The sequence below is a fragment of the Malania oleifera genome, chromosome 1, assembly GCF_029873635.1.
Source record: "Malania oleifera isolate guangnan ecotype guangnan chromosome 1, ASM2987363v1, whole genome shotgun sequence".
Classification (NCBI taxonomy): Eukaryota; Viridiplantae; Streptophyta; class Magnoliopsida; order Santalales; family Ximeniaceae; genus Malania; species Malania oleifera.
This window is the reverse complement of record NC_080417.1, coordinates 98,599,272-98,660,219: the sequence shown is the minus strand read 5'-3', so window position 1 is coordinate 98,660,219 and position 60,948 is coordinate 98,599,272. Positions and strand designations below refer to the sequence as shown.

The window sequence follows — 60,948 nt, the reverse complement described above, 5'->3', positions numbered from 1 at the left end:
GACCTAAGCAGGCATCTAGGTCTTGGAACATTTGTTTTGATCAAACCATTAAATCTTATGGTTTTGATCAATGCCCTGATGAGTCACGTGTATACAAAAAGCATGAAAGAAACGTGGTGGCATTCTTGGTGCTATATATGGATGATATCTTACTCATCAAAAATGATGCGGGAGTATTATCTTTGGTTAAGGTATGGTTATCCGGACAGTTTGACATGAAGGACCTGGGAGAAGCTGGTCCCATCCTTAGGATCAAGCTTTTGCGAGATCGCAAGCAAAGGATGTTGGGCTTATCACAAGCTACTTATGTCAATATGATTCTTGCTTGTTTTAGCATATAGGATTCTAAGAAAGGGTTACTCCCTTTTAGACATGGACTCTCTCTATCCAAGGACCAGTGTCCTAAAACATTGATTAAGGTAGAGAACATGAAGGCAGTTACTTATGGATCAGCAGTAGGAAGCCTCATGTATGCTATGCTTTACACTAGACCTAACATCTGTTTTGCTGTAGGCATAATCAGCAGATATCAGTCTAACCCAGGGCAAGAACACTAGACTGCAGTAAAACATATAATCAAGTACTTGAAAAGGATTAGAGATTATATGTTGGTTTATCAGGCAGATAGTCTAGTACCCATTGGGTACACAGACTCATATTTTCAATTAGATAAGGATTCTAGAAAATCAACCTCGGGAAATGTGTTTACCATAGGAGGTGGAGCCATTAGTTGGAGGAGTATCAAGCAATCATGTGTTGTTGATTCCACTATGGAGGCTAAATATGTGGCAGTCTCTGAGGCAACCAAGTAGGCCGTTTGGCTTAAGAACTTCGTATTGGATCTAAGAGTGGTGCCTTTGGTACAATCGCCTATTACACTTTATTGTGATAATAGTGGGGCGGTTGCTAACTCAAAGGAACCCAAGACCCATAAGAGGGCAAAACACATTGAGCGTAAGTATCGCCTTATACGAGATATCGTGCAAAGAGGTGATGTGATGGTGACCAAGATTGCATCGGCAAGCAACCCGATAGACTCGTTTACAAAGAGCTTACTAGCTAGAAATTTTGATAGTCATGTAAAGGGAATGAGAGTGAGATGTATGACAACATGACTTTGACTCTAAGTGGGAGATTGTTAGCGATTTATACTGAACGACATACTTTATGTAATCAGTTTTAGTATTTAACTTCAGTTATTCCATTTTAATGAGAATCTTTGTGAGTAATGTTTTCCTAACATTATTTATTTAATGATTATGCATGTGTGTCTTTTATTTTATATAGTAGGTGATCTAGTGTGTAGAGTACGACTTATACATAGAAGATTAGATCATCAATTCTTATAGAATATAGGTTTATTGTTCACAGTTTTAAATGAAATTGGACACACCATTGGTAGGACTATAGAACAAGATTTTAATAGATCTGTCTTGACTATTGGGAATGGTACAGTTCCAACTTTTTGTGCTAGTACACTGTATGTGCATTGAACATGACCGTTTTGGGGTAATTGTTTTTATACTGACTATATAAAACAATTAATATCTCATGGTCATTATGAGTGTTTATGCTCTTAATCTTGATATGATTATTGGGCATGTGCATACAGTGTTTATTACTTTGATTCATAGAAGATTGAGATTCTTTATAAGTTAAAATACTCAGTGAGTTGGGTGATGATATTATGTGTATGGTGAACATTAATTATTGATGGAATTCACGTCCCAATATCGGGATTGATGATACCCCCTTGAGGAAACTTATAAATTTTGATTGTGTCAAACCCTGCAGGTGGATTTTGAATCCGGCACATCAAATAAGTTAAGTGGAAGGTCTCAAGGAATTAATATGTCAATTAATTAAATTGTCAGTAATTTAATTTAAAAGACGGGTATCTATAATCTTTACGTGGGGAGATAAATAAGCATTTAATAATAGGAGTTTGAAATCTAATTTCGAATATGACAAGGAGTGCAATTATAATTCTTTAGTGGTATGAATTATATTTAACATAATTAAGGATAAATTCGAGTCGAATTAGGAATTCTTAATTACGTGGGAAGCCCTAATCATAGTTGTCCAGAGATCCCTACTGTAGCTTATATATACGCGCTCCATTCAACAGCTAGGAGAGACGAAAAAACTCTCATAGAGGTAGATGTTTTCGTGAGAGAAGAAAACCCTAACAACCGCTTACGAGCCTACTCTCTCAGGAGCAAGGCGTGTCCAAGGAATAGAGTAGAAGAATCCTGGTCGTCTTCAAAAGCTCGTTTTCGTACTTGCAGATTCGGGATCAAACCAGACAGATCTCGTAGGTATAATCCTAATCACGTAATTAGGAATTACATGATCTAATTAATTTTTTTTGTTATCCGTATACACTACAACTGGATCATAGGGCTATTCCGTAAGTCCCTTCAATAATGACTTCCTTAATTTCACTAAAAATCTAAAGCATATGTTTGACATCCTAAAAAACCTTTCCAAATGTATTATATCCCTATTATTTATTGGTAGTCAAATTCTCTAATTTCTAGGTGAATGTAAAACATTTGTTTGACTCCAAGTAATGTATCATGATTGATTAGCTCAATTTTTATTGTGTATTTTTTTCTTTCAATGTTTTAAAAGGTTATCTGAATAAATGTTTTGATAAAGTTCTTGTTATTTACTGAAAGGTGTAATCATCTCACCTTAATTTTTTGATGTGTATCAACTCTATAGTTTGCTTAGGGACAAGAACTTAATGTCTATTTATTAGGAAAATCATCGATTTAATGTCTGTGTGCATGGAGCTATATGGCCATCTGTAAAGGTAGTTTAGTAGCCTAGATTTTTGATATTATATATTGAATTTCTTCTATTTTAATTATAGATTTTGAATTATTTCATCATGCATGCATCATAAAACTTTTATTAGTTGTTCTTACCTTTAGGATTTTCTACTTTTATCTAATATAATCAAGAAAGAGTGACTTTTTCCTGAAACATACTAAACAATCATACTTTGTGTGTACAAAAATTATTTATTAGATTTTTTTAAGCGCATTGCTATGGTTATGTATACTAGTAAATAATCGCCACTGTGATTGCACATGAATAATATTGTGAAAAATATTTTATAATTTGAAATAAATTTATTTTCTTTTAAAATAAATTAATAGTATATTATCATAATTTAGCTTACAAATATTTAAGTATGAATACTTAAATTTATTTTAAAAAATTATATTTTGTTTAAGACTACAAACACAAACATAGAAATGAAATATTAATATTGCATACATTTAGATATAGGAAGATAATATTATAAAATATAAATTTAGTAAGTATGCATACATTTTATTATTTTTCATTTTGAATATAATTTCAATGTATGAAATATTTCAATAAAAATATTAATAAATTAATTATAATTTGCTACCTAAAATCTATAGTTATTATTTTTCGCATACATAATGATAAATTGGTGAATCTTCTAAATTTAAGATAAATTTTAAATTTTAATATTTGGAGGGTATTTCTAGGTCTATAATTTTGTTTTTAAACTTTATCTTTCCTAAGTAATATTATAACTTATCTAAATCATGTTAGACACTTTATAATAATTCTAGAACATGTTAGAGGAATTTACTTATTTTTATTTTGGGATATACAGGTTATTTAGCATTTACAATATCAACACATTTTTTTTTTCATCAAGTGAATATATTTATGTTCAGTATTAACATGTTTAAAACAAAACTTTTAAATGAAAATGTATATAATTTCTATTGATTTTTTCCATATTTTTCTCTATAAAATAATTTACACTCGTAATATTTTTACGTACAATTAATATATAGTGCTAGTGTTGGAGTGTCAAGCTTGGTGGAAAGAAATCTAGATCGTCCATTTGCAACGGAGATCCAACGGTTGCAGTTTTTTTTATTAAGGGCATTGATGTAATTTTAAATTTGGCTTATATTTTATTTGTAGCCGAGAGAGAGAGAGAGAGAGAGAGAGAGAGAGAGAGAGACAGCTTGTAGCCGATTAGAGAGAGCACACAGTAAAGGGAAAAAATTCAGATTTGGGGTTCTTGCGGCCAACGCTGGTTCAAGCCTAGGTAAGCTGAAATAGGGAGGACTGATCTCAGGTTTGGGAGGGGGTTTCTTTCAGGAAAGTCAGGGAGGAAGATAGGAAGAAGCCTAGGGTTCTTCGCAGGTGCGAAGAGGGGTTTTCTTGGCTCGTTCTTGAGCTGATTTTGAAGGAGATGGGTAAGCCCTAGAAAGGTAAATTTGTATATAGGTATTCATTTCCACCATTATTAATAAAGCGTCTCCGAAGGTGAGTTCCTACCATGGATGTAGGCCAATTTTTGGGTTGAACAGGCTGAACCACGTAAATGTGTTCTTGTGGTTTTTGTGATTTTGCATGTTTATATTTTGTTGCAATTCTTGTGGCTTTGTTGATTGTTGATTGGTAAAGAAATAGTTTCTTGATCAGACTTGGCACACATGCACACGTTGAAATAAGTAGGTTTCAGTTTAGGTGTTGTTGAGATTGCTATAAAAGAAACAAGCAGAGTTGTTTTGTTTGTGGTTTATGAACACTGCCAAGAAGTTTAATATTTGTTTTAAAATTTGAGAACAAAATCAGCAGTTAGGATTATAACACAACAAGTGGTATCAGAGCTTGGCTTTGCGATGGGGACCACTAAGTTTGAGATAGACAAAATTACAGGTAAAAATGACTTTGGTTTATGGAGGATTAAAATGCGTGCCATCTTGGTACAGCAGGGGCTTAAGGAAGCCCTTCTTGGAGAAAAAAAAGGGGGCTTCCACTTCACAAGAGGGGAAACCAAGTTTTCTCTCCACCGAAAAAGTGAAGTCCGAAATCCTCCTGAAGGCATATAGTGCCATTATCTTGTCCTTAGGAGACAAAGTGCTTAGGAAAGTTGCCAATGAGGATATGGCAGCTAGAGTCTGGCTAAAGTTAGAAAGTTTGTACATGACAAAATCCCTAGCAAATAGACTCCATAAGAAGACTAGACTCTATACCTTTAGGATGACCTCTGGAACATCTATTGATGAACATTTAGATGAGTTTAATAAAATTCTTTTGGATCTTGCTAATATTGATATTAGTATAGATGAAGAAGACTAGGAAATTCTTTTATTGAGTTCTCTTGATTCTGCATATGATAATCTTAAAGAAACTATGACGTATGGGAGAGAAAGGCTGACTTTAGAAAATATGCAAGCAGTTTTGCACTCTAGGAATTGCATACCAAGTTTGAGTCTAAAACATTGTCAGGGGAAGGGTTAGATATGAGAGGCAGGTCTGAAAATAGGGACAAGAAAAGAAAAGGAAAGAGGTCTAGATCAAAGTCTAAAAGCAAAGCACTAAAGTGTTTTGCCTGTCACAAGGAAGGGCACTTTAAGAGGGACTGCCCTGAAAGGAAAAAAGGTTGCAAATGCCACCACCTCTGAACCAAAGGGTAAGACAGTTGTAGTTCTAGATGGGTATGATAGTGCAGAAGTGTTGAACATATCTGAGAAAGATTCGGGAAAAGAATGCATATTAGATTTAGGATGTTGCTTCCATACGTGTCCATTGAAAAACTGGTTTGAGTCTTTTACATGCTTAGAAGGAAGTCATGTTGTCCTAGAAAACAATAAGTCATGTAAAATACAGGGTATTGGGACAGTGAGGCTTCTAATGCATGATTGGATTGAAAGAGTGCTAAGAGATGTGAGGTACATACCTGAGTTGAAAAGAAACTTGATTTCTTTTGGTAGCTTAGATAAGACAGGGTACATGTTTAAGTCTGAAGGAGGTAGCCTGAGAGTATGTAGAGGATCACTTGTAGTGATGAAAGAGGTGCTAAAGAATGGGCTGTACACCTTGGTAGGAAAGACAGTGATAGGTGAGGCTTCACCTATCAATCACAGGGTAGATGATCAGGTTTCTTTGTGGCACAGGAGGCTAGGACATGTTAGCCAACAAGGCCTAAAGGAGCTAGAGAAACAGGGGCTGCTTGGGGATAGCAAACTTGAGGATTTGTCATTCTATGAGGAGTGTGTCTTGGCTAAGTCTACTAGGGTTAGTTTTAAGAAGTCCACTCACACTACAAAATCGATTTTTGATTACATACATTCAGACTTGTGGGGGCCTGCTAAGGTTAATTCTCATGGCGGTTCTAAGTATTTTCTGTCATTAATAGATGACTTTTCTAGGAAAGTATATATTCTAAAACATAAAAGTGATACTTTTAAGAAGTTTAAAGAATGGAAAACCTTAGTTGAAACTCAAGTTGGCAGAAAAGTTAAAACACTGATAACAAACAATGGATTAGAATACTTGTCAAATGAATTTTATGAATTTTGTAAAGTTGAGGGCATTGCTAGATATAGGACTGTTAGGGAAACTCCCTAACAAAATGGATTAGCTAAAAGGATGAATAAGACTATTCTTGAAAGGGTAAGATGCATGCTAGCCACTTTAGGTCTGCCCAAGACCTTTTGGGCAGAGGCTGTGACTACTGATGTATACCTTATTAATAGCTGTCCTTCCTCAGCTCTAAACTTTAAAACTCCTCAAGAAATCTGGTCGGGAAAGCCTGCTAATTATTAGGGTTTAAAAGTTTTTGGGTGCTTAGCCTATGCCCACATTAGAGCTGATAAATTAGAGTCTAGGGCTATTAAATGCATTTTTGTGGGATACCCAGTGGGGGTTAAAGGCTATAAGCTCTGGGTTACAGAACCTAGAAAACGAAAATATATTATTAGCAAGGATATAGTTTTTTATGAAACTGCCATGGGGGGGGGGGGGAACCAGAGAATTTAGATGAAATTATTAGGCACTCTGATACTAGTGATATGCAGTTTGAGGTGGAGCAACCCTTCACTTCTCATAGTCATTCAGAAACAGATGCTGCAGATTCTAAGGAGCAAAACTCAGAAATAGAAACCTCCGGATTAAGTAAAACCTACCTTCTAGCACGGGATAGGGAAATGAGGGTTATAAAACCTCCTCAAAGGTATAGGGAAGCTGATATGACGACTTTTACTCTTTTTGTTGCTGAAACAGAAATTGAGGTGGAACATAGGACTTTTAGAGAGGCCATGGATAGTAAAGAGGTAGAGAAATGGATTCCTGCAATGCAAGAAGAAATTGAGTATCTAAACAAGAATAATACATGGGTGATGGTGCCTAGACCGAAAAAGTAGAAACTCATAGGATCCAAGTGGATCTTCAAGAGGAAAGAGGGAATCCCTGGAATTGAACCACCTAGGTATACAACTAGGTTAGTGGATAAGGGATTTACACAAAGGGAAGAGGTAGATTATAATGAAATATTTTCCTCTGTTGTGAGGCATAGTTCAATTAGAATTTTATTATCTTTTGTTGCTATACATGACTTGCATTTGGAACAACTTGATGTTAAAACTGCTTTCTTGCACGGTACTTTAGAAGAAACAGTTTATATGCAACCTCTCGAGGGCTTTGATACATAAATGAATAAAAATCATGTATGTTTATTAAAGAAATCTTTATATGGGCTGAAACAATCACCTAGACAATGGTATAAAATATTTGATTCTTACATGATTCAAAATGATTTCTATAGAAGCAATTATGATGGTTGTATCTATTATAAATCATGTGATAAATATATATTTGCTATTGTACGTTGATGACATGTTCGTTGCTTGTGGAGACTTGAATATGTTAAATCAAGTTAAATGCATGCTTAAATCTGAATTTGAAATGAAAGACTTAGGACCTGCTAAAAGAATATTTGGTATGGAAATAACTAGAGAAAGGGATAAAAAACTTCTCTACTTGTCTCAAAAGTCTTATATTTCAAAGGTGTTAAAAAGATTTAGAATGAGTCATGTTAAATTTACTTCTATTCCTGTTGCACAACATGTTAAATTGTCTAAAAAACAGTGTCCTGAAACTGAAAATGAGTCACTGTTTATGAATAGAATACCTTATGCTAGTATGGTTGGTAGTGTAATGTATGCTATGATATGTTCTAGACCTGATCTATCTTATGCTATAAGTCAAGTGAGTAGATTTATGAGCAAACCTGGAAAACCACATTGGTATGTTTTGAAACAAATTTTTCAATACTTGTCTGGAACAAAACAGCAAGGATTAATATTTGGAAAAAGGGATATGCATTGTGAAATAGGGTTAAAAGGATATGTAGATTCTGATTATACTGGAAATCTAGATACCAGGAAGTCTTTGTCTGGTATGGTCTTTTCCTTTTTTAGTAGTGCTATTAGTTAAAAATCACACATGCAGTCGGTGGTAGCCTTGTCTACCACGAAGGCTGAATATATTGTTATGACTAAAGCCTTTAAGGAGGTTATATGGATAAAAAGACTGTGTCTAGACTTAGGAATGTATAGTAGAACCGTCATAACTTATTGTGACAATCAAAACATTATTCATTTGGTTAGGAATAGGTCCAAGCATATAGATGTTAGACTGCATTTTGTAAAGGATGTTATTTCTAGTGGTGAAATAGAAGTAAGGAAAATTCCAACAGAGGATAATCCTTCTGATATGATGACTAAAGCACGTTGACCTTATAGGTCATTTCTCATTTTGATTATGACAAATACTATGATATTTAATGGTTGATGAATTTGTGCACACACATGGGCTTAAAGAAGACGAAGACTCAAAATGTTTATTCATTGTAATTTCTATTTATCATTTTGGGTCTGTAATAGTAACATAAGAAAATAGTATGTAATAATTAATGCCTTACCAGTATGGTAGGATTGATAAGTTCCAGACTATAGATGGACCTTAGGGATCACCTTTCGGTTGATTGAAATTGGATTTTTTTGGTGTCCTCAAATGACCTTAGTACTCCCCATACTACATGAAAATATGCCCTATCTTCTTAAATTTAATCATCATATAAATAGGGTTTACATACAAAGGGATTGGAACCGAAATGCATTAAAAATGCATGTTCGGTAGACCAAACCGGTCAAGCGGTCAACTTTTTGACCATAGCTCGGTCGATTGTACTGTACCAAGTTCATATGAATTGGTTGACCAAACTCCCACCGTGTCAACTTTTGACTCCTCAGTCGACCGACCAAATTTAAATGGGCAACGCACTGGTCGATCAAACCCACAGGTGGGAGAATCCAACGTCTTGGTCGACCAAATTTCATAGTTCAAAATCACCTGGTTGACCGAACAGCGCGAAAATGGAAAATCGCCCTTGGGACACTAAGTCCGATCGACTGAACTCAGTCACTTGGTCAACCGAACCTCAAGTCCGGTCAACCGGTGCTCTCGGGTTGGACAATATTTTTTACCACAATTAAATTTTTTAAACAAGGTTAATGGTGTTAAAATGTTTTTAAACAATCCTAATAGTATTATCCTACATGTCTTGAACGGTTATATTTTTGGGGAACACTATATATATCCCCTCATTTGCAAAAAATAGTGAGAGATTAGCAAAACAATTAGAAAATTTTCTCTGATTTTCAAAAGCTCTATTTCTCACATTCATGCTTCATTTCTTCATTCTTACTCATCCTCATTGCAAACCTTGCTAAGTAAGAGTACTATTGTGAGTTTCTAGTTAAGCTTACACTCTCGTTGGTTCTAGTTGATTGATATATATTTTTTATTCGAGAGTAAGCTTGAGTTTTTCTAGGAGACTTCATTAATAAGTCTTTCGTAGGAAATTTTCGTAGAGCTTGTGAGTTCTGTATCATCATTGCAATACTTAAGAGTTCGTATTGCTTTTTGTTTGTGAAATAAATTTTTACGAACCGTTTTCAAACATCCAGTGTGCTTATTTTTGAGAAAAATACTTTTGGAATATTTGCTTATGAAGATCTTTGTTATTGTACCTTTTGATTGATAATATTATTTTGACACAAAGATCAAATAATTTTTACAAACCGATTTCAAATATCTTGTGGGGTTTATTTTGAGAAAAATATTTGTTGAAGGTATTTGAAAGTGTGCTTGAAGATAAACACTATTTTACAAATCAACTTCAAATATCTTTTGTGATTTATTGTGAGAAAAATATTTGTTGAGGATATTTGAAGCGTGCTTGAGATCTCTATTGCTGCATTATGATTGATACTATCATTTTGACACAAAGATCATATCATTTACACTCTCATGCACTGATTGCAATATTTGCATAAATATTTGAGAGTAAACACTTAGACTATACTGAGTTTATCATATCTTATCTTTTGGTAGTGTATTAATTATACTGTGCGTATTGTAGTACATATCTACTTAGTTGAGAAGTACATTTGTTGTACACAAATTTTATTGTGAACATATTGTTGTATTCCAGAAATGGCCTGAGGGGGCGGTAATCCTGCCCGGTAAGGATTGTGTGTAAAGGTTGTGGTCAGCCTTGTGCTAATTGACCGGGTTGTTTAAGTGCCACTCTACCCGTTAAGTGAGCCTATAGTGGTAATCCTTGTGCTTTTTAGCCAAGGCGGGGACGTAGACAATTTGGCCGAACCTCGATAACATATCGCGTGTATCATTTACTTTTTCCGCACTTTACTTTACTGCGCGTGTATGTTTATTTATTGATTGCACAGACTGACCCTAGGTTGTGTAACACTATTGTTAAACCAATTGATCTAGGCAATAATTTTTAAATATCCAATTCACTCCCCTCTTAGGATTGCACCAAGACTAACAAAGCAGTACCAAAATGTAAGTTTGAACATTATTCAAACTTGGTTAACCTGGAAGTTGCTAGTGTTTGTTTTGCAGGAACAACCATAGGAGATGCAAGGAGGAGCAAGGGTCACAAGCTTGCCAAGGTGGAGAATTGTTGGAGTGTCAAGCTTGGTGGAAAGAAATTTGGATTGTCCATTGTCAATGGAGATCCAATGGCTGCAGTTTTTTTTTTTTTATTAAGGGCATTGATGTAATTTTAAATTTGGCTTGTATTTTATTTGTCAAAAAGAACCAGCAGTGCTGAGGCGCGAAAAAAAAATCTAGAACCTTTAGTCGAGAGCCTTCAGTGGAAAGGATAGCCTTCAGAGAGAGAGAGAGAGAGAGAGAGAGAGAGAGAGAGAGAGAGAGAGAGCTTGCAGCAGATTAGAGAGAGCACACAGCAAAGTGAAAAAATTCAGATTTGGGGTTCTTACGGCCGGCGCTGGTTCGAGCTTGGGTAAGCTGAAATAGGAAGGACAGATCTCAAGTTTGGGAGGGGGTTTCTTCAGGAAAGTTAGGGAGGAAGATAGGAAGAAGTCTAGGGTTCTTCACAGGTGTGAAGAGGAGTTTTCTTGGGTCATTCTTGAGCTAAGTTTGAAGGAGATCGATAAGCCCTAAAAAGGAAGATCTGTGCATATGTATTCATTTCCACCATTATTAATAAAGCGTCTTTGAAGGTGAGTTCCTGCCATGGATGTAGGCCAATTTTTTGGTCGAACCACGTAAATGTGTTCTTGTGATTTTGTGATTTTGCATGTTTATATTTTGTTGCAATTCTTGTGGCTTTGTTGATTGTTGATTGGTGAAGAAATAATTTCTTGATCAGGCCTGACACACATGCACACATTGAAATAATCAAGTTTCAGTTTAGGTGTTGTTGAGATTACTGTATTTGTTTGTGGTTTATGAACACTGCCAAGAAGATTTATATTTGTTTTAAAATCTGAGAACAAAATCAGCAGTTAGGATTATAACACAACCGCTAGTTTATTTTATTTTTTTAGTCAAATGAAGTTTATTTCTTTAGGTTTCATATCTAATATAAATTTATAAATATAGTTTTATCTAATTGTTCTTAAATTTTTTTTTTTTTATATGAATGTATTGTCTAATAGGTTACTTGTATTTATTGTGCATGTGTGTGTGTGTGTGTATAAATTCGTAGGTTTGATTCCTATTGGATGCACTTGGAATGTTCAGTTCAATCATTGTTCACGAAATTTATACATACAACCCCCTACTGAAGGAACTCTGATTTGCTACTCATCTGGCTTGAGATCGGTTCTTACGTCGATTAGGTTACCGACTTTAATAAAGCCACAATGGGCCCACGACTTCTCGAAGCCAATCTGCAGTGGTGGCCCCACAACTTGGAGCCAATGAGGGCTGAGTCATTTGTCTCATGAACGAGACAACTCTAAAATACATTTTTTAGTTATTTTATAGGATTAAAATTTTTATAATTATTAATTAATAATTAAAAAACTATTAGGTTACTTTTGTTTGTGAAATGCCTATTTGTATGAATATATTAATTATAATAGGATACATATATTTAGTCATATAAAAAATAATGTTGTTGGCATAAAAAATAATAATAAAGTAAAACATTTTATGGATCTATAACAAGGGATAGATAAGAAATAATTATTCTTAAGTTTTACCATATAAATTATGTTGAATGGAATAATAACAAATATAGAAAGAATAACTATTCTCTTTACTCCCAGATTTCTCATTATATTTCATTTTATTATTATGAATAGTTATCGCAACTTTAGACATAGCATTGGAGTGCTAATTAAAAAAAAAAAATCAACTTTTTACTACATTCGTTTTGAAAAATGATGCACTAAACAATTGCCCTCAACAAATTTTCATGTTTAGGAATTGTTCCTTAATATACTTATTTTAGTGTTATTGAAAATTTTTGTCTTTGTATTTAAGTGACTAAACAATTATATTATTCAAGAATTTACAAATCAATATGGAAAAAACAAAAATTTAGGAATCACCTCAAATTAGGACTCGTAATAAAATAACTTAATATTCTAAAATATTTTATCGAATTTTTAGAAGATATTGATAGGAATTTAGGAATCTAATATTGTTTATATAAATTAGCTTCGAATAAGAAAAACTAAATAAACTTGAATTAGCCTCTATTGTATAATGATCAAACATATGATGCACAACGGAATATGTAAATCAACAACAAGCATTTCTTGGCTAAACCAAGATTTTTCATGTCAAATTCCTTATGCAACAGTTCTTTTAATTGATTCATTTCAGTTAAATTATTTGCAACTATTAACATGTCATCGACGTACAATAATAAGAAAATAAGAGAATCATCATCAAGCTTGTTCACATATACGCAGCAGTCATGCTCACACCTTTTGTAGCCGATCTTGATCATGTAAGAATCAAATCTTTATACCATTTCCTGGAGACTGTTTCAACTCGTAAAGAGATTTCTTGAACTTGCAAACTAAGTTTTCTTTTCCCGGTTCGCTGAATCCCTCCGGTTGTAACATAAAAATTTGTTCCTCCAAGTCTTTGTAAATAAACATCGTCTTCACATCTATTTGTTCCAAATGAAGATCATAATGAACTACCAAACCCAATACAATCCTAATAGAAGAATGTCGGACTACAGGTGAAAAGATCTCATCATAGTTTATCTCCTTCTTCTGTAAGTATCATTTTGCCACCAACTGTGTGCTTTGAATTTCTCTCATTCATTTTCTAAAATTATTTCCTTCTTCCTATATACCCATTTACAGCTTATCCATCTCTTACCATCTGGAAGCTCCACCAAATTTCAAGTTGAACTTAGGAGGAAATTTTTAAATCTCCAATTCACCCCCTCTTGGGATTGCACCAAAGTCAATACCTTATATTACAAATTTCTATATTTATAAACCTTCTTTACCATTCGTTTCTTTTCCATGATTCAATTTTGCTTTTAAAAATTCTTTTTCTATACTTCCACATAGGGTTTTAAACGTTGTATTTAGAGTGGCCTGATTTTGCTGTTTCCTTTTATTGTTCTTCCATGATATTGTTGTAATAGAACATATAGTTTTTGATAACACTATGCTCAAGATAATTAAGAAACAATTTATGTCGATTTTGTCTGGCTAATATATCGTAAATAAATTTCTCAAAATTCAGGTGTTTAGCTTGAGTAAACCCCTATTACTATGAATAATTACTACTTTTGTAATTATAATATTTGTTATCTGCAAAATATTTCTATCTATGAGACGAGCCAGTGAAGTTAATAATTTGTTTCTTCTTTTTGCTATCTCGTGTCTTTTATTCTCACTTTCTTCCTAACTCAAATCTTCTAATTTTACACAACTGTTTTGTTTACTTCTTCTATTGATTCTTCTAGAGATAAGGTTTCTTGATCCTCTAATTTCATTAATCCTGTTGCTGATATATTTCTTCTTCAATTAAAATATCATTCTTCTTCATAATTTGGTTCAAAATTTCTTCATTTTGTTTTTTGTCTAAAATCGTTGGAGCCTGGAGGGGGATGGGTATTTACTAGAATCCAACATTTTTATATTGAAGAAATTTTTCTTCTAATTTTACCATAATCCTCCCAAGTTTTTTAAATGAAACTGAAAAAAGAAAGAAATTAAAGGAAAAATGGAATAATACAGTAATAAAACTATTTTTCGAATGCAATTACTGCACTTGAAATGAATGTAGGAATCACAGTTTTGATTTGTTTTCAACATTTGATATTCTTCAATTTCTTCGAGATGAAAAATAAGTCTTCTATATATAAATACTCCTAAATATAATTATTTAATTTTGTAATCATTAATATTAATGTTATTTTATTTTATAATAGTGATTATTATTTTTGCAATTATCACTTTTTATTGTTGTTATTATTATTTTTAAACTTTTTAAAATTGTTATTATCCCTAAAATAACAATAACGATAATTAATAATAATAATAATAATAATAATAATAATAATAATAATAATAATTTCCTTTTTATTATTTCTCTTGTTATTATTATTATTATTTTAATAATAAATATGATTTTTAAAATTATTACTAGTCATTATAATTATTATTTTTTTACTTTTATAATAATTATCATCCTTAAAATAATAAATATTATTTTGGCCCTTTTTATTATTAGTATTGTTCTTGTTGTTATTATAATTATTTTTATAATAAGAAATGTTAATGTTATTTCAATTATTATTATTTATTATTGTTATTATAATAGTAATAACAATCAATATTATTACTATTTTTTGTTCTTTTTATACAATAAAAAGAGTTTGATTCCGTGGAATGAAGATGGATTCCAACCAATCTGGACTAGATTCATAATTCCATCATTCTCAGGATCGAAATAGGATCGATAAAAATACAGAAATTTGATTCCATTCTTAGGCTAATTCCACAAACCAAATAGGGGGAAGGAGCCCAGGCATCCCCTTCTGCACTAATTATTTCCTTTTTTCCTAATTTCTGAAGATATCACAGCTCCTTTCCTAGCTATAATTGTTTTATATTTTGCTTATTTTTAATTACTTTTATTATTATGTTGTTATTATGTTATTTGCGACAATCAATCTACTTTTTTATTTAATGCAACTATTAGATCAGCATTATAATCTATTATATTATAGTAACCAAACTAGGGGTAAAATGAATTCAACTGGAACTGACAAACCAAACTCATTGTTGTTGTTGTTGTGGTGGTGGTTCCCCCCACCTTTGTTGATTCAATTTGGTATTGGAATAAAAAGAACAAAGATGATGAGTTTGGTTTTTGGTTTTATGTTTTGAAAATTTAGAAAAATTTAAGCAAACCGATATAAGTATAATGACATTTTTTATTGGTTAGCAGTTAAGTAATCATGAGCATAAAATACTATAACACTATCAAACCCTAAAATCCAAAAAAACTCGGGAAATTTTCTTGTTAAATTGACATATTTTAACAAGACCAACTTTGATGTTTAGTGGCATAATTAAGGCCCATTTTGAGGTTTGGCTTGGATCAGTTAGGTTCATATATTTTTAAAGTCGAATATTTGAGTTTAGGTGTAAATTTTAAAAACCAATCAAATTGAACAAATTACATCTCCTATCTTGAATCAAGATTTGTAAGTTTTATCGGATGACTTTACCGATTGCATTGAGTCCAAGTTGCTAACTAATTATTTAACCACTTGGCTCGACACCAAATTTACCAAAATTTATTATTATTATTATTATTATTATTATTATGTGGGACCATCCAAATATGTGTCTTGTGAAAAGTATCATAGAAGAAACTGAGAAACGCTCAATAGTCAATACCCTGTCAGGAACGATTGGCAACAAAAGTTGCTTTCTTCGCATGGGAGGCAGCTCTATCAAAAATTCTTATGGGGACAACTTGTAAAATACGGAGTTACCCCTCGTAAGGTTCATTTATTTATTTATTTTTTGATCGAAGGGTAAATGTATTGATCAAAATGAATATTTACATAGAACACTAGGCATACCTAGGGGGAAAATAAGTCCCATCAAAATTGCAAGTAATAAGTCAACACTCAGGAGCACAAGAGAACCTGAGCAATCTAGGGGCCTTTTGGCTAATTACTACAATCCAAAACTCATACAACAAGATCATCCATCTGTGTGTAGCCCAAATCTATCATAGACCACTGTGTATATATATTTTTGAATGGTCACAATCAGCTCCTTTGAGGACATGAATTTTCCTTCAAACATTTTCCTATTTCTGGCATTCCATATGAGATAAACAGTAGAGGCCAGGCCAACTTTCTTGCCTACCAAATGAATCCCAGTGCCCCTGACCTCACGTAACCATTTCACTGCAGCTCTAAGTGTTGTCATAACCCTATTGAGCCCCAGCCAACTTCTAATAGTGTTCCAAACCTAAGAGGAGAAACTGCAATTAAAAAATATATGATCAATGGATTCATGTTCTTGGCAGCAAAAGGAACAATATAGGTCTCCTTCAAAACCAATAAGCCTATCACAACTAGGTAGTTTCCTTATAATTCCTAGCCAAAGAGTGAAAGCATGTTTAGGGATACTTCCACTCTTCCAAACCACCTTGGACCAAGGAACTATAGTTCCTTTAGTTCTCCAGAAATTGTAGCAAATGGAAGAGCTAGTGTGGTCATGGTCCCATTCCTCAAAAAACTGAAGCACTGCATCCAGGTGGTTGGCACATCTTAACATAATCTGGTCCTTAATTCTAATGATCTTTCTATATAGTGGGGAGTTATGTTTTATCCCGGCCTCCCACAAACTTAAACCTTTCGAGTAGATTTGATTAACCCATTTGGACCAGAGAGAGTCTTTTTTAGAGTGGATATTTCAAAGGGTTTTTGTGAGTAAAGAAAGATTCCAGGCTTTCAGATCCATCACCCCCAGACCACCTTCTGATTTTGGCAGACACAATCTTCCAACCAACTAAAGGCTTCTTCCTCCCATCCCAAAGAAAGGCCCTGCATAATTTGACAACATGCTCCAAAACTTTATTAGGGATAGGAAAAATAGATAATCCCCTTGCGATACCTCGCCATTTCGTCCAAGGCTATTACTAAAACAATGGAAGCACAACACAGATTTGGAAACAAGTCCATCCCCTTCTCAATTACTACTAGATGCCATAGTGGTTTACCTTTAAATGACTCCATTGTCATACTCGTATCACGACTCAATTAAATTCATGCCTTTGATTTTGATTTTGCTTAAATTTTAAAACATATAAATAAAATTTCTTCCAAATCTTCCTAAATCAATATAAAATTGAAATAGATTTCTTATGAGCTTTCACAAATCTAAATCTAAAATCTAAAATCCTCAAACTCTATCTTACCTAGTATTTCAAGGGGTGGTCACCATATTATTTCTTTTTTATTTTTTTGGATGACATGAGAACTCCAGCCATCGATGAGCCCTTTACACCTCCCGATGCAGCACCAAACCCACAGAGTAGTGACCTTCCCCCTAGTTTGCCACCCGGAAAATCAGTTGCTGACAGAACTTACAACTGGGTTAGACATTCGGCCAATTCTCATCTCAGGACACAACACAGGACCCTTCACCCAGGGCTCAATCTGGGAGCATCAACTATCAATCGAAAATCGAACCCCTAATGCTCCCACTTGAGGGACCAGCTCTTTTCCACTGCACCAATGCCCTGGGGCTGGTCACCATATTACTATATTAAGTCATAAATAAAACGCACCAGTGCCCTTGGGGCTGGTCACCATATTACACTATATTAAGGCAAAAATAAAACGCAACTTAATTTTCTGCACATTCTTCTACTCCGCCCTATGGAGAGAATTAACAATCAGCAACATCATCATTTAATTCAAAGGATCATCATCTACTTCAAAGGATCTCAATTGAGAAATTATTTAATTAAAATGCGTCCTTACCGTTCCTCCATTCCATGCACTGACATGTAATTCTCATTTGTAAAAACATGAATAGATCAGAGTAACTGTTTCTACCACAATGGAAAATCAATTTGCATGTAAAGAGTATTCAAGAACAACAAACAGAAAATATGTCAGGAGAATACATCTAGAGGGAAGCAAAGATAAAAATTGTCCACTTTTATTCAAGAAAACATGTTGATGAATATATACAAGTTTTAAAGATGCAAAAGAATGATACCAATAATGAGAGTCTTTGAAATGAAGGCAACGAAATGCAACTTCCCAGCAGTTGGACTACGTTTTTTATTGCTTCAGGAACGAAGTTCCACCCTTCACTTCCAATCAAGCATGTCCAACAGCCACAAAACCTCTTCTTCGGAGCTTGCAACATCACAAAAATCCATTTGAATAGCAAATACATCAATGGCTCCATCATTTCCATCTTCCATGAAAAGCAAAGCAATCCACGCCCTGACTCCCGAAACAAAGGGGTGAAGTGGCGAGAAGTCGAGATAATCAAATGCGAGGGCTCTAAATGAGGTTCGATCTATATAATCAAACAAGGATTTGTTTATTATGCAAGCAATCCTATTGGAATCCTTGCGTCTCACAAGCACAGAGACACTCACAGTATGGCCAGAAGGTACAGTGAACCTTGGATCAACAGGCAATGTCATCTTGTACTCGGGGCCATCCAGGTATAGCTTAAGCAAGTTACATATTCCAGGCGGTGGAGTCTTGAATCCAGTCTGGAGAACACGGCCTGAGACCATTTCGGAGAAAATTAATCTCTCCTCATTCCAAATGTCAATGTAAAATTCCAAATCATCGAATGACAGTCGAGGTGGGAGGAGAGTTCGATGATGCTGGCGCTTATAGTTGTAGAAGGTCTGGAATAGCTTGTAGTAGGATGAAGTGGGAGGGGACGGTCGCTTGCAGACTGAAGGCCACTTCCTTGCACAGACACATTTCCAGAAGTAATCATCTCGAGCTATGTCTCTCCACTGCTTGCAGACAACCATACAAGAAGCAAGGTCCGTACCATCTAGTAGAGGAAATACTGCCTTCAAAACTTCTTCGTAAGCCATATTGTGCTCAACAACAGAGAACTGCAGAACAAAAACTCTGTTTATGCAACCACTATCACATTTGAAGACTTAGTAGTCGTCAACCAGGATAGTTTTCCTGCATAAATGCATGAAAATAAATCTAAATTCAAATACTCTTTTGAAAAGGTTGAAATCTAGAAATAAACAAGAGTTAGAAACCCAAGCATCATAAAAACAAAGACCAGTTTATAAATTATATATCCAACTAAATAATTAATTAAATAACAAAAACTAGTCCTGGATTCACTCAAATGTTTGCCCCAGACCATAGATGAAGTCATCCTATGAGAAATTGGCAATCGGGTTTTTAAAAAATTATGCCAGATGTTGTGTATTACAGGCACCTGAACAGCCTACATCAAGAAAATACAGAGAAAACCTTGAGTCTAATCTACTTTGGATGAGCAACATGAATTCTTCATTTCTTCTCTTTATCACAACCTGGATGGTTATTGTCTAAATCAGATTTGTATATAAAAAATGAAAAAAAAATCATAACATTACAAGGCAAACACGCTAAGATACCCAAATGCATTATGCTCGGAGTTGATCACTTTAAAGCGAAAAGGTCATGTGTTTGTAGAAAGTAGAAACCCTCCTAAAATTGAATTTCCCAAAAATGAACACTTCTGAAACAATTTCACTAGCATATTTTCCAGTTAATTAGTTGAAAGTGCAGCTTCCTTTACTTTGTTGGCCCCTTACCTTGAGCACATCCAAGGAAAGAAATTAAAATTTTGAATCTTAGCATCCATTCAACTCAATTTAATACAATTATTTGGCATATTAGGGCTCTTTTTTCATTGCAAAAAAATTTTATGATAAAAATAAGTAAATTGCTGACTGCAAAAACAAGTAATTGGGGGTTGAATTAGAAAAGTTACACCATCTAAGTTCTTGACTTTGAACATTAATGCCCCTTTTGGTTGCCAAAAAGGTAGGAAATAATTGGATGCAAAAGCCATAGAAACAGAAAATAAGTTGACGCAGTTTAAATTTTTTGTGTAGTTCATTGTAGGAACAAGATAAGATATAACATAATACGAAGTTAAACCATGAAGATTCAATTTTTTGACCATCTGAATCACTGTCTGATAAGTCACAACCACAGATGGATATTGATGCTAATGGCATCAAGCCAGCAACCAAGAGAAGCAGGATAAACCCTAGAACTATCAGCCTCCATACAGTTAACACCTCTAAACAGCAACCATAAACAAATAAAATAAGATCAAATTGGAAGGATCGATAATTCAACTGAACAACTCTAAATGCTAATACCGGAATCGAGCAATAGATAACAAAATCAGCATAAAACCTAACAATATCGCACCCCAGAAAGCAAAAACAAAAGCATTACTATCCCAGAAAATAAAGAAGTGCAGAATATAATCACACAACGGCAGCTCTACTGACCACTTCTAAAGCCCTCCACCTCTTCAACTTCATCTTGAGATTAAAAGCATTGCCCGAATCAAGCTGCTGATGCAAAATTGATCGATTCTTTTCCGAGAATCTATTAGGTGGAGGCTCGAGATAATCGAAATGAATGAGACACGAAGTCAAGTAGGGTTCTTGCGAGGAAGATCGGACCGTGTAGAACAAGACAAGGAAGGATGAGCAGCGAGATAAAAGATCAGCACGGTCCGCACGGATGAAGAAAAAACAAGCTTTTGTGATCGAATTCTAGGGTTTTCAGAATAGCTTAGACAAAAGTGAAAAGTGCAAATAGTTTCTGAAACACTATATAATTACGCTCAACACTTTCTTTTCTTTTAATTTGCATTTTTATTTATCTGGGCAGGTCAACATTGGCAACTCCACTGTTAAAAGTTCAACAATCTAAGAACAAAAGCAAAGCCTAAATTCGAAAGTTATCAGACGACAAATTAATATATTAAATTTTTTTTTTTCTTTTCTTAAAAACATGATCCCAAATGAACTAGTAATAAAAAAAAATGGTTAACAGAATACCACAGAATATTCAAATATAAATAAAAAAAAAATAGCATAAAACCAAATTCTTATAAACCAGATTTCCAAATTCAGAACAGACTCAGATTCAGAACACAACAACGAAAAACCAAATATTAAGAAATGAAACCCTAAATCGAACCAGATTAAGAAACAATCACGCAATCGGCATAGCGAAAACACGGAGAATCAAAATAAAGAACAGATAAGAATAGATCCAAAACAAAGTCGCTGAAGAGACTCACCTTCTTCTCGATCGAAGAACTAGTAAACCCTGGAATCCGTTGAAGCAACAGAGAGACAGAGAGAGATTCGCGAGGTCCTCAAGAGAGAGAGTAGAAATAGAGAGAACAGAGAAAAGTGCGCTTGAGAGATAAGACCCCTCCTAAATCCGGGGTATGATTCAATAAGCCGCGATGTACGTTGTTGTGATCACAGTGCGGATCCTACGGTCATCGCGTACGAACCGTGTTGGAAGCAATGTGTCGATCAGCGGTTTAGAAAGCTCCAGATTGAGATGGGGGCCCTTGTCTAAGATGGAAGGCAAAATCTTTCGAAGTTCATTCCCCCTACCGACTCACCTGCAATGTCACGGAAAATTAGCTTGGAGTAAGGATTTAAATAGAGTTTTTTCCTCTTTTAACTTTTTTTTAAAAAATATATTAAATAATACCTTATTCTACAAAGTATTTTAAAAAAATATATTAAATAATACCTCATTCTGAGAAGTATTTCCCAGAATGATCCTGACATAATCTCGCTACTCCAAGTAGCGATATTTAACTAAATGTCGCTACTTAGAGTAGCGATATTTTACCAAATTTCGCTACTCCAAGTAGAGAGATTTTCCACGTGTCAATTTAAGAATTAGTTTTGTAAAAAAATATTTTTTAATATCTATATTTTAATAAATAATAAATAAGAAAAAAAACTCGGTTCCTTGTGCTATGGTGTTTTTTGGTTCGTTGGATGGACCGTCTCGGGTGGACAGCCCCAAAATGTGCAGAGTTGGATGGCCCATGTCAGCCTAGATTTGTCAGTATCTATTGGACAATATCAAATGGTTGACAGAGAGTTTAGTCTCTTTGGATGGCAGCAAATCCCAAGATGAGATTTAAAATTTTTTATAGAAATAATTACTAAATATGTTTATATACATTATATTATTTTTATTGCTTATTAGTATTCGTAGTTGATGGATGCTAGCAAAAATAGGATGGTAGGAAATAATGGCTATATGCAGGCTACTGTGCATGCTCTGCAGCAACTGTTCAGAATTCCGACATGCAGATCACATCCATTATATTGATATGCACAATAAAAATGTAATTCACCTTTTTAGTAATTTATTTCTTAAAAAAAAAAAGTTTCTTTAATAGGGAGGCCTAAGGGTGGTTATCACTTGAGAATAATTAAGAAAGAGGAAGATGAGGTCATCTGTAACACAATTCCTTAGTCCCAATTTTAAGTTTTAGTTACTTTTAAAAATAAAAATAAAAAAATTAAATCTAATTTTGTTGATTTTAGCCTATTTTTTAAAAATATCTTTACTCATATTATTTAAATTTGAAGGATCCGACCGTTTCATTTATTAAGTCAAATGACAAAAATACTTATCATAGATAGTGCTGGATCTTGAGGATAATAATAATAATAATAATAATAATAATAATGCAATTATAATTTTACAAAAAATTCATTAATATTGTATTGCTGTCCCTTTATGTTTTTGGATCCATTTAAATGTTTATTAAGATCAGGTAAGATAACAAAATTAAGAAGTGTATCCTCATTTCAAAATTGTTTCATATATTATTCAAAATTTTGAATTTAATATTTTTCATATCAAATTTGTATGATATCCCCCCCATAGTACAAGCATCAAGTTATCTTTTACTTTACAAGCATGAAGTTAGACTTGAGTTCATGGACATATTAAACTATACAGAATGTTGAATTCAAGACCATTCAGTGTCAACCTGAAATCTTTAAGAGTTCAAACTTTAAACTAGACCAATGACATAATAAAAAGGATAAATGGCATGAAATCTTACATACATGCCTTTCAGAGATAGCCCCATCACATATCATGATAAAATTAAGAATAAACCTGCAACCTATAATCCCCAAGACTTCCAGCCTCTAAGCACCATTCCCATGCATGATGATTAATGGCACTAAATTATTGAGATTGATCTGCTCTTACCTTCCACATTTAAATTTACCAACAAATGTTCTAAACTTCAATTATAATTTCAGAATGGAGGAAATTTCCCCAACAAATGAGAACCAAGAAGCTCCCCAAACCCCCAGTGAAAAGATAATATACCCATTGTTAAATTACCACTTATAGGAAATACAATAGTTTTAAAAACCACACAATAAACGCAAGCAACAAGACTAGACCCCAAGACCTCCTGGTAACCAGCTCCAATACCATGTTACATTATCACTTTACCTAAAAGTTTAAGCTATTATGTTTTGGGACAACAATGTATATTAAGCTTCAACATCCATATCCCTCAATATAAAGGAGACATAAATGAATATAACATTCCATATGTAACTTATGGTTGTATGCCTACAAATATTTGTGAATGACTAATTGAGAGGCTTCAAAATACAATGAGATGAAAACATGAAGAGAAGTTGTAAAATAAAACATAAATGATCTAAAAGCAAGAGGTGAGTGGGGAAAAGGATGTCTCTAAGGCACCATGTATTTTACAAGAACTTGGCTCTTACTCGGTTTAAGATAGTACTTATACATTCCTCAAAAAGCTGAAACAATGCATCTAGGTGGTTCGCACATCTTCACATAATCTGATTCTTAATTCTATTGAGCTTTTTGTATAGTGAGAATTCGTCATTTGATATCCTGGCCTCCCACAGACTTGAACCTTTCAGGTAGATTTGATTGACGCATTTGGACCAAACAAAGCCTTTTTAAAGTGGATATTGCAGAGTGTTTTTGTGAGCAAGGAAGGATGCCAGGCTTTCACATCCAGCACACCCAGACCACCTATCATTTCCCATTCTCTCTCCTTTCCCATCTATAATTGCACAGTCCCTCTCCTTTCATTCAGTAGTAGTTGCAGGTCACCATCCGAGGGAATGTCGTGCAGTTTTTGTTGGGAGAAGTGGGATGCATTAAGAGCCTTGACACGTTTTTTTAGGCCCTCAGATCCCCTAGAATCCATCTCTGATTAGCAATCACCCTGGCCAATTTGCTCTAAACCGTACCATTTGTCCAACTAGGGGAACACCGTAATTACTCCTCCAATGACTACTACAATTATACTTATGAAGTCTTTTGCTCATTTCAAAACTTATTGTTCTTGATGTTGGGAATTAACATGAAATTCCCTAAGTGTCTGCGAGGAAGAAAGTATCAAAGGCTGCAGCACAGAAAAAATCGTTAACTGTTACAGGGATATCTGATGGGGAAGATGAAAACGATGATTTCAGCGATAAAGATTTTAAGGTGAATGTGGTAGCTGGTTGCCCAGAATATGGAAAGAATGGGGGTAGATGAAAACAAGTAGCAACAAATGCTAAGTCGACAGCAACAGTTGCATGAAAGAAAAGAGGACAAGATAATAAGCAACAGCCTCAGCTAGTAGGCCAGAAGCTGCTGACGGACATCTTGATGCCTGCAGAGAATCCATGTATTTCACCAGAGAAGAAGAGCAGTTCAGTGTCCTGCAGGGTAGGTGGTAATGAAGAGAAGGCAGCGAGGAGCTGAAAGAAGGTCTAATTCTGCTTCTCCTTCAGACGACAATCCCCCTTCGGATTGTCTTCACATTTTCGAATGTTAAACGGTTTCACCCTTCAAGAATCATACAAATGAGCTAAAATTTGTAAATTATTTCCTTCTTCTATGTTATTAACATGTTCTAGTATATAGAGTTGGGACAACACTGTCCTACATTTAATGTTTTTTAACTTTTACTTCTTCATTATATATGTATCCATTATCGATAGGAGTTAATAGAACTTCCTCCTTTACAGATCATAGGTTATTCTTTTCGTCTGGCTTATGTTTAACTTTCTACATTTTGGATTGTCATTACATTTCTGATTTAATGATTGGTTTTATTGTGCCTTCGCTTAGCATTTGGTTTGTGCATTCAATGATTCCAAAGTATTCCAATGTTTTCCCTCGTTTAGTTCAAATTCCATTTCATCGAAGCTGTTCATTCATATCTAAATTCGCAACTTGGTATTAATTAACAAAAAATCTTACTTTATATGTAAAATAAGAAGACATACCCTCCTTTCCATATCAATCTTATTATGAAGAAAAGATTAATGCTCCATGCGAACGAATCTATTAGCAATATGTTTGTGGTCAAAACATTAAAATTCTTATGTTCATGAAAATTTTGTATCTTTAGTAACACAATTTTGAAGCATTCGAAAGTCGAAGGATACAATGATGCCACGAACCAACTGTTGTAGAAATACAAATGGCTCGGTATACACTTTTTAGGATTATATATTTTTTGGTAGTTCTAAAGATAAATCATCATATCATACAGCTCTTTTACTGAGTATACATTTCAACCCTATTCAAGTTGAATTGCACCTAATTGAATTCTTTCCTTTTTCCTCGGGGGCCCGTTTGGTGTTACTTTTAATAGTGTGAAATTAAAAGTAGAAATAAAACCTAAGAAACATACATAGAGAGACTAAATTATATTTCACAACGTTACATTCACGAGATTTGTATACATTGAACCTATCAAAATACTATACTAATTTCGGCAGAGTCCTATTTAAAAATTGAGCATATCCATCCACGCACTTGTGCAAATAAAACATTATTCAAATACAGTTGATACCAGTATGTTCACAACGTTACATTCATGAGAATCGTATACATTGAACCTATCAAAATAGTATACTACTTTCGGCAAAGTCCTGTTTAAAAATTGAGCATATCCATCCATGCACCTGTGCAAATAAAACATTATTCAAATACAATTGATACCAGTATGTTCACAACGTTACATTCACGAGACTCGTATACATTGAACCTATCAAAATATTATACTAATTTCGGTAGAGTCCTGTTTACAACTTGAGCATATCCATCCATGCACCTGTGCAAATAAAACATTCTTCAAATACAGTTGATACCAGTATGTTCACAACGTTACATTCACGAGAATCGTATACATTGAACCTATCAAAATACTATACGAATTTCGGCAGACTCCTGTTTACAAATTGAGCATATCCATCCACGCACCTGTGCAAAGAAAACATTCTTCAAATACAGTTGATACCAGTATGTTCACAACGTTACATTCATCAGATTCATATACATTCAACATATCAAATTAGTACACTAAATGATACCTGCTTGCCACTTTACCTATTGTTGCTCTATAGGTTCAGAATTAAGAAAATTACATTATGTACAAATGATACTCCAAACAAGTAGAAATAAAGGACAAATGATATATTCTATACAAATAGATGCTGTACAAATGAAGTCATTAATAAATACATTATGCCCAAATGAATAATGAATAAATACATTATGTACAAATGAAGCTGTAAACATATATCTAATGTACAAATGAAAATATGAACTAATTAACAAATACAAACATCGGTTACTCGGTACTGCATGGAGGTTGTCTCCGGTGTCGGGGTGGCTTCCGTTTGCGTCTGCCCTCACCTGGCTGCTCCTCCGCGTCTGGCGTCCGGTCACGTTGAGGGGCTACATGTCTGTCGTCTCCGCCCATATGTACTGGATAATCCCTCTCCAAGTGAAGCGGACGGGGAGCTATGTCATATGTAGTCTCTGGACGAGTCCGAGCTTGTAACCCGGGTGCGTCCACCTCCTCCGCATCGAGAGGGTCGTCTAGTAAGTACGACATCGACGGGGTTGCGGCAGAGTCAGATCGATAATCCGCTGGTCTACTGGAGGGTCCCACAAAATCAGTAGTGGACGGCCTAAACACATACTCCTCATGTACAATGGGCGGTGAGAAGGCCGGACTCGATGGACGGCTGGAGGTAGTTGCTCGACCCCCTCGTACTGGAGCTGCTCGACCACCTCGCGAGGCCAGGGTCCGACGTGGGGTAGGGATTTGTCGCCCGTCCTTGTAGATAATGTCCAAACCAACTTTCGCTAAATCGCTCACAGCGGGGTCTGATGATAACAAGTCGACCTGGTGTAATACGTCCGCCTGCAGCATACGAAAATAGTGGTTAAAACATTGAACTACTAATCATCACGGTAACAAATTAGGTATACCTTTAAGTAAGCGTACGAGGCTCATGTAGACCGCTGCAGTCCTATCTACGAAGCGACGTGTGATTGACCTGTACCACGCGTAATACGGATCCTCTGGAAGCATCGGGCCATCTGCCCACACTCCCTCGACAATGTAGTCGTGCCTATGTACCCACATACTCACGTACATGGCGTGCTCCGCAGCCCAATCTGTGTTCCCCCGACCGCGACCATCAATCTCGTGCAAATCCTCCCCACGTACATCGACCCCCGAAGTACAAAAGCGACCGGGAATGCCCTGTCGAAAGCCAAACTGGTGCATCACTCGGTCTGGGAGATGCCACTCGACAATATGAAAACATATGAGTGGTACTCGGGCAACCTAGAGGTCCAACCCAACTGCATAACCAGGTGGTAGGTCGGAAACAATGTCATTAGTGTAGGGCGCCCATACGAACTGCGCGTAGACATATAGTAAATGTCAGAGGTGGGACGGGAATATATGCAAATCTTGAAAAATACTATCAATACACATAATCATCTGACTACCTCGTGCTCCCGGTGCATGTCCAGCTCGAATCTGTACCAAGGCAGTGTGTGTTGCGCAACATTAGGCGCCAACAATTGATCCCTCCACCTGTGAAAAATAAAATGTAAGTTAGCAAGGTGTAACCACTACTACGTACTACAACTGAAGTAAATGATTTTCAGTTGAGTTACTAATCTCCACGCGAGTGGAGCTGGGTCAATCAGTTGTCCGTCCTCATCCCTCTGAATAAGATGTCGGACACCGAGGCGCGTAGGAGCTAATGACGTGAATCTCTCCCACGCCCAAACCTGCAATAAGTGGAGTGCTCCTCCAATCTGTGAGTGCGAAATGTCAGCGGCGTGGCACATCTCCCGGTACAGCCAGGCTAACGTCGCAACACCCCAACTATAATGGCATATCTCTCCTCACTTTGCGAGCAGTGGAAGGAACATCAAGTGTGCGTAACTCCCCGATAGGTCACAGAACAGCGTCCCACATATCAATCGCAGCATGTGGGCACGTGCGTGACACGTTATAGTCTGATCATCAGCATCAGCTGGAAGCTGGCGAAACATCTCCCCCTCTAGAAACCGCATGCGAATGCGGGCGCCAACAAGCTCACCATCTGGGGGCACCACTCCTAACAATCTCTCGCACATGCGGCGAAGTCCTCCCCCCTGATCGACGCCTCCATCCTGTACTGGTCCAGTTGTATGACCAGTGACGGGCAACCCATCAATCGATAGTCTAAACAACACCGCGACATCCTGTAATGTGATAGTCGCCTCCCCGTGCGGCAAGTGGAAAGTGTGTGTCTCTGGCCTCCATCGCTCGACCAACGCGGTCACAAGATGCCAATCCAACTGGATATGGCTAATCTAATATATCCTATAAAAACCCGCGTCACATATCCAATCAATAATGCGAGGGTCTGCACCTATCCTATCCTGTACGCTCTGACTGCCCCATCGGCAATATAACACGTCAGCATGCGAATCGGTCCACGCCCGACTGGACCGATGCTGATTGCCCATACACAGTACAGTAGTATCAGACGGCCCTGGATCGATCTTACAAAGAAGCCAGAATATTGAAAGCATATTAACATAGAAATCATAAGAATTGAGTATCTGTCTCTGGTGCTTTGTATGGTGGAACTGAACAAAAATCTCAAGGTTTATCCTATATGTGTACAAATGAAAATGTCTCACCAAGTTTTCATCTGAACATACACTATTCTCGAATGATGGACATGGTGACTCAATTGCTCAGAGACAAATTGAGCATGGAGCATTCGCGTGTTCATCGAAAAATGAAAGCGGTCTGAGGATTTAACATTTGGAAACAAATTTTTCAGAAGGAATGAGTAGAATGGCAGCTGAAAACTTGTCGTGACGCGAGGAGTAAGAGTACGCAAATCCTGGATAACTTATAAGTTATAGGTCAGTGCGAAGGTCCAGCTGCATCCCCAGGTTGGGTCCTTCTTGGACATCTTGTGTGGTTATGTCCTTCTTGACGGCATATGCTACACGTGATATGTTTCCGAACTTCCCGAGCATCCATCTCGTAATGTATACGTGAGCTCCTAGGCTGACCTTTATGTCTAGCGTATGCAGGATTTGCTTGCAAGTTTGGCAACGAGCAAGTTGGCCAATATGCCTCATGCATGATTGGATAAAATTCTGCAGCATATGTTGCATAGTGCTCGGCAGTGCTCCAATATGGCTCAACAAACTGGCTCGCATTTAGCCATGTCTCGGCACAGGCTGCAAGAAGGTGCGAGCAAGGATAGTGTAAAGATTGCCACTTCCCGCAGGAGCATTCGCGCCTCTGGATGCTCAAAGTTTGGACATTGTTTCCTTTATGGGGTCCCCGCTGCGCGGTCGTGATGCTAAAAGTACCCCTAGACTGGTTGAACGTCGTGACTCGTTGTTCGATCGCCTTCAGCTTCCTTCTTTCCATCGCTAGCACAATATGCGGAGTTAACGTATTTCCTCCAGATATTGCGTTACGAGCAGACTCCCATCGGCTATTAAAGTAATGTGCAACGCGATAAAATGTTAGTTGCACGAGAGCCGTTATTGGAAGGCTACGTGCGCCTTTTAGGACGGCGTTGAAACATTCGACCAGGTTGGTGGTCATGTTTCCATACCTCTTTCCACCGTCGTGGCACTGAGTCCACATATGAGGAGGGATCTGATCGAAGAACGACTTGGCTGGCTCTCCACCCTCGTCGAATATCCTCTCCATCCAGGTGTCAAATTTTCTCACCTGATGCTCCCTTTCGGCTCGCTCAGCCATTCGCTTCATATTGACACTCCGCACTTTCGTATTAAAGTTGCTGACGACATGTTGAAGGCAAAATCGGTGGTGCGCACGTGGTGGTTGCCAATCAGGATTGTGCTGCACCGCAGCGATAATCCCTGGATGTCGATCTGATATGAGGGAAATGTCGTCCCTGTCGGTAATCAAACACAGAGAACACAGAAACCAATTCCATGTGTCGAGGCTTCATATATTTTTTTTTTTCTTGACAAATGCGCAATGCAAGGGGAAATATTTTAGACCTATTTGCAAATTTGGGCACGTCGCAATAAGGAGTTTACCCTTGTACTTACCGTACAAGTGTGTCCCGTCCAAACATCCTATAACGCGATACTTACGGGGGGAGGGCAAGTGACGCCCCCTGAATAGATGCCCTTGCAAACCAAAATACAGATACGAGGTTGCGCTGCTAGTGCTACCCTGGAACGAGAGTTGACCCTCCACCGACTGTAGTCCTAGGATTGTACGCGCGCATCGCTTCCATCCACTTCGGTACGTTTCATATGATTTCTCCCAAACACCGAAGACTTGGACCGCTATTGCCTTCTGTTTGCCCAACCAAACCGCTTATAGATATTGAATACCGGAAAAAACAATCGAAGGGAGATTGATGAACTCCTCAATGTACGCGATCGACGTCGACGCATTCTCCTTGATCATATTCACTATCTCCCCAGCAATGACACGGATGACGTGATTTGGTTATGGTCTTACGATATTAATATCAATTAAGACACGTATGCGCCCACTAATATTGGGATGCATTTTTTTTTCTTGAAAAAACGCGGTTGTCATCGTGTATCTGAGACATGGCACCGCAATCTCCACGCGCAATCGTGCCGTCCTTACACCTAGCAACCACAACTTAGGAGTAGATCGCCACCACATGGAAGTACATGGTGCAGGGAGCGCGGCCTGGCTGGGTGCAATGTGATATATGCACATACGACGATCAGCTGAATCCTTTGAAACTGAAAGAGCATCCCCTTACTCAACTCAAAGGAAGGATTCTTCCCAACGAGTGACGCGTATAGCCCGGAAGCTCATCGCACCACGCATTTAAATCTGCCAGCCCAGAGTAGGTCAATATGACCGTTTACATCGGAAGCTCGCCGATAATGCGCGTCAACGTGGCGTCGTCCGTTTTACGGTGTCATCGGCTGAGGTAAGTTCACATCATCGGGACGACATCATTTAAGCCCTTCACCCATTTCATGCTCTGCATGTGTTCGTCTTCAATATGAACATCATTCGTAATGTTCATGCCATCGTCAATGCGTCGTTCGCAATGGCAAACAACGATGCTGGGCTACAGCACTCGGGACGTCTTCGCAACCTACCCTTGCGAAAAAACGTGTGCAGGAACAGGTGCTTCAGTACTCTGACTGCTGGAATGACAATCCGGATATCTAATTAAAATCGACCGTAGCGAAATAGCACCGAACCTCCCCTACCAACATAGACACTGATGTGTTTGTTCGGTGTCTTCACCCGACTTCACCCAATTGCTCCCGCACGGGCTCATCTTGACCGCCTAACCTGCAATTACAACCACTACTTGAGCGAATAGTTTGACATACACTGAAATGCATCGTTAAATAGATCGTCCACAGACACAGTGTGCTAGTCCCCCTTCAATACAATGAGCGCCCAACCCATAATCATCTGATATCGTATCGAACAGCCTCGTAGAAGTACGTGTTGGTGTATTATTTAACTCTCACGCAGGGTATCTTGTGGTCACCCGCAATGCATATTGATCTGGATCAATATGCAAATATTTATATATCTTCGTATATAATTTACTTAATTTACACCTACGGCCAATTCGAATAAGTCGAACTGGTCGACTACTATACCTAACACCATCTAATGCGGTTATAATGTTTCCCCTATATATAAAAATACTGTGATTGGATCACTGCTTGAGCTTCTTGCCATTTAGATCAGCGATCGGGAAATAAAACAAACCTACGCAAGACAAAATTGTATGTATAAGTGATGTGTAAATGAGACGAAATAACTAATAACTATAAACCAAATAGATGTATACAAATTCTAATGAATGAATGAACTTAGAGTTTGGACCTAACTTTCCCATCAAGAAAATAAATAGATGAATTCAGCGTCTATGAATAAACAACATGAATATGTATTGATTTTCCCCATATGACATATACTTCGGATTTTCCCAAAATTGTAATTCAACTTATAATCTAAAGAACTATGAAATGGTGCTCTTAAGAGTAATTTTTCCAAAATGATACTTCGTACTCTGCCTCATTATGGGTTGGGTTGCCACTTAATTTGAAGTTCAATTGTGTTAAGTAGCCTTTTGAGGATTCATTGCTAATCCAAACAGCCATACTCAAAGGAGTTGAAGGGATCTTTTGGAAAAATGTTACTTAGGACGCAAAACATCCCGATTCATGAAATGGGAATGGGATTGTCTTATGGCAAGTGCTTTAAAATATGAACACTACATTTATATCGATATATTGGTGAAAAATACATAAATTCGGGGAGGAAAAAACTCATTACTACTCTCCTCTAATAATGTGACCTTTTAGCTATCATCTCTACAGTGTTCCCAGTCAGCATCATCGACGGTGACTAGTCGAGGCCGGCTTCGCCCTCGTACCGTTGGATCTTTAATGGTGCTCTGTCAATTGTGGCCTCCTCAGGCACCCCCCACCCTAGGATCTTATACATATGGGGCTTTTTTCATGGAATTTTTTATTTTAATTTGATCCCTAAGGAACCGCATTTTTTAGAACTGCTGCACCTACCAAATAATTCGGGTAATCCAACTAATTGTCTTTTGCTACTTTAGGATTCTAATGATCGTCAGTTGTTTAAGCACCTTTCTTTTTTGGTAGTTTCTGTGTAATGTAGCAGTTGCCTCTATTTATATATTGGTTAAAGCCATTGTTCTATTACATAGGATGGACTAATGACAGAGGATGGGTGAGATAACCTTTCATAGCTAGAGCTGCGATTCTGTGAACATTGCCTCTGTGTATGTGATTTTGGGTGAGTTAGAATTGAGTAGATTGTTGGAAACCAAGTAGTGGGCTTGTGAGTATTGGTGAACAAAATACAAAAGAAATTTAGGCTATGAGCTTGGAGAACTAAGAAAACTCTTCACTCAAAGAGAACTTGTCAAACCTTGCCCACATGATCATCTGAGTCTAGGAGAGGGAGAACTCATTGATGTCGAGACAGCAAGTCACATTATAGCTAGATTCTTGAGTAGGCAGACAAAGAGGTAATAAATTTTATTTTATTTTCATAGCCTACACATACACATTCCCAAAGCAACATTTTTTTCATAGCCTACACACACACATACATACATATATATAAGTATGGAAAAAATCCCACCCCAAATACTAGTGTCAAAAACATGTTTTAACATTCTTCTCTAGATGGGTTAAAATTGGAGTCTCATGTATGAGAGAGAGATTATTGGAATTATTGTGAAAGGTACTAATAATCAATTATTAAGTATTTGGAAAGATTTATCCTATGAGTTAGCTTTTGAAATTGAGAAGGCGTAGCATCCAACAATATATATATGAATCATTGTGCTGTGCTGGCCCTAATTTTTTTTTTTTATTAGTTTCTTGAAGAACCAATTCATAAATCTAAAAATAAAATAAAACTATTTAGTTAAAGATTAGAAAAGTGAAAAAGAAAACATATTATATAAATATGTTTCTTTATGTGGTCATTTTTCAGTTTTTATTTTAAATTTTTAACTGTTTATGAAAAAAATTGAAATAGAATTCAAATTAATATATATATATATATATATATATATATATAAAATTATAAAAGCAATAATATAATATTTTTCACAAATTTTCAATTGTCATGTAAAAAAAAGATTTTATTATAAAATAAATTTGGATAGTACAACAATTAATTAAAATAATTATAATAAATTGTATTTTTATTTTTATAATATTTTTATTATATATTATTTGTAATTTTATTTTTTAATTATATATTTAAAATATCAATTGATTTAAAAATAATACATAAATATTTTTTAATTAAAAAATTTAAGTTATATTAATTTTCATAAATATTAACCAAACATATTGTCAAATTTTAATTTTTCAAAAAGCCCTAAATTAACTGGAGAAAAGAAAAGAATAAAGGAAAGAGAAAAGCCTAAAGATGTGTTCAATGTTTAGAAAATAATTCTCAATTTTCAAATTCTTCTTTTGTAGATTATAAAAATATCACATTTTTTTTTTTTTAGTTCTTTAGCATTAATATAAGAGTCAGAATTTTTTATTTTAAAATTTTCAACATAATTATTAATAACCCGGAAAATAAGGTATAAGATCCTAAGATCTTATACATATGACAATACAATTTATAATTATAATGTGCACTCACATTAACTCAAAGCATCAATTAAAACCATACAATTTACATATTATGCTCATAACTTTAGTGGATGTGCCCAATTATATTAAAAACAGTACAAGAAAAATTAAGAATTGAATAACAAAATTTCCCATTTTGAAAGTAAACCATATGATCTCATTATAATTGCACAATTATATTCAAAAGAGTAGAAGGAAATTCAACAAATTTAGTGAGTGGAGGAAATTTCAACAATTTTCAGGGCAGGAAAGATAATGCATTTTACAATGAAACAACAATCCAAAAAAAATAAATAAATATTGAACAACAGTTTGAATGGAAAAAATAAAATATTATCAGCAAAAAATTAAATTCAAATACCCAAACAATGAAATACAAATAAAATATTATCAGTAAAAAATTAAATTTAAATACCAAAACAATAAAATACAAACCTTAAGAGTAATGTTTGTCCACGAATCTTTTAACACAAATCACAAACTTTCTCTCGGATTATCAAAGCTTTCGATGAAATAAAAATAATGTAAAAATTTAAGCACTGAACATGAAAAACATAGCTTACCCCATCTCCTTATATAACTTTCGATTTGATGAAGCCCGCAACAGTCACCTGCTCTGGAGTCTTCCTTCAACGGTCACCTACTCGGCTCAGCAATAGGTACTCTGTTCGCGCAAGAAAGGAGGAAGAACGGGCGAGGTTTTTCTGAAGCAAATCTCGCTAGTAGCGAGATTTATCAGGCGTCGAAAGCCGGGTGGAGGTAATTCAAAAGGCGGTTGGCAGAGCATTAATTATCCCAACAAAATCTCTCTACTCCAAGTAGCGAGATTTACCATTCATCAAATTGTGGTTGGCAGAGATTTACCACGCGTCGAAAGACGGCTGGCAGAGCATTAATTCTCCCAATTAAATCTCGCTACTTGGAGTAACGAGATTTGCCACGCGTTACCACGAGCCCTTCATGCAAAAGTAAATCTCGCTACTCCAAGTAGCGAGATTTTGTTAAATATCGCTACTTGGAGTAGTAAGATTACGTTAGAGTCATTCTGAGAAATACTTTCCAGAATGAGGTATTATTTAATATTTTTTAAAAAAAAAAAGTTAAAACGGGAAAAAACTCGATTTAAATATATATATATATATATATATATACATATATATCAATTTTTATATTTATAAATATGTTTGGGACTCTTGAAAATAAAATTAAATGTAAAAATTTTTGGTATAAAAAAGCTCCCCATATAATTATAATAAAAATAAAAAAATGTGATATTTTTATAATTGTTTCCAAAAAAATTATGATGCCTAACTAATTTATAATGCATTATACTTGAATTAGAATTATTGGCTGGCCCGTAATAAAGATATGGAGAAAGAGAAAAATAAATGCAAATTGGAATAATAAAAAAATTAATTAAGATAATAATGCAAAGCTCTTATTTACATGAACTTAGATTTGAATTGGATTTGAATTGATAGTTCACCTCTTACACCCGTTTAGGTATGTGAGGATTAGAATCCTCCTAACCCCTTTTAAGTAGGGATGGGGGGTGTGGTTTCCTGTGGAGCTTTTGTATGAGCACCATTGATTGGGTCCGGTCCATAGGCATCAAAAAATAAAAGTTGGATAATTTTTTTTAGTGGTATGGAATACTCATTCTACCATTTTCTTAAGACAAAGAACATAGTCCACACTTTTAAAAAATAAAATAAAATTACAAAAAGGTAAAAAATCTTTTAAAAAAAATTAAATTTGACAGTATAATTATGCATATAGAAAGCAATTAAATAATCTTTAAAATGAAAAATTATTTAATTAACAATCTATCAGCATTACTTGAAGAACAGTTATCATATATGTGTATCTCTAAATTTTATTTTAAAGAAAATGTATTTTAAAAAGAAAAATAAATAAAAGAAATATAGGACTTGGTCGACCACCTTTGCGGCTGGTGCTCTAAAATTCTAGGTGACTGACCCTTAAAGGGCGACTTGATCGCCTATAAAAATTGCAAATATATATATATATATATTTCATATAATCTATGTAGAGGAAGTAACTCACGGAAATCCCACTTTGTTATTATTTCTCCATTTTATTTTATTTACATAATAAATCAAAGAAAAAAGGAAAGAGAAACTTGTACATAGAAAAAAAATTTACAAAAAAGTTTATTTAAAAAAAAAGTGGATTAAGCTTATCTCTCTTTTGAAAATTCTAAGATCAAGTCATTACATAGTCCACAAAATATAGATATTTTAAAAATTCAAGTTTAGAAAACAAAGTTCATACCCATTTCTTTTAGATTTTTGTTTCTAAGTTATGCAAAATGAAACTCTTGAAATTCTTTATTTTTTTTTTTTTTGAAAATTACAAAAGTAACATGAAAAAACATCCTCGAGAACACCCTTGAAAACTCCGATGTTAGGAAAATCAAGTTCAAACCAAATCTTGGGAAACCAATTTGGGAAAAATCTTCAAAACTTCATTTTTCTAAATTATAAAAAGTAACATTTTTTAAAGTCTCTAATTTAAGAGAAAATAAGTTTTGGCAAAATACAATACACATGAATTAAATATCATTCAAACATAAACATAATTACTAAAAAAAAATCACTCAAAAATAGTAAAAAATAAAAACAAAAAGAATGTCAATCTCTAGTCTATAATATTCTTAGATGAAATGCAAAGTAATATTTTAGACATGCAAACTTACAAATCATGAGAACTACACACATTTACTCACTTTTTAGATCATACTCTCACTATGATTTCAAAATACATACATATGTTTAAACATTCACATGTTGTCGCTCACATATTTTCAGTTTTTGAGACAATAATCTACATATCACTTAGATTACAACCACATGCATGAAAGATACATACAGATTGAAAGCTTTTATACTCACATGAAATAACACTTGTCTGCATGCATGAAATTTAAAAGAGAGGTTGGAGACTAACCTGATTGAGCTCAAAGACTGGGAATGCAAAAAAGAAAGGTCTAGAAATGATGAGTTAGTGCAAGAAAGAAGGCTAGAATAATGGAAAACAAATGTAATACACGGTTTTACTTTTTATTGACAAAACATGGCTTGAAGATTTTTTTTTTTTTTTTAAATGCATACATACTAACCAAATACAGATATACAATATAATAAAAGCTCAACTCAAAATTGTTACAATTGGGGTTAATGTATTTTTTTAAAGAAGGATAAAATTATTAAAGGAGCAACAAGCAAGAAACTTAAATCCTTCCGAACGGCAACAAAGAACAAAGAGGGAAGAGGTGGGTAGAATCACTCAATTAGATCATAACAAATACATAAAAACTCTTTCCAATCTAGATGGGACAAAAGGGAGTTGGACCTAGTCCAAAGATACAGATTTGATAGACATTTATCATACACTTTCGCAGTTGTGGAGTAGTTTTCCTTGAAGATTATTTCGTCCCTTTCCTTCCATATTTCCCAATAGATGACTGCCGAAATAGTTGTTTTCAACCTTTTAAGAAATCCTTTAAACTTTAAAAAAATTCCATATTAAAAATATTGATTTTAGGATGTTTGACATGATCATGTGGCTATTGATTTTCTAACACACAGTAGTCCAAACCTGCTTGTTAAAAGGACAATGTATGAATATGTGATCAACTCCTTTGCTTTCCTTCTTACATAAAACACACATACCATCCTCCAACCTCTTTTTTGCCGATTGTCTATTGTGAAAATTCTATTGTTAATTGCAAGTCAGCAAAAGACCCTTACCTTTGAAGGGATGAAAGAGTTCCACAACTGATTGTATGGAATTCTAAGATTGTTGCAATTGTTCCTACTTGCGAGTTGATTGTAGAGACTAGATACCGTGCAAACTTGAGATGCAGTGAGGGTCCAAGAACACAAATCTTTTCTCCCTCTATTTATGTTGGCATTGTAAATCAATTTAAACAACTCAATAACTTTATTGATCTCCTTACCCTTGACGTGTTTGTCGAATGTTAAATCCTAAAAAGGCATGTTATTAGGGAATCTTAATAAATCAGCCACCTTAGCATCCTTTTGATTAGCCACCTGGAAAAGGCTTGAAAATAGTTCCCGAAGAGTGGCTTTTGCAACCCATTTATCCAACCAAAATTTTTTTTTGCTCTTGTCTCCGACATTGATCTTTATATGTTCCCAATTGATGGGTTTTCATTTGCTAAAAATTTTCCAAAGACCCAATTTGTGTCTTTTCCATTAGACTTTAGGTACCAGTTTGCAATGTTGTACCTGTGCTTGATGCTGATCACCACTTTCCAAAGAGCTAGCTTCGCCTTCCTTGTTGTACCTCCATATCCATTTCCCCCATAAGAGCTTTGTTCATGTTCTCTAGTTTTTTGATTCCCAAACCGCCTTGCTTTTTTGATTGAGTAATTGAGCTCCATTTGTTGAGGGGATATTTGAAGTTTTCCTTTGTTCCCCTCCACAAGAAGTTTCTTTGAATTCTTTCTATAGCCTGAACCACTTTCTTTGGAATGGGAAACATTGACATATTGTTAGTGGGTTGGTTAGAAAGCACAAAGTTTAAAAGGGTCAGTCTACCTTCCAAAGAAAGGAACTTTGATTTCTAAGTGGCCAGCTTCCTCTGCATTTTTTCCACCACCGGGTCCCAAATGTGTGTCTAGGCTGATTTGGCTCCAAGAGGGAGACCCCAGGTATGATGTGGGGAAAGAGTCCAGTTTGCAGTTGAGGATTCTAGCCTTCCACTCTGCACCTTCAACTTCTCCAATTGGGAAGATGCAACTCTTGGACAAATTAACTTCTAGGCTTGCAACAACCTCAAAACAAATAAGGATAGCATGTACATTTCTGACTTTTGAAAAGGAATTTACATAGAAGACTAGGGTGTCAACTGCAAAAAGAAGGTGAGATAATGTGGTAGATTGAGATGGGTTGTGAAGATTGACTCCCTTCAAAATACTGATAGTTATTGACTTTTTGAATCCGATCCTTGTTTTGATGCTAACAAAGCACCAGTATCTTATGTTTGCATTTAGTGTGTGAATAGGTTTTCATTTTAGCACGAACATAAGATACCGAAAAATGGATACCAATATGAACATAAAGCTCACACGCTCCCGACGAATTCCATGGAACATGAAGAGCAAAAGAAGAAAACATTTTTATTCTACTTGTATTGAATTTAATTTTTATTATTTTGGTCTGTAATAATGTATCCATCTACATGATATGTTTGAAAGCTCAGATGGCCGTAGATAGACCCTAGGGACCAACACACTTCACAAAAAATATTTTTCTTAACAACTAAATCATATAAAAAGATTTAAATTTGTTAAGGTCAAAATCGAGGCAAAAACAAAGTCGGTTGACCGATGTTGGATTTTTGGCTTAGTTAAAAAGCTTCAATCGACCGACCCATTTCAGTTATAAATACCTCGGTCAACCAAACACACTGTAGGCCAAAAGTCAACTTGTTGACCATGTCTTGGACAACTGACCATAAAATGAGCTTACCTTCCACGGTCAACCAAACCATGGAACTTGACTTTTCTATTGTCCTCGGGAAACTGAACTTGTAGCTCAAAAATGCCTCGGTTAACTAAACCTAAAAGACCAGCAAATCGAACCTTAGGACGGGCGACCAAAATCATGAAGGAAAGGAAAATCACTTGGCTTAGCTGACCGGTCATTGCCCACAGTCAACCGAACTCGAAAAAATTACTTTTACTCTTTGTGAGTGTTCGGGCGACCGACCCTATGCGCCGGGCGACCAAACCTCTTAGGTTGGGTTATTTTTTCAGCGCTAATCACTTCTTAATTTTAATTAAATATTTTTAAAAATACCGAGCGTGTCCCCAACGGTCATAATTTCCTGAAAAATTATAAATACCCCTTCATTTGCTTTCATTAGCATTGATTAGCAAATTTTTTCTCTCAAATTTTTTATTTAGTCAAAGTTCCCCCACATACTTTTTCATTTCAAAAATCATTTTGAGGTTAAATTTTTTATACTCTCCAACTCTCTTTGTTACGTTCTTTGAAATATTTTTTAAAGAGAATATTTTGTTTGGGTGTCTATTTTTTAATTGTACTTACTGTACAAATATCTTTGAGCTTAAAATTCCAGATTCTCCAAATATTTTTATTTGTAAAAATTTTTGTTGGAGAACATATTTCTCATTTATAAATATTCATATAATTTTATTTGTACAAAATTTGTTGAAGAGCAAAACCCTAGATTCTTCTATATTTTTATTGAAATATATTTTTAGGATAAAATTTTATTAGGGTCATATCTTTGAGTATCATACACATCATTTCTCAAAGATTGAAAATTTTGTTTTGAGAAAACGCCCTTTCTCTACTGCACATAACTCATCATAATAGAGTGCATGTATTTGAGCTTTAATGTATACATTTCTGCTTGTATTTTTCAAAAGTATTTTTATGTACAAAAATATTTTTATTATATCGGTTGAGTTCATCTTGTAAATTAAACTAGGAAGTCTCAGCCCTGTAAATGAGATCGGTTCAGTTTAGTCCAAAAATTAAACCGGGGAGTCTCCGCCCTGTAAGGGAGACAAGTTGGGCTCAACCTTGTAATTGAGTTTGGGTTTACCTTACTCCATAAGGAAAGGTTGTAACGGCTTTTGCTCCGCCTGTTTAAGTGAGTAGAGATAGTGGAATCCTTGAGGGTTATGCCCAAGGCGGGTTCATAGGCTGGTTTGGCCAAACCTCAATAACAAATATCGTCTCTCTCTCTCTCTCTCTCTCTCTCTCTCTCTCTCTCTCTCTCTCTCTCTCTCTCTCTCTCTCTCTCTCTCTTATTTAAATTCCTACACTTTAATTTCCGCACGTGTATGTCTGTTCATATTTATTGTCATAACAATTTGCATACATCCATTTAATTTAAAAAAGATACTGCAAAAGTGTGTGCTTGTTTTCACTGCTTAAATTATTTTACATACACGTGTACATTTTGAATGAGATATGACATGTGGGGAATCAGTAAAAGTTTAAATGAGTCAAAATGCTTTAAAATCCAATTCACCCCCTTCTTGATATCACATCAATTCTAACAATTGGTATCAGAGTCTGGTTGCAATAAGCTTAACCACATTTGCATAAAGATTGCAACAGCTCATTTTTCGATGTTTCCCAGTTTTGAGGGTCAACTCATTGCAAATCCTCTACTGCTTTTAATTGAATAGATTTTACCGTTTGATTTTTGAAAATGCTCTTGTATATTCAAATGATTGGAGGATTTGGAAAGTGTTTGGCAAAGGAGATCATATCCCATTGAAAATGATTTTTAAAATGAAATGTTTCCCAAACCTGAAAATAACTTGAATGTGCATGACATGTTTTTTGTTGCATATTATCTTGTGTTCCATGCATACTTTCACTGTGCCTTAGACACTAATGCTTTTACAAGTTTATATTTTTCTAAGTGCAAAGGATTTTGGGAACCATAAAAGTTTTGAAAAATTGAGAGAGAAAAAGACAACACTCCGAGCTCAAACGCTTAAGGAGTAAAATGGAAAGATACATCTAGCCTCCTTCTATTTTTTTATTGGTTATTTCATGTCATAATTCATAATGCTTATACTGAGTTGAATTTTATTTGAATCATGAAAACTTATTTATAATTGCACACCATCTTATGAGGTGTATTTTAAAAGAATTTTTTTTTACTCATAAGATTTTAGGAATATAATATATAAGGGGTTACATTGTGTTAAATGCTTAAATAGTGTCTTGAGCTTGAATTTCCAAACCGCAGTGTACACTATTATCATACTGAGAATCATAAGAAAAAGCCGGCCAATATGAAAGTTTTAATGGACAAATCCAATCCAAGCTTAATATATACTTATCATTTTGATTGGTAAATAATTAAATACATTGGCTACCCCCTTTCAAATGGACAAAGTGCTCATTAGCTAAACATTTCTTTTATGCTATTTGTGCTCTAGTATATGTATCTTAAATATAGCATATTTTGTCCAACGCACATAATTGAGTTTTAGGAAATAAATCTTACACTATATATCTTGTAATCCTAAACTCATCATTGAACTTTAACGATAAATCATTTTCAAATGATAAATTTAATTTAAGGAATTCATATGCTCATCCTCATATTTGAAAATATAAGTAAGTCCAAATATTATTAATTGAATATAAAATTCTTTCGCAGCATTTATTGAGGGGGAGCAGCATTTTAAAATTTATCCAATATGCACTAAAATGCATTATATGTATATCATGTTTATTGGATAACTTGAGTGATAAAATGTGTATATATATCCATGTTTCGCTTTAAGTTCAATTATATTTGATGGATAACTTATTTGTACTGAATGTCACTATCCATTACTTGCCTAATGATTATATCTTCATATGGATAGTTTATATTTTATTTGATATATTGATTGAACTATTGAATTGCATTTTTGTACTAAATGCCTTTTACATGGCTGATGCAGTGATGTGAACTGCATGCTGGTAGTGAATATAGGTTCTCGCATGCTTAAACTGAATGGTATTTGTATGAGCCAAATTATTTTAAATTGCTTGCTTTAATCTATCAGGTTTTTAGTGCATGAATTTTTGGAAAATGTCCTCTTTACAGACAGCATGCTGCCGAAATTTCGTTAGAACTTTCCCAAGAGTAATCAAAAATCTAATCCATGCTCTAAGACGATTATGATAAAATGCATGCTGGGTGAACCTTAGAAATATTTTTATAGAAAATGCATGCTAATTAGTTTTATAGGTCTGTACATGTTGAAACTTATATGCTTTGGGCTAAAACTGAAAAACATGTACAATCAAAGTTTATGAATTCTCCTAGTATGTCCTTCATCATATACACTTCTTATTGACCTAGGATAACTTAGTTCGTGAACACCATTTGGTCTAACTCCTTGGATTATGAGCTTTACTCTGAACCTAAATGGACGATTATAATCTCATAAATTTCAAGTCCATGTGACTAGGAGAATTGCATGACATAGGGGGAGTGTTTATGTCAGACACACTCATTGAGTATTTTGAGTTGTGTTATTCTTATTTTGAACCCATATTGCATTACCTTTGAAGTATAACTTTGATTGGCTATCACGTTTTAAATTAAAATGCAATATGTCATGTTGTGTGCTAAATGCTTATTTGGTGCTAATTGAAATCCTTTGATAAAATGAATATATAAGGAATGGTTTTAAATTACTATCATCCTTGAACTTAATGCAAGTATGTATCCATGCAAATATACAGGGGGAGCTTAAGTGTAACACTCCAACCCCGAGGGGCCTAGGATATTAACTTTTTACTACTAATTTACAGCGGAAGCAAAATAAACTCAATTGTTATTAAACCAGAGCGCTAATTATCCATATTACACTCATTTATTTCAAAGAAAAAAAATTACACAAGCATAAATATCTGACATCATACTAATATTTTTAAACAAATCTTTATTTTTCTATCCCTACCCGTATGCTTGCTAAGCCTGATTTCCAACATGCTCTTCAGAGTTATCTAAAATAAAAATATGATTGGAGTGAGACGACGCTCAATAAGTAAATAAGATTATTATTAATGTGTGGCCAAAATGAGTTTTTTTAAAAATTTTCGTAAAATAATATTTAATATTATAACTTCAAAACTGTCTCTAGAATAAATATAAATTAAAAAATTTATGCATAAAACTTTTACCATCAACTATAACAGTAAAATTTTTTTAATCATATACTATAACTGTTAAATTAAACTTTTAACTTTAAAATTGTATAAATATTTAATGATAAATATACATATACTTTTCCTTATACGTTTTCTTTAGATCGTCATTTAAGCACTAGAATGATCATTTTTATGTAAACTTACACTTTTCCTTCAAATCATCAATAACTTCGTACACGTAGTTAACTATGTATAAACATATATTATAAAAAACCACCCTTAGGCATGTTTGCCGTAAGTCATGTTTACCCCCATGACTGGGTTGTGTAGTCCGAAGACTGGACTTAGCTGGCTGGCCGACCAAACTAAATCAACGTACGTAAACTTTAAGTGAGATTTTCTTTATTAAGTCCTGGTCCGAAACCAGGTGTGCACTTATGAGAAATCCACTAATATAAATAACCATTCTGTAAACAGTGTGGATGCACTCTAATCTTATAAACTTTAAGCTGCGGTATCGAGCATCTGTAACTTTGAACTTTCGTTGCCATAAGGGGTTTTAAAATCATCTTATTATAATTTATGCAATTTAAAATAATATCGTTAAAATCTCATCTTTACACATATTTTCAAAAAAAATGCAACGTAGAAATAAACTTATGCCACACAATTTTTGTATTAAAAATATATATAATTTTATTTTTGAATAGAAAGAAATGCTGAAAATTTACCCAAGGGATTAGCACATTTCTTAACCCAAAAATAGATGCAAGTATATTAAAGATAAAACTGGTATAGTTAAATATGCGTAAAAATAACTCATGGAAATTTTGTGGAACTAATTAACATAATTGAAATTTACTTATAAAATAAACTCGGGTATAAATTTTAAATAAAAAAAAACTAACATAATCAAAATTACTTACCTTCTTCTTTTACCGTGTGCTACGAACACAATAACTATCTTTAAAAAATGAGATCGGAAAGAGTGAGTGAGTGAGAACTTACTCAAAATTCTCTCTCCACCACAAATTCTTTCACTCACTAATCCTTCTCTTCCTTAGAAAATTGTTGTGAAAAATGAAGGTTGAGAGCTCCCTATTTATAGGAAAATTTTAGGGAAGAAATGAAATTTATAAAAGTGTGGGGAGATGGGTGAAATTATAATTTTTAAAAATTAAAGAATGGGCAAGGGATGGGCAAGGTATGGGTTGCGTATGGGATGGGGATGGAGGCCATGTGGGAGTGCTTGCTACCATTCCCATTAAATAAATTTTTAATTAATCACTTACCTAATTAATTAATCAATTAGTTAATTAATTATTTTATTATTTTATTATTTTTCTTAATCATTATTATCATTATTATTATCATTGTTATTAATTTTGAACCATTTTTAGTATTTATTTATTTTATTATTTATTTTTGAATAAGAATTAAATTTAAATTTTGAAAACTCATATGGGCCCCACATGGTCTTGTGGGCCCCACACCACTTCGAGACCCAAACGGATCCTACGTAACTCCAATAATTCTCATACGATTTTATGAGCCCTACACAGTTTCGAGACTCGTGTAAATCTCCATACGGCTTCAGGACTCATGTGGGCCCCACACAGTCTTATGGGCCCGCATATGATACTTATATTATTATTATTTTATCATATATTTCTACAAATTATGTCAGTCAAAACATTATTTTATTTACTTATTTACGTATATAAACAGTGTCTATCCTGTTTATCCTATGAAATTCCGTTTTGACTAGGCTGACCTCTAGGAAGCGACTGAGCCACAATGGTCTCTGAGCACTCGCTAAGATAAGGTCTTTCTTAGGCATCAAACATAGAATCAAGGATCCTACAGAAAAACACTTCAGTATTGATATTAACTTAATGACCATTTTTATTATTTTATTATTATTGTACTTTAATTATATATATATATATATTTTTTTTTGGGTCATCACATTAAGCCCCACACTTTTAGGAAAAACAAACAAAGAGTTTAATGCCTATATTCTCTTGTATACCAAGTCTTATTATGAAGGATGAACATAGATTGATTGTGCTTAAATGAAATTCATCATTGTCCGTGAATGCACTTATGTGTACATGAGAATATATCGGGGAGCTTAAGCCCCATCCTTGAGAAAAGGTGTATAATCACTTGTCCCATGGACTCACACTTTCATTGTTCCTACTTTTTGAGTCCAAAATTTTTTTAGGCACCTTGAACATCATATCCTACATTTATTGAATCATTTTTTTGGTATGGATTGTTCTTGGGGTATATGAACACCAAGCATGACTTAGTATTTGATTTTTAGTGCATGTGTGTTTAGGGACATTTTATTGGTGGAAAACAAACGATTTAATCTATACCTAGTAAAATTAGTTTAAGAATGAAACTAGGACTTATACTGGTTAAACTCTCAATGAAATTCTCACAATTAGTATCAGTATAGGTAATTAAATGAATCTAAGCATATATTCAAGTTGAAAGGGGAGCATCTAAAAACAAATTGCTATCTTATTGTGCTCACCAACTTTTCTTGCTTAGAGTTGATGTTTTTGAATTCATTGTGGCATGTGCTTAAATGTGATAATATTATTGAAAATCTAAATTTGAGATATGTTGATTGCCACAATCATTTGTTTTGTCATATAGTTTTGAATTAATTTGTCTAAATCATTTTAGGATCTATATGGTTGTTTTTCTAGTTATTTGTTGAAGTACTTTTGTGATTAAATGCAAAACCAGAAATACATTGCTTGCTTGAACTTTCATGTTAAAGTTTCTTTTTCAATAAGCATAACCCCCAACATTTATTGATAATCATAAGGGGAATATATATATATATATATATATATATATATATTTATATATCTATCTATATTCTTATGACAAGAAATGATTTTAAATGATACATACCTTATTTCTTGCTAGTGTACTTAAATGCCTTCATGACTATGCTTTTCTTGTATTAAAATCTTATGTCATGAGGATTTTTTGTTTATTAATTTTTAAAAGGGTGTTGCATAGCTAGTTTATGGATTTTTCATGAAATGCATTTGAACTAGGTAGATCATATTTATGCCCAAACCTATTTTTTTTTTATGCTGCATGTTTTTAAATTCCAATTTTCTATGGGTCTTATAAAATGCTTGAATTGCAATGGTTTATGTATATTTATGATTTGGCTTTGTTCATTATGTAATTTTTTATCTTAAATGACCTGTTAAATTGTTTTGTATACTTAATGGCTTTATCTTTCAAACAGTTATAAAATTTTTTTTATGTCCATAATATATACTAAAAAGAGGAGAGTTTTTCAAATAGGGGGAGTTCTCTTAGTTTAGCCCTTTTGCTGATGACAAAAGGGGGAAAATGATAATGACTAAAAGGAAAAATTTTAGGGGCAAATCATTGGGACAATTATCTGAGCGTATGTTTTAACGCAAAAATTTAAATGTATGATCATTTGTAATGTCTTCTTTTGTGAATATGCTTGAGCTTTATTGTTTGTATTTTACATTATGCATATTCTTAGGGGGATTCTTTTCGGACTTTCTCATTTTGCTCTTAAATGTTTGTTATCATAAAAAAGGGGGAGGTTGTTGACTTTTCGAGTCCGATCCTTGTTTTGATGCTAACAAAGCACCAATATATTATGTTTGCATTTAGTATGTGAACAAGTTTTCATTTCAGCACGAACATAAGATACCGAAAAATGGATGTTAGAAGGAACATAAAACTCACACTCTCCCGGTGATTTCCATGGAAAATGAAGAGCAAAAGAAGAAATCATTTTGATTCTACTTGTATTGCATTTAATTTTTATTATTTTGGTCTATAATAATGTATGTATTTGCATGATATGTTTGAAAGCTCAAATGACCGTAGATATATATACCCTAAGGACCAACACACTTCACAAGAAACCTTTTTCTTAACAACTAAATCATACAAAAAGGTTTAAATTGGTTAGGGTCAAAATCAGGTAAAAAATAAAGTCGGTTGACTGGCGTTGGATTTTTGGCTTAGTTAAAAAGTCTCGATTAACCGACCCATTTCAATTATAAACACCTTGGTTGACTGAAAACATTGTAGGCCAAAAGTTAACTTGTTGACCATGCCTCAGGCGACCGACTGTAAAATGAGCTTATCTTCCACGGTCGACCGAACCATGAAACTTGACTTTTCTATTATCCCAGGGCGACCGAACTTGTAGTTCAAAAACGCCTCAGTCAACTGAACCTGAAAGACCTATAGATCGAACCTTAAGACTGGCGACTAAAATCACGAAGGAAAGGAAAATCGCCTGGCTCAGCCGACTGGTCGTTGCCCACAGTCAACCGAACCCAAAAAAATCACTTTTACTCTTTGTGAGTGTTCGGGCGACCGAACCTCTCGGGTTGGGTTATTTTTTCAGTGCTAATCACATCTTAATTTTAATTAAATATTTTTTAAAATACCAAGCGTGTCCCCAATGGTCATAATTTCTTGAAAAACTATAAATACCCCTTCATTTGCTTTCACTAGTAACATTGATTAGCAAAATTTTTCTCTCAAATTTCTTACTTAATTAAAGTTTCCCCACATACTCTTTTATTTCAAAAATCATTTTGGGGTTAAATTTTTCATACTCTCCAACTCTCTTTGTTACGTTCTTTGAAATATTTTTTAATGAGAGTATTTTGTTTGGGCGTTTGTTTTTTAATTGTACTTATTGCATAAATATCTTTAAGCTTAAAATTTCCGATTCTCCAAATATTTTAATTTGTAAAAATCTTTGTTAGAGAACATATTTCTCATTTATAAATATTCATATAATTTTATTTGTACCAAATTTGTTGAAGAACAAAACCATAGGTTCTCCTATATTTTTATTGAAATATATTTTTGGGAGAAAAATTTATTAGGGTCATATCTTTGAGTATTTTATCATACACATCATTTGTAAGAACCCGAACCGTGATAACTGGATTTAAATATTAAGAGAGGGGCAAAATTAGAATTTACCAGGCTTCGTCGACGAAGCCAGAATTTGTCGACGAAGTGTGTGCTTTTCTCGTCGACGAAATTCAGAGACTTGTCGACAAGGAGAAGCCGAGGAGTTTCGAAAAACGGGAATATCAGGATTTGTCGATGAGGCCACCGAAGGTACCATTTTGTCGACGAAATCAGGCTGGGTCAAAGGGCTATAAAAGAATTTCTATTACTTCTTCACTAAGTAACTTAGAAAAATCTCTCTCTCTCTCTCTCTCTCTCTCTCTCTCTCTCTATCTAAACTCTCCCTACTCTCCTTCTCTCTAGATTTCTTCGCTGATCGTTGATAGAATCAGGAAACGGAAGTTACCACTAGGATCGTGGAAGGATTCTCTACAACTTCTACGGATCGGAATCTTGTTTCAGAGGTTTTTGGGTTTTGGCGAAAAATCGAGGTAAGGCTCAGTTTTCAATTCTGATTTGGTAGTCTTGTAGGTAACTGTCTTGTGAGTATATTCTGTACTGTGATTTGTAGGTTTTGGAACTTGGTTCACTGTTTAGGAGCCTTGGAGTTTGAAGTTTGTTATACAGGTTTAAGGTAAGGGGAAACTGTGTTATATTGGTTATTTTTGAAATCAGACTCGGTGGAACTGTGGTCCATGGTTCTGTGTGTATTTTGGCTACTCATTTGGGGGGATTTAATGGGAAAAACTATGGGTTTTTCATTATTGTAGTTTTGGGAAAAAGGGGGCGACGGGTTGAATCCCGAGTTTTGTTGAAAACTGAGTATATGTGTGCTTTATACTATGATATTGGGATATTCGTGCCTTGACTTTGTTTAAACTGTATTTTTTTGGAAAACCATGATTTAGATTACCAAATGAGTGTGGTTTGTTTGGTTATATGAGCATGCATGTGTGTGTGATATGTGGAATTTCTGATGGGACCGCGATTCCAATGATTCCAGGGACTGAGAGTCACCGGCTCTATATCCGAGGGCGTGTGTTATCGCCAGCCATGTAGGCAAGAGTGACCGGCTCTATATCCGAGGGCGTGACCCTATCCCGGTAGATCAAGCCGAAGGGTATGGATCCACCAGCTAGCGCTGGTACGATGCCATGGGAGTCGAGGACTAGCCATGTGTCATTGACGTTGTGCTTCGCGGGTTGGCTATGGGCCAATGCCCAACCGGCTTCAGGCTGAAGGGTGTGACGACACCAGGATTGCTGATCATGTGTTGTGTGTGCGTGTATGCACTGTGTAAATTAGTAATGGATTTGCATTTAACTACGTGTATGTTGCATCATGATAACACTCAAATGCCACACACCGATATAACCTATGTTCTTCCTTAGTGAGAGGTGTCTCACCCCTGTTGTACGTATATTTTTACAGGTCCTTCAAGTAACCGGAACTAGCGTCCTGGTGTAGGGAGCGTAGTGGCCGGTGTACTACGTTAGTGCTTAGGTAAGTGCTAGGACTGTAGTTTGTTGGGTTGCCATTTTGAGTTGTATTTGGGCACCCAATTTGTACGTTTGGATAGAGCCATGTTCTGCTCTTGTATAGACTCTGGTATGGCACTACATATGTTGATATAAAATGACTTTTTTCGCTGCGTATATGATTGTGTCTTGGATGTGTTTAGGGTGCCTGGGAACCCCACGAGGTCGGACCCTCATCCATTGTACTGTATCTGTGATGATTTGTATGATACTGGGACAGGTTGGGTTGTATTCTCACCCTCGAGTCCCATTTCTGGGTTCGGGGCATGACAGCTTGGTATTAGAGCTAACCAGGTTACTAGATCTTGTAGACTTAGTTAGGCTTAGTTATGAGTACATACTAGAGTATAGGATGTGGATATGGGTAGATTTGGTTGAGGGTTGTTCATTTGCTAGACCGGGATTTGTCGACGGCATTCCGTGTTTTTCCTGGGATGACGATTCCAGTAAAAGTAGGGCAGATCATTGATGACTTTCATGTCGGTATGATAGGACAGACCTAGACCTGGCAGGGAGTAGTTAACACAATTAGTGTAGATCATGGTGTTAACTGTATGTGTTGTAGGGATACTGATAGATTCCTATTGTGTTGCAGCATGGAGCCCAAGGATAATAACCTAGGAAGTGGCTCCGAGGAGACTGTGAATGATGAGTCTCCTTTTGTGCCTCGAGGTTTGACGAGGCAGGTGTTACCGGAGATCGAGCGGAGTGTGAGGAGACGCGAGCACTCTCCTACTGCTGTAGGGTGCACCATTGAGAGGTTCACACATATGCATCCTCCGACATTCTCAAGAGGACCTGACCCGACAATAGCGGAGGATTGGGTGGAGAAGACTGAGAGGATCTTGGAGGTCCTGCATTGCACGGATAGGCAGTGAGTCCTTTATGCTACCTTCTAGCTATCTAGGGAGGCGGGTCGATGGTGGATTGCAGTGGATCTACTGGAGAAGCAGAGAGGTGGTTTTGAGGAGATGACATAGAGCCGTTTCAAGGAGGTGTTCTTTGACAAATACTTCCTGGCTTCCGTACGTGATGCGAAGGCATACGAGTTTTCTGCGCCGACTCAGGGGAGTTTGATGGTGCAGGGGTATGTGGCTCGGTACATAGAGCTGTCCCGCTTTGCACCATGTATGATCTCAAGCGAGTATGAGAAGACTCGAAGGTTTGACAAGGGTTTGAGGAAGGATATTCGCAGACTGGCGAGTATGCTTCAGATCCGCAAGTTCTCGGTATTGGTGGATAAGGCCACGATGATCGAGATTGGTATTCGAGAGGATGAGGTGGATCAGGAATCGAGGAAGAGGACAGTACCTTCTGGTTCTCAGACAGGATCTCGTTAGGGATCGTGGAAGAAGAGGAGCAAGGGCTCGGGTGACCACCGAATACCGAGCGCTAGGATTCTCAGATGAGCCAGACTGGTGGTCATTGTACTAGATGCCACAGGCGGCACGAGGGTGAGTGCCGGTCATTTGGGGGTAGTTGTTACAACTGTGGCCAGCCTAGCCACAAGTCTCGTGATTGTTGAGCACCGAGGCGAGAAGTGCCTACAGTTAGTGGGACCGAGGGAGGAATCAAATACCTAGGGGAACCGCACAGACGAATACAGCTCCGGCCAGAGTATACTCTTTTACTCCAGCGGACGCTGAGCATGCAGGTAACGTGGTGACAGGTACCTTATTATTGCTTTCAAATAAAGCTTCTATCTTATTTGATTTGGGTGCAACCCATTGCTTTGTATCTATGAATTTTGTGGGACGGTGTTGGGTTGAGACCCGAGATATGAATGAGGTGTTATCTGTTATTATCCCGTCTGGGAGTGTATCTTTCTGTAAGAAGAAGTTGGTAGACTGCTCAGTGGAAATTCAGGAGAAGCTGCTACAGGCGAATCTTGTGGTATACGACATGTCGGGGTTCGATATCATTCTAGGGATGGATTGGTTGTTCTCTAGTTATGCTGTGATCAACTGTCGTAGGAAGGTGGTAATTTTCAGACCTCCTAGGGAGCAGGAGTACGAATTCGTGGGATCATGTGTGCGTTCAGCGCCACAGATTCTGTCAGCACTACAGGCGAGAAGGCTACTCTTGGACGGATGTCAGGAGTACCTAGCTTGTATAAAGGAACAGCTGCGGGATGAGTTGAGACTCGAGGACATTCGGGTGGTTAGCGAGTTCCCGGATGTGTTTCTAGATGATTTACTCGGTTTACCTCCAGATTGTGAAATGGAGTTTCCGATAGAGTTGTTGCCCGGTAAAGCACCGATATCTAAAGCTCCATACTGGATGGCTCCCATAGAACTTCGGGAGTTGAAGGAGCAATTGGAGGAATTACTGGACAGGGGATTCATTCGACCTAGTGTTTTGCCCTAAGGAGCTCCAGTATTGTTTGTGAAGAAGAAGGACGGATCAATGCGGATGTGCATTGACTACCGTGAGATTAATAAGGTAACTATGAAGAATCGCTATCCTTTACCTCGTATAGATGATCTTTTTGACCAGTTGCAGGGGACACGAGTCTTTTTAAAGATCGACTTGCGGTCAGGATATTATCAGGTGAGGGTTAGAGCGGAGGATGTAGCGAAGACCGCTTTCCGAACTAGATATGGCCACTACAAGTTCTTAGTCATGCCTTTTGGGTAGACAAATGCACCGGCGATGTTCATGGATCTGATGAACAGGGTTTTCCATGAGTACCTAGATCGATTCGTAGTGGTATTCATTGATGACATTTTGGTATACTCGAGGAGCACAGAAGAGTACGTTGAACATTTGAGGTTAGTATTACAGATTCTGTGGGAGAAGAGGTTGTATGCTAAATTGAAGAAGTGTGAATTTTGGTTGAGTCAGATTGCGTTCTTATGCTATATGGTTACTGGGGATGGTATATCAGTTGATCCTAGCAAGATTGAAGCTATGGTCGATTGGGTAAGGTCGAAGAATGTACAAGAGGTTCAGAGTTTTCTAGGACTGGCAGGTTACTATCATCGGTTCGTAGAGGGTTTCTCCAAACTATCTGGACCTCTAACACGTTTGACCAGGAAAGGAGTGCAGTTTAAGTGGACCAGTGATTGCGAGCAATGCTTTCAAGAGTTGAAGCACGAGCTAGTTACTACTTCGGTGTTGACCATTCCTTCAGGGAATGGTGGGTTTGTGATTTATAACGACGCGTCTCTGAAGGGCTTGGGATGTGTGCTTATGTAGCAAGGTAAGGTAGTGGCGTATGCTTCTCGACAATTGAAAGAGTATGAGAAGAACTACCCTACGCATTATCTGGAATTGGCTATTATTGTGTATGCACTGAAGATTTGGCGACATTATCTGTATGGGGTGCAGTGTGAGATCTTCACTGACCATAAGAGCCTCAGGTATTTCTTCACACAGAAAGAGTTGAACATAAGGCAGGGACATTGGCTAGAGTTGATTAAGGACTACGATTGCACGATCAGTTATCACCTGGGGAAGGCTAATGTGGTAGCTGATGCGTTGGGTCGGAAGTCAGGGCCTATGGTTGTATCTACGGTTATAACTCAGTGTCACATCAGATGGGAGTTGGAGAGCTCAGGTATAAAGTTAGTGGTTGGTGATCATCAGGCTTATCTTGCTGGTTTTGTGATCCAACAGACTTTGTTTGAGCGTATAAAAGCCACGCAGGCTAATGATGCAGAGTTGACTGAGGTTAGGGAAAAGGTACAGCGGGGACTGGCTACAGAGTTTAACATCTCTAAGGGAGGTGTGTTGAGGTTTCGGACCAGACTATGTGTTCCGAATGATGATGAGATCAGAAGGACGATTCTGGAGGAAGCGCATCATTTTATGTATACGGTACGTCCTAGTAGTATGAAGATGTATCGGGACTTGCGCGAAACCTTTTGGTGGTCTGGTATGAAGGGGTAGATTGCTCGGTTTGTGGAGTAGTGTCTGACGTGTCAGCAAGTGAAAGCTGAACATTAGAGGCCGGCAGGGCCATTGTAGCCTTTGCCTATTCCGGAGTGGAAATGGGAGCATATTTCCATGGATTTTGTGACCAGTTTGCCATCGGTGCTTTACGGGCAGAATGCTATTTGGGTGATCGTGGATAGATTGACGAAATCTACTCATTTCATACCGATGAAAGTTAGCTATCCTTTAAGTAGGCTAGCGGAGTTGTATGTGCATGAGATTGTGAGAATGCACAGAGTACCAGTGTCTATTGTGTCGGATCGAGATCCGAGGTTTACTTCTCGATTCTGGATGAGCTTGTAGGAGCCAGTGGGGATGAAGCTTACTTTTAGTACGATGTTCCACCCCCAGACTGATGGACAGTCAGAGAGGATGATACAGATATTGGAGGATATGTTGCGAGCTTGTGTGTTAGACTTTGGTGGTAGCTGGATACAGTTTATGCCACTTGTGGAGTTCGCTTATAACAACAGCTTCCAGTCTAGTATCGGGATGGCACTGTTTGAGGCTTTGTATGGTCGGAGGTGTCGATCTCTCTTGTGTTGGGATGAGGTTGGAGAACGTCAGGTGTTAGGACCTGAACTTGTACAGCAGGTGTCTGAGAAAGTGGGTTTGATCTGGGAGAGGATTAGATCAGCTTAGAGTCAGTAGAAGAGTTATACAGATGTTCGTCGCCGTGAGTTAGAGTTCGAAGTGGGAGGTAAGGTATTTCTACGTATTGCTCCGATGAAAGGGGTGATGAGATTTGGGAGAAAGGGCAAGTTGAGCCCGAGGTATATCGGACCATTCGAGGTACTTGGGCGAGTGGGTCCGATAGCCTATAGAGTTGCATTACCTCCAGCACTTTCGAGGGTCCATGATGTGTTTCATGTCTCCATGTTGAGGAGGTACATGTTGGATCCTTCACATGTTATTAGTTATGATTAGTTGGAAATTGGGGATACTTTAGCGTATGAGGAGATACTTGTTCAGCGTCTGGACCGTAAAGTTTAGAAGCTTCGTACCAGAGAGATACCATTATTGAAGGTATTGTGGCAAAATCACGAGGTTGAGGAAGTTTCTTGGGAACTGGAAACGAAAATACGCCGGAAGTATCCATAGTTGTTTTGAGCACTTGTACATGATCCTACTGTGGGTTAGGATAGGTGGTTAATCGTCTTGAGTGTGTGTATTGTGAACTCCTGAGACTGTTGTATATGTAAGCATGGTATTCCTCCACCATAAGTGAGGGTATGTATGGGTATGTACCAGTTTTCTCTAGAGTGGTAGATATGTGATAGCTTGGTATCGATTGTATGTATGAATCTGGGAATGAGAGATAGCAAATTTCAAGGACGAAATTTTTGTAAGGAGGGGAGATTGTAAGAACCCGAACTGTGATAACTGGATTTAAATATTAAAATAGGGGAAAAATTGGATTTTACCAGGCTTCATCGACGAAGCCAGATTTCGTCGATGAAGTGTGTGCTTTTCTCGTCTACGAAATTCAGAGACTCGTCGACGAGGAGAAGCCGAGGAGTTTCGGAAAACGGGAATATCAGGATTCGTCGACGACGCCACTGATTCTTCGACGAATTCAGTGAAAGATTCGTCGACGAAGGTACCATTTCGTCAATGAAATCGAGTCGAGTCATAGGGCTATAAAAGGGAATTTCTATTACTTCTTCACTAAGTAACTTAGAAAAATCTCTCTCTCTCTCTCTCTCTCTCTCTCTCTCTCTCTCTCTCTCTAAACTCTCCCTACTCTCCTTCTCTTTAGACTTCTTCGTCGATCATTGATAAAATCAGGAAACAGAAGTTACCACAAGGATCATGGAAGGATTCTCTACAACTTCTACGAATTGGAATCTCGTTTTAGAGGTTTTCGGGTTTTGGTGAAAAATCGAGGTAAGGCTCGGTTTTCAATTCTGATTCGGTAGTCTTGTAGGTAACTGTATTGTGAGTATATTCTATACTGTGATTTGTAAGTTTTGGAACTCGGTTCGCTGTTTGGGAGCCTTGGAGTTCGGGATTTGTTATACGGGGTTAAGGTAAGGGGAAACTGTGTTATATTAGTTATTTTTGAAATCAGACTCTGTGGAACTGTGGTCCATGGTCCTGTGTGTGTTTTGGCTACTCATTTGGGGGGATCTAACGGGGAAAACTATGGGTTTTTCATTATTGTAGTTTTGGGAAAAAGGGGGCGACGGGTTGAATTCCGGGTTTTATTAAAAACCGAGTATATGTGTGCTTTATACTGTGATATTGGGATGGTCATGCCTTGACTTTGTTTAAGCTGTATTTGTTTGGAAAACCATGATTTAGATTACCAAATGAGTGTGGTTTGTTTGATTATATGAGCATGCATGTGTGTGTGATATTCGGAATTGTTGATGGGATCGCGATTCCAATGATTCCAGGGACTGAGAGTCACCGACTCTATATCCGAGGGCGTGTGTTATCGTCGTCCACATAGGCAAGAGTGACCGGCTCTATATCCGAGGGCGTGACCCTATCCCGGCAGATCAGGCCGAAGGGTGTGGATCCACCAGCTAGCGCTGGTACGATGTCATGGGAGTCGAGGACTAGCCATGTGCCGGTGGCGCCGTACTTCGCGGCTTGGCTACGGGCCAATGCCGGAATGCCGGATCAGCTTTGGGCCTAAGGGTGTGACGACGCTAGGATTGCTAATCATGTGTTGTGTGTACGTGTATTGTGTAAATTAGTATTGGATTTACATTTAACTGCGTGTATGTTGCATCATAATAACACTCAAATGCCACACACTGATATAACCTGTGTTCTTCCTTAGTGAGAGGTGTCTCACCCCTGCTGTACGTACATTTTTACAGGTCTTTCGAGTAACCGGAACTAGTGTCCTGGTGTAGGGAGCGTAGTGGCCGGTATACTGCATTAGCGCTTGGGTAAGTGTTAGGACTGTAGTTTGTTGGGTTGCCATTTTGAGTTGTATTTGGGCACCTAGTTTGTACGTTTGGATAGAGTCATGTTTTGCTCTTGTATAGACTCTGGTATGGTATTGCATATGTTGATATAAAATGACCTTTACCGCTATGTATATGATTATGTCTTGGATGTGTTTAGGGTGCGTAGGAACCCCACAGGGTCGGACCCTCATCCATTGTACTGTATCTGTGATGATTTGTATGATACAGGGACAGGTTAGGTTGTATTCTCACCCCCGAGTTCCATTTCCAGGTTCGGGGCGTGACATCATTTCTCAAAGATTGAAAATTTTATTTTGAGAAAACACCCTTTTCTCTACTGAGCATAACTCATATCATAAGAGAGTGCATGTATTTGAGCTTTAATGTGTACATTTCTACTTATATTTTTCAAAAGCATTTTTATGTACAAAAATATTTTTATTGTATCAGTTTGGATAATCCCGTAAATTGAACTGGGGAGTCTCAGCCCTGTAAGTGAGACCAGTTCAGTTCAGCCCGAAAATTGAACTGGGGAGTCTCTGCCCCGTAAGGGGAACAAGTTGGGCTCAACCTTGTAATTGAGCTGGGGTTTACCTTGTTCCATAAGGAAAGGTTGTAGCGGTTTCTGCTCCAATCGTTTAAGTGAGTAAGGATAGTGGAATCCTTAGGGGGTATACTCAAGGTGAGGACGTAGGCTGGTTTGGTTGAACCTCAATAATATCGTCTCTCTCTCTCTCTCTCTCTCTCTCTCTCTCTCTCTCTCTCTCTCTCTCTCTCTTATTTAAATTCCTGAACTTTAATTTCTGCACGTGTATGCTTGTTTATATTTATTGTCATAACAGTTTGCATACATCCATTTAATTTAAATAAGATACTGCAAACGTATGTGCTTGTTTTCACTGCTTAAATTATTTTACATACACGTGTACATTTTAAATGGGATATGACATGTGGGGAATCAGAAAAAAGTTTAAATTAATCAAAATGTTTTAAAACCTAATTCACCCCCCCTCTTGGGATTATACCTGTAGTGACCCAAAGAATTATGGTATTTAAATAATAATAAAGAGGAAGAAAAGGAATTTAAAAAGGGGGCACAACAGGTCCTTGTCGATGAACGCTTCATGTTTGTCGACAACGTGACATATTGGGCTCGTCAACGAGGGTGCACTTTGTCGACGAGAAGATATCGAGAGACTATTTTTTTTTAGTTCTGAATTTCATTGACGAGGAATAGAATTTGTCGATGAACTTCCTTCATGACCTCGTCGACGAAAGTCAGTGTATAAATAGCCATAAATGCGATTTTTCAGCTGATTTTCGCGCAGAAACCCTCTTCTCTCTCCTCGTCGGTTTTCACCCCTCCTTTCTAAGTTTCTAGGCCGAATTCTTGCTGATTTGATGATTTGAGGCCAACACGATACTCCTAGAAGAGTTATCGTCAAATCTGCTAGAGTGGATCGTTGGTGGGGTTAGCTTGAATTCTAACCTAGATTCAGGGTAAGACTTTTTATTCAGTATTTGACTTTCCTACAGTTATAGGAAATGTAATAGTCAAGAAAATACCAAAGTTTTGTTTTGGGAGATATTATTTTCAAGGTATTGAATAGGGAACCCTGCGGGTGCAGGATTGATTATCTTAGGGACTTTTCAGGAATCATATAAGGGGAGAAACTAAACTAGTTATTTTATGAAAATATATGTATAATCTTACAGCATTTGGTTTTAGGAATATATATATATGCATTATGTTTGGGAAATACTACTGTAAATGACAATATGTTTTAAATCTATGTAATACCCATTCTGTATGGCATGAGTAGAATTTATTATGAATTACCATTTTCTGGGAAAATGTTAAATGATACAAAGTTTTTAAATGATATACCGGCGTACGGGCCGAGAGTTTTTAAATGATATACCGGCGTACAGGTCGAGAGTTTTATATAATATACCGGCGTACGGGTTGAGGATACTCTCATATGATATACAAGCGTACGGGCTGAGCTTTTTACATGATATGCCGGTGTACGGACTGAGCCATTTATATGATATACCGGCATACGGGCCGAGCCTTGATACAACGTACGAGTCGTGATTGATAAAATATGAAATGCTGGCATAAGGGCCGATGATTTTCATGCTATATATATATATATATATGAAATGTGATATGATGATATTGAAATGACAATTAATATTATGGAATAGCAATGTATCACAATTTGAAATATGTTATATGTTATCAGAAGCTAGTTGGCTTGGTTTAGGCTTACACGAGCACGATACCGTAGCTATGTGATCACGATCATTGTGATATTGTGTTATCACTATCGTATGGGGCAGCGTGAGGATTGATAGTCGATGTGGTTTATTGAAGTGTTGATGCCCCTGGTGTAAGAATTAGGTGTGGCAGACCCATCGTACTTACAGACATTTACTTTGACTTGGCAGTGGTCGGCCAGCCATTGTCAAGTCTCGCCTTTGGGCCACACAACCCAGACATGTGAGGGTAAGACATGACACCAACCAGCTAACCTTCCAAGGTTGTTTTTGTATTATTATTATATGAGATGAATGATGCTTATGGAAATCCAGTATGTTCTGTCATGCTATGATTATACATGTTTTCCCAGAAATGATACAGATAGTTTTACTAAATATGCTTATGTATGCTTTTATGTATAATATGAAAATACTCATGTTGCCACACATTGGTATTAGTTTATTTCCCTTACTGAGAGGTGTCTCACCCTAAGGTATATGAACATTTCAGGAGCCCCAGATAGGAAAGCAGATAAAGCTCCGCAAAGATAGTTACAACTAATCTACCCTTTCTGAAGGGTAAGTATTTGCTGGGGTCAGACAAATTTTTGGGTGGAAACTCTAGGACTATTTTGGGTTCTTTTGAGATGTGTGTATCTATACGATGGGTGTAGTAAACTCTAGTATTGTGTTAAATGGTACTTTGAGATGTGTATGATTTTATGTTTTTTGTTGTTTAGGCTTTCGTGTTTAGTTTCTGATGTATCCCTGGTACCCACGGGTTCAGGTTGATTATGATCTCCTAGATTTATTATATCGGTTTCATTATCATGGAAAAAAAGGTAAAATAAGCAGGTCGTTACAACACC

At 36.2% G+C, this 60,948-nt stretch overlaps 1 protein-coding gene across 1 annotated transcript; it reads right to left on the bottom strand.

Moving 5' to 3' along the window:
- Nucleotides 1-18,333: 18,333 nt before the first annotated feature.
- LOC131156455 (F-box protein At5g39250) lies at nt 18,334-21,857 on the bottom strand. The gene is made up of 2 exons (XM_058110155.1): nt 21,510-21,857; nt 18,334-19,366 (listed from the first exon to the last, which is right to left on the bottom strand). Exon 2 carries the CDS (start codon nt 19,267-19,269, stop codon nt 18,514-18,516), a length of 756 nt encoding a protein of 251 aa, XP_057966138.1. The 5' UTR covers nt 19,270-19,366; nt 21,510-21,857; the 3' UTR covers nt 18,334-18,513.
- Between the last annotated feature and the right edge of the window lie 39,091 nt (nt 21,858-60,948).

What these genes read in the sequence shown, in the direction of transcription:
- LOC131156455 (XM_058110155.1), bottom strand. Translation starts at nt 19,269, where the DNA reads ATGGCTTACGAAGAAGTTTTGAAGGCAGTATTTCCTCTACTAGATGGT.